Source organism: Sorghum bicolor, chromosome 8 (assembly GCF_000003195.3).
Source record: "Sorghum bicolor cultivar BTx623 chromosome 8, Sorghum_bicolor_NCBIv3, whole genome shotgun sequence".
Taxonomy (NCBI): Eukaryota; Viridiplantae; Streptophyta; class Magnoliopsida; order Poales; family Poaceae; genus Sorghum; species Sorghum bicolor.
Window position 1 is genome coordinate 61083036 of NC_012877.2, and position 70995 is coordinate 61154030.

At 44.1% G+C, this 70995-nt stretch overlaps 5 protein-coding genes across 9 annotated transcripts; 3 read left to right on the forward strand and 2 right to left on the reverse strand.

The window, feature by feature from the left end:
• Nucleotides 9728-15656, forward strand: LOC8071492 (protein downstream neighbor of Son). Of its 2 annotated transcripts, none has more exons than XM_021446716.1 (15): nt 9728-9991; nt 10562-10733; nt 11619-11692; nt 11766-11883; nt 11981-12063; nt 12146-12308; nt 12383-12582; nt 12796-13007; nt 13079-13174; nt 13531-13649; nt 13995-14096; nt 14187-14296; nt 14381-14468; nt 14796-14995; nt 15086-15656. In XM_021446716.1, the coding sequence occupies exons 2-15, from the start codon at nt 10632-10634 to the stop codon at nt 15306-15308; spliced, it is 1890 nt and encodes a 629-aa protein (XP_021302391.1). In that variant the 5' UTR covers nt 9728-9991; nt 10562-10631; the 3' UTR covers nt 15309-15656. The 2 variants fall into 2 exon arrangements, with proteins under 2 accessions (XP_021302391.1, XP_021302392.1); XM_021446717.1 differs by lacking the exon at nt 9728-9991 and adding an exon at nt 10162-10443 and having other exon boundaries at nt 15086-15573.
• On the forward strand, nt 16695-20912 carry LOC8071493. The gene is made up of 7 exons (XM_021445909.1): nt 16695-18264; nt 18439-18502; nt 19027-19086; nt 19289-19351; nt 19468-19551; nt 19721-20251; nt 20441-20912. Exons 1-7 carry the CDS (start codon nt 16814-16816, stop codon nt 20555-20557), a joined length of 2370 nt encoding a protein of 789 aa, XP_021301584.1. The 5' UTR covers nt 16695-16813; the 3' UTR covers nt 20558-20912.
• LOC8071494 lies at nt 29476-39609 on the forward strand. Of its 3 annotated transcripts, none has more exons than XR_002447121.1 (10): nt 29476-29719; nt 29802-30005; nt 30098-30251; nt 30345-30409; nt 30517-30565; nt 30703-30773; nt 30864-30949; nt 31975-32311; nt 38994-39096; nt 39259-39288. XR_002447121.1 is itself a non-coding variant. In XM_021446698.1 (9 exons), the coding sequence occupies exons 1-9, from the start codon at nt 29608-29610 to the stop codon at nt 39363-39365; spliced, it is 951 nt and encodes a 316-aa protein (XP_021302373.1). In that variant the 5' UTR covers nt 29479-29607; the 3' UTR covers nt 39366-39609. The 3 variants fall into 3 exon arrangements, 1 of the variants encoding a protein (XP_021302373.1); XR_002447122.1 differs by having other exon boundaries at nt 31975-32307; nt 39259-39282; XM_021446698.1 differs by lacking the exon at nt 31975-32311 and having other exon boundaries at nt 29479-29719; nt 39259-39609.
• LOC110429930 (cationic amino acid transporter 2, vacuolar-like) lies at nt 39637-44474 on the reverse strand. Of its 2 annotated transcripts, none has more exons than XM_021446695.1 (14): nt 44024-44474; nt 42973-43174; nt 42780-42864; nt 42533-42673; nt 42322-42440; nt 42149-42245; nt 41852-42024; nt 41705-41771; nt 41313-41471; nt 40896-41145; nt 40687-40795; nt 40466-40578; nt 40294-40369; nt 39637-40203 (listed from the first exon to the last, which is right to left on the reverse strand). In XM_021446695.1, exons 1-14 carry the CDS (start codon nt 44142-44144, stop codon nt 40041-40043), a joined length of 1875 nt encoding a protein of 624 aa, XP_021302370.1. In that variant the 5' UTR covers nt 44145-44474; the 3' UTR covers nt 39637-40040. The 2 variants fall into 2 exon arrangements, with proteins under 2 accessions (XP_021302370.1, XP_021302372.1); XM_021446697.1 differs by lacking the exon at nt 44024-44474 and adding an exon at nt 43520-43808.
• LOC8071495 (protein STRICTOSIDINE SYNTHASE-LIKE 10) lies at nt 60274-61963 on the reverse strand. The gene has a single exon (XM_002443544.2). The coding sequence runs from the start codon at nt 61806-61808 to the stop codon at nt 60777-60779; it is 1032 nt and encodes a 343-aa protein (XP_002443589.1). The 5' UTR covers nt 61809-61963; the 3' UTR covers nt 60274-60776.

The following is a 70995-nucleotide window of genomic DNA, read 5'->3' on the forward strand; positions in this document are numbered from 1 at the left end:
TGATTTTGTGTGGCAACAGTTGAATATATCATCATGTATACATGAGTGTTATCCCGTCGCAACGCACGGGCACTCATCTAGTGTATTAATTAATTTTGAACTCCTTGTTCGTCTTTTCTGTGGCTAGTTTTTGCCTGTGAATTTGTGATAGATGGAGATCGAACCATGTAAACTTATGCGCACTCAGTATTTAATCAATCCAGTGACTAGTCTTTGTAGTTATTCAATTTCTTTTGTCACAGCAAACCAGCACATTTCACAGAATACATAATAAGCATATCAATTACGTTTACCAACAACATTACACAGACAAATAATGCCGCGCGCGCGTGCATGCACATGAATAGCAGCTTATTCATACATCATACAACTTATTCATAACACAAGAAGCCATGATATATACGTGCATATATATATGTAGACATTGTGAGACGTACACCTTCCAACACTATATCCTTTCGGTTTTTTAATTGCCCCAATCAAGAGGTTAAAAGTGTTGGTTAAAACCTGCGTTGGCGTCGATTGTTAAAACTGGTCTTTCACCATCCAGGGCAAACCGGCCGGTGACTTCTTGTTGGACAGGTAATGTGGTGCCGGCTTGGTCATTGAGGCCAAATGTGCCATGGTCGAATTGGTTGATGAGGACACCATCTTCATGATCATGAGTGAGGTCAGGCAACGCACCGTAGGGTCGTGCGTGTGCACAAGCTGCAAACAGGAGAACTATGGCGATAACGACCATGGCAGGTAACAACACTACGGACGATTTGGAACCCATTGCATGTATTGGAAACAAGCACTGATGTTGTTGCTAATGTTAGTCACTCGGTTTGTGCCTTCAAGTGTATCCATCAACACCACTTAGTATTTATAGATGCATCGCTGTAGCCATACCTAATTTAATTTCTATCTCCATGAAGGCGCATGATAATAAAGAAACCAAAATGACGAAAATGTGCTCATCGACAACGACATTCAGGATCGTGACACCAAATAGATAAGATATACTGCCGTGTTTAAATGACATTTTCAGCTCCCTGCATGAAATTGCAAGCACACGTCAAGAAAAGTGTGTGCCCAGCCTATATTAATTAGATATACGCTAGCAAATTGCGAGTACATCAAGAAAAATGCTCGCCTAATTCATTATCTACGATCTCTCTCCATTATAGCCATTATATGTACATATTGTCTGCAAAATCTATAAGGGATAAGGGTGTATCTTCAATTAAGCGTCAATCATCTTCCTCCTCACGTCCGCACTTGCTGCCGACCTCCTCACTTCCCATCGTATGAGTCCTACCCACACCCTTCCCCAGGCAGCTAGCTCCCTGTTGAGTAACTCTGAATCTATAAACTCAGCAGCTGTTGCTGTATCCAAACAAAGTACTACTTTGTTGTAGGTATACAGTGGTAAACATTTTGGATTCAGCTGCAGTTATAGCGCCCAATGATGAGTGCAGCCAAATCAGGGCCTCAAGGCTTATGCACATATAGTTATATTGATATCAAGGCATCATATCCTCTACCGGAACAAAATAAATTACTTTTTAAGGTTATTTAACAAAATATTGGTTCAATATTTTTTATTTAACTAGGTCCAAAAGACGTAATAAAAGTTGTGTTGCTTTTTTTGGGGTTGGCATAGTGGGGTCAAATTTTGGTCGGATTCTTCTATCACGTAAGATTTTCACAAGAAAATCAATGCTTAAATATATATATTTGTCCAGGATGTCTTCATATCATCGGGTAGTCCATAAAAAAAACTAGATCATTGTTCATGAATGGCCGGACCATGACGCGAGGTGAATTACACAACTTAGAACTCAATTTTTAACTATATGACCTCTTTCTATAACCTTAGCAAAATATACTCCCTCCATCTTGTAATATAGTTCAATAGCATTTAAAATTTGTCTTCAAATATAAAGAATTTTAGAGGACAAAAACTATTTTTTGCATTAAATACTTTCCATTTATCAACCAATCACCACTAATTATGTTCATGATAACGTCTGATTAAGAAATAAAATAAGGGTACATATGTGTCTTTTTGTTCTCTCTTAATTTGTCTTAAAATTTCTAGAATGCTTGTCTTAAAATTCCTAGAATACATTATATTACAGGATAGAGGGAGTATGCAATAAAGTAATCATCTAAATATGTAACTATGGTTTTACTAGTTGTATTGTTATATCTTAACACAAAAAAGACGAACGAACTCGCCAATACTGCTGCTAAGCCATGGGCCATGGCTAAAAGTACTGTTCATTGATTTGTTGTGAGAGAAAAACATTGCTGAATGACTGATAAATTCGATAGATAAGCTCAAGCGAACATGTTTAATCATTCCATAAATGTTGGAAGTACGTAAAGAAAATTGCATACATAATTTATTATGTAGTACTGGAGTAGCACATTAAGTATTACGTGGAGAAAAATATATGTTCACCACATTTCCTACACGTGCATTATTGGCAATGGTGATGGCCAGGCCAGGGGATGCCACACCGTAGCCACACCCTAAAAAATGTATATCTCTTTTCAAAAAAAAATGTATATCTGATGGAATAAATAAATTAATTGCTTTCGGCAAGAGGTCTCAGGATAAAGTGCACGGATCAATTGAAGTAATATCTGAATATGGATGGATCAGAGATTTGCGATATAGAGAAATGATATTCGATCGTAAAATAGCTCTTCTAGGGGTATATATATTTCACTGAATTCTAGGGCTAGTGGCCAATAAAGTGCACACGGATCAATTGAAGTAATTCTGAATGGGAAACGTGGGGACGCGGAGGGAGCGTGGAGGGGAGGGACTGACAAGTGGGCCCTGCCTTCCCTTGCCATCCATATTATTAGTTTTAAACTACCGTTGAAACCAGCTCAATGCCAAATATAAATAAACAGTTTTAGTTCTAGAGTTGGATGGCCAAAACTCTAGTCTAGCTATAGTTGAATGGTCAAAAATAGACTTTTTCCTTTAAAAAGCAAATTGAACTTTGCTCTAGTGGTCAAATATAGAACCTGTCTACCTAGGTTCAAACTCTAGACTTAATACAGGTGCTCATCAGTTCATTCGCCTCAGATTGGTTGAGGGCGTGCAACATTATTTTTTTTAGTCTATTAGGGCACTCATAATACACAAACTATGATATAGTTTCTATAGATATTAATTACACTGCCACGTAGCCAATTTGTTGATGTAGCAAGTGATTTAATGAAGAGAGAAAAAAAATCCAAGAAACTAAGTCTAACTAATAAACTGGGTCTTCACGGTTATCGATGGATAAACTACTTTAACCGTGTTGGGAGAGCAAACATGGTTTCTATCACTAGTTATGTCCTATGCTATAGAAAATTTTGTAGCGGAAAGGATAATTTTTTTGGTACAATGTCATATGCTATAGAAGCTACTTATAGTTTCTTGCATTGTTGGTGCCCTTAGAATAGTCCTAATGCTAGAAAACCGCAGATAGTTTAGAAACTATATTCTTACCAGATAGTTTCTATTTTTTCCAATCACATGTCTCATTTAATTGCTTGTCACATTAGCAAAATGGTTAGGTGTTGGAGTACGTAATTAATGCACATAAAAACTATGATGGTATACATTCAATATAAATACTATATAGGACAGTAATAATAATGTCATTTGCCTATGGTAATTAGTTTAATTTTTAGGGTTGAACTATGAACTTTTGAACGCTCTGTGTGTCTAGTTTTTGCCCGTGATAGATGGAGATTGAACCACGTAAAACTATACGTAGGTACTTAATTAGTTATTGAATTTCTTGTGTCACAGAAAAACAACGATATTTCACACAGTACATAATACATATATAAGCAAATCTCAATTACGTTTACTGACAATGCCACACAGACACATGGCGGCTAAAATGTAATGCCGCGCGTGCATGCATGCACGTAAGAGCAGCTTATTCATACATAATAAGACAACTTATTCATAACACAAGAAGCCGTGATATATATAGCTATAAATCGCGTACATGTATATATGTATACCTTGTGCGACACCTATCAACACTACATAAGGAGCCCTTTTGGTTTTTCAACTTCCCCTGCCTGTGCACCTGTCTTGACATTGATCGTAACTGTCCCTGCCTGTACACCCGTGTTGATCTTGACCGCAACACTACCATCCGGGGCAAACCCGGTGACTTCTTGTCGGACAGGTAATGTGGCACCGGCTTCTTCTAGGTTGAGATCAAGTGCGCCATGGTGGTATAATTGGTCACCATCTTCTTCATGGGCGAGGTCATCAGACAAGGGTCGTGCTTGTGCAGATAAAGCTGCAAACAGGAGAACCATGGCGATGACGACCATGGCAGGTAACACTACGGATTTGGAACAGCCCATTGCAGGTATTGGAAGGAAGCACGCTGATGCTGTTGCTAATCTCAGTCACTCGGTTTGTGCCTTCAAGTGTATCGATCAACACCCCTTAGTATTTATAGACGCGTCGCCGTATAGCTATACCTAATTTCTATCTGACTTTGTCCATGCTCGATCGTGTTAAATATTAAATAAATCAAAATGATGAAAATGTGCTCATCGACGACGACATTCGGGATCATGACTCAAAGTCAAAATAGATAAGATATACGGATGTATTTGTCAAGAAACACTGCCGCTTAAATGACATTTTTAGTTCCCCGTGAGAACTGAGAAGTTGCAAGCAACACGTGAAGAAAAGTGTGTGCCTAGATATATGCTAAAATCTATAAACTAGCTACGCTTATGCGCATATAAAATAGTTATATTGACATCAAAAGCAATCATATCCTCTACCGAAAGAAAATATAATACCTTTTAAGGTTATTTAACTAAATGTTGGTTAAATATTTTTCATTTAACTAGGTCCAAAGTAAGTATGTACTAAAATTTTTGTTGCTTATTATGGAGTTGGCATAGTTGGGTCAAAATTTTGGTTGGATTCTTCCGATTTCCATAAGAAAACTAATTAAGTGCTAACTATATATTTGTCCAACATATCTACGGATTGAATAGTCCGTAAAAAAGCTAGATCATTATTGTTCCTCTTAATGCAATGACATTATTCTAAAAATGTGTTTTCAAAATTTATCGACCTGGCACACTTTAATAAGATGAGGGCCGCTCATGCATTTAATTATTATTAATTTTTTATTATAACTTATCAAGTTACAAATACAAGGATTTTAATTTTATTAGTCTACTAATAAAGGGCTCATTTTCCCCTAAGACCTTCAAAGTATATGGAGATGGACAGGGCACAGAATCTGAAGCTGGTAAACACCAAAAAAAAAAAAACCCTCAGCTGGTGTGGCGCGCAGAAGTCAAGTCCACTCCGCTGGCAGCTAGCAGTTCGGGGACACGTTGGTGCCGACGTGGCGACGTGTCAGCCGGTCCATGCATGCACGCGTTCGTATGCGTGGGTTTCCATTCCAATGAACAGCTCCCGGTCCAGTCTTATCGGAACTATGTCTAACCATCATGGCCCAAAATACGACAGTTATTTGTCAAATAAAAAAATTTATATTTATTTTTAGTTTTCTCCAATATTTTTTACAAATAAATTTTGAGAAACGAGGGTATTCAAATTTATCGCATCACATCTGGACGCTTGCCGACCACCCATGCATGCATCGTCATCGACTCGTCGTCGTCATGGTCATGGACTGGACGCACGCATGGCCGGCAGGTAGCTAGAGGCTTGCGGCGACGGCGGCGGCGGCTAGGTAGCCGGGCTCTACCATATGCTTGCACCAGTCCACCACCACACATCACTACAAATAGCGGCCTAGCTAGTGCAACACCTCCGGTCGTCGATCGTCACCGGCCGGCCCCGGCCGGCCGGCCACCCTAGCTACTCCCCACGCCGATCGATCCAGATCGAGATCGACCTTCTGCACTTCATCATCGATCCGGCCGTCTAGCTACATATATATATATATATATATATATATATATATATATATATATATATATATATATATATATAGCTAGCTAGTGTATCGAGATGGGTGTCGGGCAGCTCGTTTACGGGCTGGTGTTCGTCGCCGTCGCCGGCGCCTTCTTCCTCACCATCCACCTCTACCTGGCGCCGCTGCTCTACCTCACCGCCGCCAGTTAGCTATTAGCTCTGCTATATCATCGATGCAACTCTCGCCGCGGCCGTCGTTGTCGTCGTCGTCGTCCTCATCCATAAATTTTGCTTGGATCTATCATTATTGTTGCTTTTATAGTTTTCAAATTGAAATTACTTATGTAATGTTATACTTGAGTTTTCAAGTAAGGCCCTGTTCGGTTACGTCGGAATGGGCTGGGAACGACGTGGAACAGTTTCCGATTAGTTCAAAATTGCGAATAAAGTCTGTGGCTGGGAATCATTCCCGTAAAACCGAACGAAGCCTAAGTTGTTTAGCCCTGGAATGGTCTCCATAATTTCGAAAAAATCCTCTAAATCAATGGGTTGGAAAGTAGTAGTTTATCATACTTTATATATGAGCCTCTTTGACATAGTTCCCAACCCCAACTTCACGTACTCTTACCTTCCTTGGAGCCCTGGACTAATGGACTCTGATGGCGAGCTGATGAGAATCACTTCTCGTTTGCACTATGAGTTAGGAGATAAACCTGCTCTCCACCGCTTCTCGCTGCTCTCCATTCAGTTGATGTTGTTGTAGACATAGATGTTGTCACATTAATTATAGGGTAAATTAAATACAGCCAACTTGCTTCTTATGCCTAAACGTATCATGTACAATGTACATTCTGCTAGTTTTATTTCATGATTTAAAGACTTATGCTTTCAGTGGCAGGTGCTAGATTTATTCTAATATTTAACGACCATACTCATAGAGCAGTCTTTGCGTGTATGCGTTTATAAGGGCATTCTGCTTACAATGGTAGGCACTGGATTTATTCTAGTGTTACCTCATACTCTTTTCATACAAAAAATACAACTATGAGTCACGTGCAATTTAATGATACTTATTTTATCTCATAATTGTTAGTATGCTTTTATATAAATTTAGTTAAACTTTAAGTTATTTGATTTTCTAGATGGAGGGAGTAGATATGAAGAATACGTAATGTACGCAACTTGTATGTCTGTCTGTTCTGTGACCTGTAGTCAACTTGTATGTCTTCATGCAAGATGTCTATGTCATTCTCCACCAAGTGATCCCACTATATGTTCTATACAAGGAGTTCACATCATTCTTTGCTAAGTGTCTCACTAACTTGCAACCGTTTTCATACAAGCTACCCATGTCATCTCTATTAGGTGCAATAGTTTTATTTTTTTAATCTATTAACGTGCAAGTCATACATATGATATTTATTTTACCACATGTTCTTCAATAATGTGATCAAATATTCTATTGATTTTTCTTCTATTAACTTACCCCTTTTTTACCAGATCCGGTATAATAAGATAACATGCAAGCCAAATTCATATATACACATTATACAAACTACCAATATAATAGATTTATTTTAAGAAAACTCCTGCAGTAACCTGTTTGCTTTATCTTGCTGCTGCTTTGCTCATCCTTAGTTTTCTACCATCCAATCTGACTGAACTGAACCCTAGTGAAATTTAACCAGATCTATTCATTTTGGTATTTGAGTGTATTTAGTGGATTAGAAAACCTTTATTTTGATGTCAATGTTTTGAAAGAAGCGTATCTCATTGATTTTTTAGATTTTGATCATATCTAAGAGACCCTATTTTATCTAGGTTGGTAACCCAATGGATTTTTTGTTTGATTACTGGCTTCATATAATTCCAAAAACACAAGTTTTCTTGATGACGCCTCTTGTCCATATCTCTCATCAAAGAGTGTTATTCTATAATGTTTCTTTAGTAGGTCCCTTGCCAATCTAACTGAGCTTTCAAATATTTGTCCCACACTCATTCATGATGACAAGTTCTTCTTTACCCAAAAAAAGAACCACTTAGAATAGCTCAATAGATTATATTTGTTGAGAAATGCAAAATGATAAGGGGATGATCCTCATTATCTCAATAGATTATATTTGTTGAGAAATGCAAAATGATAAGGGGATGATCCTCATTATCTATTTTGGCCAATTATATTACTTCCTTGTGTCGTATTGATTATTGCTTTCTCCTGACAATCGGGAAAAGCTTGAAAAAGGGCTCAAATGGTACGGTCCCTCCGTCACTCCAGAATGAAAGGGTGATCTTGTAGTTCTTTGGTCAGTGAAGATATGTTGTTAGGCACTCCATTTTCCCATTAAGGACGAACCACAACTTGTGCTCGAGACATAGCTCTCCATATCCAGAATTCACGTTGCTAAAGCTGAAGCAGCTACTTTTGAAGTAACGAAAGAAAAGCAATGTCTGGAGTGGGGGTCAGAGTCAAAAAGAGGATTCCTCGCATCCCGGTTTTCGAATTTTTTGTTGACACAGACAAAGTAAGAGAAAACCCCTGAAAGAATTTCCATATTGATCTTGGACATATAAGAGTTCCGAAACAAATTTCTTTAGAAAGAAGATTTTTTGTCTCATGGTAGCCTACTCTAGTCCCCAGAAGGATTTGAAAGGCATTATGGAATTAAGATTTCCCAGGTTTAGCCAAGGCTTAGCTCATGACCTCACTACTCGTCGTATTTGGTTTGGTATTGCTACCACACATGATTTCGGAAGTTTCAAACCAAAGGCAAGGAGCGCTTACTTTAGCCTTTGTTTCTTTTGCGATATGTCTTCCTTAAGGATTCATCCAAAGTATAATCCCCACTTCTCTTCTTTTTTTGTTTCACCAATAAGATATGGAGACTTGCTTCATATTTGGAATTACATAAAAAATGTTTTTTAAACGGAAAGAGGTCTACGAAAAGTTTTGGGAAAATGTCAATGTTTGCCGGCTTATTTGGGCGCTCAGAATATGCTTCTAGTTACTTGATATTTTCAATCCAATCCATAAATGTTGGAAGTACGCAAAGAAATTCATTGCATATACATAATTATTTATTATATATATGTACTAGTACTGGAGGAGTACGTAGCACATTAAGGGGGTGTTTGGGACGGCTCCACGTTTCTCACAACTCTACCTTGATATAGACGCTCAATGCTCGTCATTTTGTTCGGTCTGGATTGGTCAAGGGTGTGCAGTACATGCTTTTTCATTTGCTAAAGATGCTATAAAACTATAGTGGATTGTTCTGTTAGAGCGTATAAGCCATACCTGAACTCTTCCCTGTCCTTCGCCACTGGAGGAGAGAGAGGGAGTTGGCGAAGGAATAGGAGAGAAAGGGTCCGGGTTCCTGCTGCAAAGGTGCAAGAGAGAGAGAGAAGAATCGTTGGGAGGACCTCTTTTGATCTCGTTATAAACTCGGGGGTTCCTCATGCAAGTGTAGCAAACCGAGGTTGGGCCTCCTTCTGCTGGGCTGGGCTGCATCGTTCCCACGTGGGCTGATCTTGCCGCTCGGGCTAAACGAAACTTTCCTTCCTTGATGGCCCAAAACTAGGTGTAAGCCCGGCCCACGGCCTCGGCCATCCTCAGCGCGCGCAGCAGCGAAATTTTCGCCGGGCTTTCGAAAATCCAAGCGCCCCCGTCCCGAAAATTTCGTCTCGGGTCGGGTCCCCGCAAATCCACCACCCACCCCCGTGTCGGGTCCGCCGTGTCTCTGCAGTTGCACTGCTCCGTCCGTTGCCTTCCCCGTTCCCCCTCCACGCCGGCCCGCCCCGAGGAAACGAGAACCAGCACCCGCACCGCACCCAAGCGGCGGCGCGACTCCGCCTTTTCAAATCCCGCCTTCCACAGTCCCACTTCCTCGCCAGTTGCCCCCTCCCTCCCTCTCCTCGCCTCGCCTCGCCTCGCCACCTATTCCCTCTCGCCGCGTCGCCCCCGCTTCCGGAAGCTTCCAGAAGGTTGCCGGTCGGAGGGACGGGCTACATGGTGGCCACCTTCCAGTAGGTAGCTTCCGTCTCCCGCCGCGCCGCCGCCGCCAGGTCAGTCAGCGCCGTCCGGGCCTCGTCGCACCCGCCAATCTCTTACTCTTACTCCCCCGTCGCTGTCGGCCCCACACCCGCATCGCCACCGCCGGACCCGATCCGCCCGCATCCCCGCACCCACCCCACCCCACACCGTGCCGCCCCGCCGCCCGCCACTTCCTCCTACTGTAGCAGTCAGCCTCCAAACCCTAGCTTCGCTCCCGTTCCGCTAGCCCCGTGGCGGCGGTGGAGCCTTCGCCGCCGCGACGCTGGGCCGTCGGATCGGGGAGTTTGTCGATTTGATTCCCATTGCTGAACGAGGCAAATGCGCTCTCATCTCCTCAACGCCACACACACACTTGATTGATTTCGGCCCTGGTTTGGCGTGAGCGTGTTTGTGTGCTGTAATAGGATTCAGATCCAATGCGCCCGGCGTTCCATGCCATTGCTGCCGAAAGCTAAATTTCTTTGTGGGGTTTATCATCTGTGTGCCTTGTCTTTCCAGATGAGTTAACATACAATGGCAAGCAAATGATGTCCTTGTTTATTTATGGGTTTCCCCCCTTCTTTGCTCCTGTGTTGGTGTAGGCTGAGTGGAAGGTAGGGGAAGGCGAGGAACCCAAGGGCGGGATGTGGAGGTAGAGGATTGGACGCTACAATGGCGCAGGCTGCTGTGGAGTCCGCTCTGAATGGTGACTCTTTGATTGGGAGGCAGCCGGTGGTTCCGAGGATGAAGAGGAAGACACCCTCCGAACTGAGAGTAATGATGCCTATCTTCCCTTCGCCTTTTATGTTCAAAGGTTGATTACTGTGTTGCCACTAGGATGAAATGCTTGGTCAAATGTAGGTGCCGTCTCAACATATTCGCTGACAGATGGCTGTATCACAACTTATTCATCTGTTCATACCATTCCACACCTGTTAACAGTATTGAGTTTAATGTGATAAAAATGCTCTACCTAGTCTGAACTTAAGTCCTATCCATGTTGCAATGCAATGGTTTCTGTTTTATATTGCTCCAATGTTAATCAAGTAGCTCTGTTTTTGCCCCTGCCTAGTTCAAAAAACCTGCTTAACCACTGGCCACTGTGATTTGAACGCATTCTCAGAGTTTTGCATATTGACAGTGGAAACATTCACATCCTGTTATGAGCATCATATATGGATGGATGCACACTGAAGCTGAAATATCTTAACATTGTATACTTAGAGTAAAATTCATCACTTGATTTTTTTTAGGTTGAAAGAATGCTTTCCACTGTTTCTGCCCCAATGTTAATGGATTAGCTTTGTTATTTCACATTGACCTAGCCTAGTAGTTCAAAGATGTCCACAGTGTACAAGCACATATCTTGCACCATTTAAGTGATATTCATCCTTTGTTGATAGCTGGGACTTTTTTAAGGTAGTTTTCTTAGAAGGCTGAATTAAAAACTGCTGGTTGAACACATTCTGATGTAAGCATCACATATCACATAGCTGCAGATGAACATTGAACGTATTCACAATTCACATCATGCTATATAAGCTTCATGTATACTTGAGCTCAATAACACTAGGAAGAACTCACAATGTATTCCAATCATAATATTCCACAAAATGCAGATAAATAAACACTAAAAATGTCAATAATTATTTGTTGCAGGGTGAACAACTGAAGCGGCGTACGTCTGAAAAACTTGCTAATGATCTGTTACCTTCTTCTGCCGCATTAGATAGGTAGCTTTCTTAACCTTGTCATGTTCTTCTTGTGCTCTTTTTTTTTGTCTGTGATTATTATCTTGTACTGTAGATCAAACAATGGACTAAGGAACACAGAGCAACAAAAGATATCCAAGTACATCAACACACGTGTTACAGAGGTGTTCCCTGTGAGAAAAGCAAGAAACCTTGGGAAGGAAAATTGCAAGGTTAGACTTAGGTTTTTATCCATTTTGTTGAACTCATTGACGCTGAAGTTGGATATTTGGTTCAATGGTTTGGTGCTAAGTGTAAAATACCCTGCAGGATGCCTTACAGAATAATGAGAAGGTTTCTAAGTCTGTTGATGCTACAACAGCCTCAAATTTTGCATCACCTTCACTTCTATGGTAACGATCTGAATACAGAACTTTAGATTCAATCTTTTCATTGTTTATTAAGCTCTTACTTGGCTTGTTTATCATAATTCAGTGGTCATGGTGACTCTGCTAAGTTGGACACTTTTGTTCCATCCACGGAGGCTGCAAAGCCAAGTTTCAAGAAAGTTGAGAAATGCAGTGAAAATGCTCTGCGGAGTGTATCTGAACTTCATGTTGGCGATGAGAAGCAGACTGGTTCTAACAAATTTGATATGGTAATAATCATTCTTCCTCTTACAATTTATCATATGTTATAATGCCAGCTAACATTTCTAATGCTTTATTTTAGGAAAAAGTACTGAAAGGTTTTGGAGCTCGTGATGCTTTTGTGGCTTCTGGGCTCAATGCCCCTAATGGACAAGTTGGTGGTAATGCGTTGAAGTCTTCAGACATCTGCCCATCTAAGATCACCGTTCCAGGGAAAAAAGCTCCTCTGGATTTTACCTTAAAGACTAGTTTGCAATTTGTTTCATCATCATCTGTGAAGTGGTGAGTGTGCACTAGCCTCTCTTGTTCTTCTGTATTGAAATTGTGCCAGTTAGAAACTGTATTAACATGGTGTCTATGTTGCTTGAACCTATAACATTTCCTCAGTTGGCATTCTTAACACTATATTTGACCACATGCCGCTTATAGCCTTTTTGGATGCTATATACTGATTTGCAAAGTACTGATGGTCATAGCTCTTACTACTTGTAACAGGTGTCACAAGCTCAATACAAGTTTTGGCAGAAGCAGCATCACTGGAGCCATTGGTCAGAGCTGTCCTCGTGGGTGTCAAAGTTTAGAGTGCCCAAAGCCTGAGAGCAATAAGGAATTCTTGTTCTCAAAGGCTCTACAATCATGGGTATATCCACAATCGCTGTTGCCTTCCTCTGTCATATCTGCTATGCTCTCATCAACTGCACGAGGAGGTAATCACTAGATCTTAATTGCTTCTTTCTGTGAATGTAATTCCATAAAAGTGATGTACTCTGCCTTGTAGAAAGTGATTTTCTTCTCAAAAGACATCAGGACTGGGAAGATTCATTCCAAAATCTTTACTACATGCTCCGGAAGAACATGTTGAATATATTCTATGGTACTTTCTTACTTCAGAGAGCTCATATTGTTTGCACAAAAGGACAGAATCAGTTCTTTTCGTACAGAAAAAAGTAGCTCATCATAATATATGCAAATACCTATAGCCTAGCATTCATCTACGGTAAGCACTTAGCAGTTTACTTCATTTGCACCTGTACTTCAATAAACAATACTATTTCTCTTACACTTTATTTTCAAAACATAAAAGAGAGCACATAGTGATACATTTTGCTCAAGGTTATCTTCATCTGTTCTATTTTGTGTTCCTTGTCGGCTTTGATTTTTTTTATTCTATATCGCATTATTATTCTGTCTAACATCATCAATAACACTGTCTGAACATTACTGTTATAGTTTATACAACACAATTTGTTGCTCTCTTCATTGGTGGAAGCTGTTTGGAAAAAAAGCAGTCCAGTAATGCCTACTTATCACAATCTACACGTGGCCTACGCGCATTACTACGGAAACATGTGAGTTCATTCTGATTTATTTGTCAGTAATATTTCTACAGCCTTAATGTTTGATGCTTCACATTTTACATATTCCTTGACACTATAGTTTCTTACTAACCATCAAGGCACTAGCAAATGATATTGATGTGGAGTAGATACATATGGGCCATTTTTTCAATTGGCTTGTTATAGGAAGTCATTTGTCTACAATTGCGTGGTATCATAATTTAGGATATTGGTCTCTAAAGGCATCAAAATACCAGAGATAGTTCAAGCTTATCTAACCTTTTTTTAGCTCTATATGCCTCTTCAAAATCTTTTGTCTGCATGGATCATTAACCACAAGAGTTTACACTGTTGCAGGGTGTTTGCTTTTCTATGCCTCTTTGCAACACTGAAGTGGAGCAGGCTACTGAAGATGACCTTATTGAACTTTCAGAAATCCAAAGGCGCAATCTTGGACAGGTTTTGGTTTCCTTGCAGTTTTCCCTGGTTTGCTTTAGTCACTCTGCAGCTACCAACTGGATGTAAAAATGAAAATAATTGAACGTGCAGGCACTCCATTTGGATGCTTTATCTGATGTCGACAACACCAAGCAGTCATTGCTTTCATTTACTGGCAATGAGAACGTTCATGGCTTATACGATGTTCTTTTGAATTACAAGTACGGTGCATCTCATTATTTTGTCACCCCCTTGTTGTTTGCCTCAAAATTTCTGTTGTAAAGGTGATCTTTGTGATTCTTCAGGTCCTTGCTAAATTCTTTATCTGCTGTGGACGTCCCAGTCTTATATTCACCCCAGCCATTTCAAAATGGCTGTCTACATATTCCAGAGGTCAGTTCAATTCTATAGCCTTATCTTTTTTGTTTGTCTGCCTTTTTAGTTCCTTTTTTTGTTACTATAGGACTAGGAAACTTTGTGACTTCAAACTATTTCATTTACAAAGAAAGAGAACCATGTTAATGTGGGGAAGTCCTGATGATAAATTCCTAATTGAATTTGAAGCTGCCATATCATGCTTTAAATGTTTTGATTCTCTATTAGTGCAGCGGAAAGAGCACATCAAACCGTGTATCAGCCTCTAGACTGAGTTGTGTATTTGCAAAGTTTGATTTGAAAAGAAATAAATCTGATCCTCTGAATCTATGCGTCTCTTCTCAGGTGAAGTGCAGGGAGATGAGGAGAGCAGACATGGGGCTGCTCTCATCCGGCGGGTTCGACACAGAACAGGGATCAGCGTTTGCCTCAACGACAGGCAACATCTGCTACAGCATGGAAATAAAGGACGCGGTTCTCCCGCCATGGGTCGTCTCTGGACTCTGCGCGGCGATGAGCCTGGACGCGGCCAGCTTTGATCTAACGTACGCACAACCATACTGTTGTGTCTCTCCCATTCGACCCTCCTGTGTGCTTTAAGTTTTGTGCTGAGCTTTCTCGTCGGTTCCTCACAGGATCGCCACGGAGCCGTCGTCGATGGGTTTGAACGTGGCCCTCAACTCCATGGGCACCACCACGAATGCCCAGCCTGAAGGAGCGACTCCCTCCAGCGGCTGTGCGCCTGGGCCTGTGGTGGGCGCCATTCCTGACGCCGTCCTCGTCCCCTCCCTGCACTCCGCGTCGGTGCGGCGCCTCAGCTACACGGACGGCGGGTACGTTGCGCACACAACCGTGTGAGCTCTCTGAGCTTGAGGTGGCCTCGGTTCCTGCGCGCGAGCGCAGCAGCCGCTTTTGCTGCCCGTCCGTCCGGCTCCGGCTCCGGCTGCCGGGTGGGAGAAGAGGGTTCCTCTGGCGTCTGTGCGGCCGGGCCCCCACGACGACAAAAGAAGGCATCGGCGTGCGGATCGTGTGCGGGGGGGTTGTTGTGATTTTGGAGCCTGCCTTGGCCTTTTTTCCTCGTAGTACACGGACGTGTCGATACACGATTTGGTGACTAAATTATGGAGGCCATACTTCTGGTGGTCTGGAAAAAGGAAACAACTGTGCTTGTGCATCAATTATTCACCTGTGCTTGGTGTTTAAATTTGTTTTCCGTCTTTTTTTGCTTGGCCGTAACTTGGAGGAGATGGAAGGGACCGTTCCTCTCCTTCATTTCTGGAACACCGTTTGGTCAAAAGGGCTAAGCAAGACTGCTGTTTGAATTTCGAACGGCGACGTTGGTTCTGCGGTGGACAGCGGACGGTTTCTTCTTTCTTGTGTGCACCCTGCACTTGCCGGCTGCCGCTTCACTTTTTACTTGCTGGCCGGGTGCACAGGGTCCACGTGTCCAGTCCAGCAGCCTGAAGGCAGGACCAGCCGTCCAACGAGATGACGCTCGTGCAGTCGTGCTCCCAAAACTGCGAATTTGTTTTCCCGCCGTTTCCGGTCGCCAGAAATATCTGCGGGATACGTATGTCATTATAATATTGTATTGTACTTGTATAACGTAGTACTCCTACTGTAATAGAAAATCACAGGGCAGGGCAGGGTTGGGTTGGGCAAGGAAAACAAAAATGAAACCGGATGAGGAAGAGTCTCCCGGTCCCATTCTCAGGCCTTGTTTACTTCGCAAAAAAAATTTGCAAATTTTTCAGATTCCCCGTCACATCGAATCTTTAGACACATGCATTAAGTATTAAATATAGACAAAAATAAAAACTAATTACACACTTTGGTTGAAGTTGACGAGACGAATCTTTTGAGCCTAGTTAGTCTATAATTGGACAATATTTGTCAAATACAAACGAAAAAGCTACCGTGTCGATTTTGCAAAATATTTTGGAACTAAACAAGGGCCTCAGGTGGTTTGCGTGGCGTCCACCAAACCGTCGCCTCTCCCGAGACCGATACGTACTCCTACATCAACAACGCGAGGTGGCTGTCGCATGATCCCGAGACAGGAGATTAGCAGCAGCAATGTCTTCTCCAGGCGGGCCCCGCACACCCCCGTCTCCCCCTCCACCAGCACCTGGCTGCCCTGCCGCGCGCTCAGCACCCCCCGCAACGCGACAAATGGGCGAAACGGCAATTTGGCAAAAGCAGCTGCCCCCGCCTGCCCCCTGCTGCACCGCTTCCTTTCTTCTTCTACTCGGGGCTGCTGCTGCTGCTCGCAAAAAGCTTCGTCCTTTCCTCACGGCTCCTCGCTCGCTCCACGTTCGTCCTTTCCCCTCCCCACCACTTCTCGCGTTGCGCTCGGCCCGCCCATGAGCGTCTCCGGCAGCGGCAGCGGCGGCGGCGGCGGTGGCGGGGCCATCATCCCCGCGTCGCGCTTCCTGCGCCGACGCGCCGCCGTGCGGGACCTCGGCGGGGACGCGTCCGGCGACGCCGACGCCGACGCCTTCTGGGCCGCCGCGCCCCTCCTCTACGACTTCTCCCAGCAGCAGGAGCCCACGCCCCTGGCCGTGCGGCGATCACCCTCGCCCTCGCCCTCGCCGGCGCCGACCAGCCCGTGCCTCCTCCTCGCCAGAAGGCGGCACAAGGAGCGGTCCCCGCCGCCGCCGCCTCCTCCGGCACCGCGGCGCTGGCGAGCGTCGGGCGGGACGACGGCGACGACCTGCCTGCTCTCCGCCCTGCACCATACCTGCGTCGGCTGGGGCGTCACGAGGCGCGCCGAGTACCCCAGCCGGCAGCAGCCGCAGCACCGCCCGGGTTCTCCCACGGTTTCTGGACTGGGGATGCGCGTGTACCAGCTGGCGGCGGCGGCTCGGTGCGTGGAGCGGGGTGATGGCGAGGACGAGGAGAGCACCAGCGGCGCCGTCAAGTGGAGCAAGTGCCTCGAGTTGGTGGTGGCCAAGAACGAGCAGGAGGAAGCGGCGCCGGCGGTTGGTCAAGATCAAGAGAGCGGCCGTGACGAGGAGGAGGAGGAGGAGGACAAGCCCGTGGTGGACAAGGCGAGGAAGGCGAGGAGAAGGAAGAGGGCCAGGTGGAGCGGCTGCCGCCGCGGTGCCGCCAGGCGCGCCAAGAAGGCCCCGCGGGTCGTCAAGGAGGAGCAGGAGACGTCAGACGACGAGGCGGCGGACGAGGACGTCAAGCCCGCGGTGGCGGTGAAGGCGGAGGAGCCGAGGGAGGGGAGGAAGAGGGTGGCGGCCACGACGAGTGCGCGCCGCGCACCCGACGCCGCCAAGCGCGCCAAGAGGACGACCACGACCCCTCCGAAGCAGGAGGAGAAGGTGGCGGCGGCGGCGGAGTGCAAGCCCGCGGCCACCACCACTCCCGACACCGGCTCGCCGCGCGGCAAGGTGGACCGGTGGGCGGCGTGGCGGTACGTGGCGGGCGAGGCGACGCTCGTCGACATCCTGCGCGAGCGCGGCGCCACCGCCGGCAACCCCGCGCCGCGGGCCGACCTGCGGGCGCAGGCGCGCCGCTACATCGGCGACACGGGCCTCCTCGACCACCTCCTTCGCCACGTCGCCGACAAGGTCCCCGCCGGCAGCGCCGACCGGGTCCGACGCCGGTATAACCCGGCTGGCGGCCTGGAGTACTGGCTCGAGCCGGCCGGACTGGCGGCCGTGCGGCGGGCGGCCGGTGTCGATGACCCGTACTGGGTGCCGCCGCCCGGGTGGAAGCCCGGAGACCCTGTATCGCCCGAGGCTCGCACGCTCCAGGTGCAGAAGCAGGTGGAGGAGCTCACCGGGGAGCTTGCCGTCGTGAAGAGGTCTCCTTTCTCGTCTTCTACGTCCCTTATTATTGTAGTCTCATGGATTGCAGCTTCTTGTTGCAGTTATTATGATGAATGACGATGATACAATGATTAGATTCTTGAATGCAGCAAGTACTCGTACTTGTGTTATTTTGCTGAAATTGACTCTGTGATTTCCATGAACTGAAGGCAAATGAAGCAGCTCGACTCCAATCTGGTGCAAGTGAGCAAGGAAGCCTACATCTCATGGAAGGTGATCACACATCATACCTTGTTGATATGAATCTCATCCTGTCTCTCACTGTCCAGATTTTCGGTAAACTTCTAGTGTAGAACTGAAAATAGGGTATCCATGTGTGACACTCACACATAGTTGTGCCTGTGCTCTGCTCTTGTAAATTGTAATGTTCTACACACGTCTAGTTCTGGCTGGATGTTGGTGTTTGGTTTCAGATTTTGTTAGCTACATTTGCATTGTGCATAAACATTGGTAGAACAGCAGCATATTTTGCTTACCTTTGCTCCACTTGTTCACCTCTCTGAAGTTGTGAAACTGTCATTTATGTGCTTTACTTGTCACATTGCTTCATCGTGCTTAAAGTCAACCTTTTAATCTGCAATTCTGCACACACACTAGAACTACACTTGTGCCAATATAATGTTAAACTGCATGTCTGTTTCCATTAGTACTTAAAGAACTTGATGAAGAATCAAAAGTTCTTAGTTTTTGTTCATTGTAGCATTTTACTCTAGATAGGTAGCTATCCTTATTGGCAGGGGTATGACTGTATGGTGAAGGCTAATGGCAAGCTGGAAAAAGAGGTGCTGTCCTTGGAGGTATGCTTCACCTTACTGCTTCCTAATTTGTTAATCTAATTCGATGCAAGATTTATATTTCTGATCCCATTACTTATTCAGTGTACCCCAACTTTGCTTGGGAGTAAGTGGTTTGTTGTTGTTGTCTTGTTGAATCCATTAATTATTTGCTAGCTTAATTCGGTGATGGCCATGACAAATATTTTGGGGTTCTCATTTTCAGGAGAAGTATGAGAATGCGGCACAGGTGAATGGGGAGCTGAAAGAGCTGCTGCTGTTACTGAAGGTACATCAGAATCAATCTTCACAATTTGCACCACCTCAGCAAAGTAATTTATCTTTCTGGTAAAATGTGGTACCTTTGTATGATGAATGGTCTGAAACTCTGGATCTGTTTTCCAGGATAAGTACGATACTGTGCTTGAGAAGAATGAGAAACTGGAGGGCCAGATGGTTGCTCTGTCCACTTCTTTCCAGTCCATGAAGGTACACTCACTATTTAATGCTACTCAACTGCACAGATATTTTTAGAGGGCTGCTGCTGTGTAATTTCTTAGTTTTGCCTTACTTTGAGATGTGCGTGATTGCGTATTTAGCAGTACTAATTATCAGTGTACTGATAGAACATTGCTTGTGCATTGGACTGTATGTGCAGGAAGAGTTGCTCCTGCAGAGGATTGAAGATCAACCTCTGCTGATGCTAGCGCAAGAGCCTTGGGAAGGTGACAAGCAAGAAGCCGGTGCGAACAATGCTTTGGTGTGTGCAGGCAACGAGCTGACTGATGCTGATGCCGTCGATGGCAGCTTCAGCAGCAATCACAGTGCCTGTGGTGACAAGAAGATGGCGCTGAGGAAACGTATCTGCATGCGGGAGGGAGCATGCCAGTGGCCAAGGTCTGCTGCTTCAGGTGGCACGGCCGGCAGCCCTGGGAACCTGCCAGAGCCGCTGACTCCCGGCGCGGATCTGGTCATCGCCGACTTCGACACCATGATCAATAGCCTCGCGCCACCGTCCATGGAGGAGTACCTGCTGGTCGATGGTCTTCCCACGCCGACGTCTGCCTCGTCCACCAACGCCTCTCCCAAGCTCCAGCTTCTCCCCTCACCGGCCTCGCCAATCCAGGTCCAGCCTCTGCCGTCAACAACCTTGGTCATGGGCGACCTCAACCTGCAGCTCCGGCACATGGTGAGCTAGTCTAGTCCTCCTTAGCAGTAGTGCCCTGCTAGGAGTTCCAAAGAAAAAAACTAAGAAAAGCTTCCAGTCTTGACAGTTGACATCGCTAGCTCGTGCCACCATCCACCAATATAATGAACAGTGGCACGCACATGATCGTGAAGATGACTGACCTCTGCTTCGCCATTGTTGCTGCAACAGGACACATCGTCGTCGTCGTCATCAGGACAGTGCGTTGCCAAGGTGCTGAAGCTCGACGCTGGAGCTGGAGGTGGTGAGGTTGGCACTGAGCTGGTCCTGGCGACCCCCACCTACTGACAAGCTCCGATGAATGGACAGATGACAACAGAAGTTTTGCCTCACCGCCATTATATTAACCCATCTCACATCTCAGAACATAGCACACTGGATAGGGCAGCATAGCTGCAGAAAGACAGAAGAACACCCGAGACGAGAAGATACATTACCTACCCCCTTTACCTTTGCTGAACTAGGCCGCGCATTATGCTGATTTTCTCCTTTTAATTGTCAGTCAGTAGTTATATCACTAGTTTCAGTTGGAACTTTTAGTTGCAGGTGGGTTTTACTCACAGTTGAGCACCATGCTGCTTAATTCTTACAGTAGTTTGTACTTATGGTTGGAGAAATGGTCTGCCACTCTGTTGAAGTCAAATGCTCGCCAGGAGCATGCTTGGAGAAAAGGATCCATGCCTGTTTTGATCTTGTAGTGCACGCCTCTGCTCGTGGGTTGGAGTTTAGTTTTAGCACTGGCACCGAACTTGTTTTGCACAGATTCGAAGTCGGGTTTGGATTGATACGCAGGTCGCTGAACACATACATGCCTCTTGTTTAGTTGCATTTTATTTTTTTACAAAATGGACAATGTAGTATTTGGTTTGTATTTGATAAAATATTATCCAATCATAGACTAAGAGCATCTCCAACAGGTTGGTATTTTTTATTTGCCATTTGTTGTAGTTTACCAATTCCTAAAACAATATGACAAGTGGAAAAAAAAGGTCATCTCCAAGTGTTTGGCATAATTGACTTGACAAAAAACAAAATTGCAAACTCAACCGTATTTGTCGTAACTTTTCTTCCTCGCCGCATCTGGTCCCACGCTTTTGGTCGCGCGCGTTTCTTCTTCGTAAAGGATCATATATGGAGTACCTTGTGATGTCTTGCGGCACAGAAGGGCGGCGCGATCGACTTCGCTAAAGAACGACAGCGCGAACCCTTGCGGCACAGAACGACTACGCGGAGGAGGAAGTTTCTGTCGCGACAAAGTACCAGACGGACTATATATGGCGCAAAGAGTCCCCCACGCGCGGGAGTAGCGTGGGAGGAGCGCCCGATCGACAGTTGCCTTCTAGGCAAAGGATCCAAGCCACGGGCATATAAAAATGGAAGCTTTGGTGTTCCTGCCTGGGTCAGGCAAAGATTCTTTTGCCACCATTCAAATAGGCCTGTGTGTGGACTGCGCCTTTTGTTTTGGAGGCACATATTTCGCGACATGCTTCGGTGGCGTCCTCACGTTGCGCTTCCCTATCACCCTTCCTCCGTCGCCCCTCCCTCAACCTCCACCATTGGTGGCCGACAGCTCCTGCCACCTCACCGCGCCGCCCACCACCCACCCCTGTCCCTCAATCCCGCCCTCCACTAAAGCTCCACAGCGACATCCTCGCCCTACCCCATCACTGTGGCGGCAACTCTTGTTGCCTCACCGTGCCACCCACCTCCTGCCATCGTCACCCTAATCTTAGGATAGGACGATGGCAAGCTCCTGTCATGACACCCCCACCGTCAACCCTACCCTACCATCGTCTCGCCCTCCTCCTATATTCTTCTTGAGGATCTTTACAAAAGGGGACATGTGAAGGAGTCCCATCAGGCCCTTGCCGCCTTCGACAACAGTGGCTCTGGTTCTGTGACGGCGGCTCCAGCGTTAAAGCCCTCGGGTCCTGGTCCAACACTGGCTACCTCAATAAGAAGTGTCATAGCCGCGGCCTTGGAAACTTTCCGACCGATAGCATCACCACAGAACCCTCCTTCCCTAGGCTTTGATTCGGACATGGGTTTGAGCCACATCCTCCTACAACACCATGGACCCTTAGGTGTTGATGGAAATTAAAGACCATTTTTAATAGTCAAATAGACATGCAAAAGGGCAGAAATGAGATCACCAACATAGGTTTATGGGTTTAAACTAATAATTTCCATGAGTTTTGGTGAATCTATGTTTTGTAGGGAAGAAACCTAAGAAGTTGGTCTAAAAAGCATATTCTATGTGGGTACCAACTTGAGAAGATTCTAGAGAACACGAGAAGGCGACCCACTGAAGGGGAGGGGTCCACTTGTCACTAAGCCAGGTCGGCTGACCTGGCCCCTAGGTTGACTGACCTCCCCTAGGCCCACTTGTTAGCTAGCTTCGATGCTGGTTCTTCCACCGTCATTGAGATCCAATCTCCATCGTTGCTTAAGTCGGTTTGATCTGAGGGCTCACGAACCACACTCTGGCCTATTTAGACAGCCTTGTAGCCCCTGAGGCAAAGGTATCCTCAAACCCTAATTTATATTCTCTAGTCGGGATCAATTGAGAGGGGTACCATGAAAGGATCAACCTCTCAGAGCCAATTTTCAAGAGAAGATTAGTCCTCACTAGGATCTAGCCTTTGTATACAAATAGAGAGAAAGGGAATATTTTGAAGGGAGTGTCGGCTTGTTGGTGCTACCTCTACGACTTGTACTTTGGCGGATCTAGGCTTCTCCAAAAGGATGGAGCAGTTGGATCTTCTCCTTGGTAACTTAAAATCTTCTTCTTGCTTCCTTATCCTCCTAGCTCCTTATGGCAAGGGTGAGAGGGCCCCTCCCCCTTCTAACCTCTACCTATTGTGGTTCACGGCCTCTAGGTGATCTCCATGTCTATCTCTTGCTGCTTCCAAGCTTCATTCTCATGGCAAGGGTGAGAGGGCCCCTCCCCCTTCTAACCTCTACCTATTGTGGTTCACGGCCTCTAGGTGATCTCCATGTCTATCTCTTGCTGCTTCCAAGCTTCATTATCTTCTCGTTTCCCCTTCTTCCCTTCTCCTCCTTCTTGCTTGAGTGAGAGAGAGTGGAGAGATGAACTAGAGGGAGAGAGAGTGAGAGTGAGTGAGCTAGTGGACTCCTTGCCTTGGTGTGTCCACGAGATGGACAACTGTGATGACATGTGGGATCTAGTGATTCACAAGGTGACACCTCACAATTCATCATATGGGACGATCCTATCAAACAATCCGTCGCAACAGCGGATTCTCCGGTGGTGTCGGGTTACTGACTATCAACATGCTAGCAAACTAGTGGATAAACCGGTGGTGCTATTGGATTCTCCATCAATTCTACAGTGAGCAGTTTGATTGCAGAGTTTAGTTTCTAGCTACTTGATTTCAAATGCAAGGATGCTCATGATACTGATGCTCACAAGGGTGTCAAGATCAGGTCGTGACAACTTCCCCCTAGAAGAATCGCGCCCAAGTTCTTCAAAAGTAGGTTTTATGCAATCAAGGGAGAAAATTCAAGATAATAGGCTGCGTGTTCGTACATCTTGTATTCATGTAAGTGTGTGCATATATTTTATACTTCATGTAACAATTGTGTACTGCAGGTACGCTAAAAAACCTAATTATCCAACTCGACGGTCAGGACAAACACAAACGCAATCTGCGAGATGGTTCTTTCATATCTTATAAAGGATGTCAATTTGATCTACCTCACATGCCATGTAGGACAGTAGTTAGTAGATACATATTGCGTAGGACATTTGACATTGTCTTAGACTGTCTGCTTGACGGTGAAAGTGTATGTCAATACAATGCAGATTAGTTGCAGATAGAGGTAGAAGATCATTCCGCTAACAACGTCGGGGATGTCGATGTCATCGAAGAAATCATAGTAGAGACATCAGCATGGATGTCGTCGTCGAGGTCGGCAATATTAACGTAGAGCTTGTTGTGCTGATAACGTGTTATAAAACGTGTCATGAGCGGTTAGGACATTTTCCTCTCCATCTCTCATAATCAACACATTAGATAAAAATAGTTGAACAAGTATACACAAGATAAGGAAACTATTCGTTATTCCTTTGAATAGTTTGGTGATTTCAACATAGAGCTCTACGTATATAGTCCTGTCAAGACCTAAGAGTTTTGGTAAAAGCCCACATATAAACGGAAAAAAAATTAAGATTCCTCCTTCTCCTTTCCTTCTAAGATAGAGTCCATATATTTTACAACATGTGTTTCCAAAGTAAATAAGTACTCTACAAACATTCTGCTGCAGACACACAAAAAAGAATAGGTATAGGTTCGTTGCTGAGTAAACACTTTTTTGTCCATCTTATTTCCATCAAACAAAAAAAAACAAACAATTCAATAGTGTGTACATATTATAGAATAAAATACATATAGATCGAAAAAGAAGAATTGAAATGTGTACGTAGTAGGCCATTACAACTACAAATGATGACCAACTCATCAAATACATATGCTGATTGATGACTACTAGCTTTAATTATTTATATTGGATAAGAACCTTAATTAAATCGAGTAATAATAATCGTGAACGTAGATACGCCAATATATTGAGGAGAGATCGTCGAGATCGTCGATGCATGCAACAATAATTATGGACCTGATCCGTCCGGAGAGGAAAGACTAGTGTCCCAATATGGCCTGGCTCTAACGATGATTGCATCGGCGGTAGACAAGTATTCCTGCGTGCTGGCATAGTTACTAGCACCCCGACACTTGGCGGCGAAACTATCATTCACAGCCACGATCCAGTTGGCCACGTCAACTAGATCCGGATTCTCCGCATCCACCTTGTCGTCTCCTATGGCATCAAGGCGGTGGAGCTTTGCCAACGCCTCGTCCTTGCCCTTGCCAATGGCTTCGTTCACCACCTGCATGCACTCGCCGTCGCCGGCGGCCGTCGTCGTCGTCTGCAGCTTCCCGGCAAAGAAGGTGAGCTTGGAGACCAAGGCGGTGACGGCGGCGATGGCGGCCCTGTTGTAGCTGCCGTTGATGGACGCGGCGTAGGGGAGCAGGAGCTCGTAGCACCTCCTCGCGTCGTCCTGCCATCCCGCACCACATTGGTCGCAGCGGACGCGGATGAAATCCTGTGCCGCGGGAGAGCTAGGTTGTTGTCCTAGGTTCTCCTCCACTAGTGGCTTTGCTGCTGTGCATGGAGATGCTGCAGCGGCAAAGATGGAGGCCACGATCGCCACTACGTACAGCACACTACCGGAATTCCTGGCTTTACCGTGAGCCGGAAACTTTGCCGTGAGCTTCCCATCGGGCACACGGTAAAGATACTATGTTGCCGAGAGCCACAAGCCCGGCTCACGGCATATTGGAAACGCTCGGCATAAAAGGTCTTCACCGTGCGCTAAATTACAAGCACACGGCAAAGAGCACCAGTTTGCCGTGTGCCGAAGCGAAGCCCTCGGCAAAATAAAAAATGCACGGCATCCCTATTCTTTGCCGTGCGCTCCATGCAGGCGCACGGCAAAGAACTGACGCCAAAGCTGGCCGTTAGTGCGATGGCGGCCGTTACGTTACTTTTGTGTGCCGAGTGCCGAAAAGACACACGGCATTAGTTTTTGCCGTGCGCGTGGCGGCTGGCACACGGCAAAGATGGTCTTCACCGTCATCTGCTGTGCCGTGCAATCTTTGCCGTGTGCAGCTCACGGCAAAACCTTTGCCGTGTGCTTTGGCCATTTTGCCGCGTGCCTGAGGCACACGGCAAAGCTCCTGAGTCCGGTAGTGGCAACCATATATTCTTATTAGGTCACTTTTAATTCTCTTGTGTCTCTCGCTCTAGCTCGTATGTCTTATTATACACCCATATATATATATATATGGACTAACGTTACACCCCATATATATGGACTAACTATATATAGAGCTAGACAGATCGATAGAGGAGTAACATGCATGCATATGTGCAGTGCCGGCCGTCCCCTTCGTTGGGTGGTGAGTTTTCATTGTATACCAGAAAGAAGCGCCCTACCAACCAAGTACCCAATAATTTAATTAGATTATGTCTAGTCGGTTCTAGCTAGCTAATTAAGTGGATTGCAAGGCGGTGTAGTCCGTTCGGGTTGCAAATAAAGGTGTTAAAAGAAAACCCCAAACATGTAAGCCATTACAAATCTTGCGAAAGCTGAAAAATGTGCGCAAGTGTATGGACAATTTTTTATTTTCCTATGGACCAAAATGTCCCGCCGATCCACTCTAGCTATCTCGCTTACAGGTGGGTCCAATGTGACATACCCTTCCTCTCCCATGAACTTGGTCGAGTGGCTGTGGTGCGCCGGCGAGCTTGGACGCTCCTCTCTCAGAGTCTCGGACGAACATGGACATGACAAGCTAACGAACGTGAGGACAATCCATGGCATGGGCATGGCCGCACACCAACACAGAGGCCGTATAGCGAGCACCTGTATGCCATTATGAAAAAAATCACCAAACCAGAAGGCCATTGAAAAGTTGTTTCGCACCGCTGTATCCAACTTCATCTTCGGCTATATCCGTGTGCCATTCCGTCTTCATTCCGTTCGTTTTCTTCCGTTTAATGGATCTAACACGTGGGTTCCGGATAGCACAATGTTCTTCTTACCCTTCCAGTCACGGGAGACGGCCGGTGTTCCTCTTCCTCCTCCGGCCTCCGATCTCCGAGATTTGAAACCGCCTCTGCTGCTCCTCGCGTGCCCGCGTTCCTCTTCCTCTCCCCGTGCTCGCAGCGTGCGCTCCTCGCTGCTGCCGACCTCGTGTCCCACGGCTCCTCCGAATCCAGCTCCATCATCGACGACGACGCTGCAGACGCCGCCACCGTCGCGGAGCGCCGGCTCCGCCTCGCGCGCCTCGCGCCACGCCGGGCCGCCTTCGCGCTCTCCTCCGAGCGGGCCCACGCTGATGGGGGCGGCTCCACCTTCCGCTTCCCTGGCTTCTACTCCTCCGCCCCCGCCCAGGCCCCTTCCCGGCTTCTACTCCTTCGCCCCCGCCCAGGCCCCTTCCCCGACCGCCGCCACGCACTCACCGTCCCCGCGCGCCCCTGTCAGCCGTACCCGTGCGCCCCTGTCTGACGCTAAAAATATATAGTGTCAAACTTCTGCAGACACAGTAAGTGCTGCCGCTAAAAACATATAGCGTCAGACCAGACTTTTAGCGTCGCATAGCCTGTTGCTGTGAGATCACATATGCTATCCACCATCGTGGTTGCATGGTCTCGCGGTAGTGGTGGTGCCACAGCGAGCTAGTGAGTCTGCGACTTGGCAACTAGCATCGGCATCGCTGACTCTGCATCTGTATTCGCGTGTGCATTGATCAATCGATGGGAGATTTTGGAATTTGGGAATTTGGAAAAGAATAGGAATGCCTCGTTTAGGGTGTGTATAGATCCAATTTTTTTTTGAATTTTGGTACTGTAGCACTTTTATTTGTATTTGACAAATATTATTCAATCATGGACTAACTAGACTTAAAAGATTCGTCTCGTGATTTACAAGTAAATTGTGCAATTAGTTATTTTTTAATCTATATTTAATGCTCCATGCATGTGGCGTAAGATTCGATGTGACAGAGAATCTTGTAAACTTTTGAGTTTTTGAGTGCATCTAAACAGGTCCTTAGTTCACGAAAAGTTTTAGATTTAGCTACTTTAGCATTTTCATTTCATTTCACAAATAGTGTTCAATCATGGACTAATTAGGCTTAAAAAATTCGTAAACTATGTAACTAGTTATTTTTTATCTATATTTAATGCTCTATGCATGCGTTTATAGATTCGATGCGATGAAACAAAAATACAATTTTTGGGACTAAACAGGGCCAAACTAGGAAGCATGAGTGGTTTGGCGTTGGTAGAAAACAAATCATTCTCTAGTCTCTTGACATCGCTGCCTGTGCTCTAATGCTTCAAGTTATATACAATTGCAAGATTGAAAGATATTTACGGTAAACTTTTATAAAGACTTAAAGCGTTAGTTATGCCAAATAAAAATTTATATATACTAATTATCTATATAATCTTGGCCTCCCTAGCTTTACCGCCCACCCCCTAGAGTCGGGCCTGCCCTCCACCATCCAACGCTTATAATAAAAGAGTAAAAAGAAAACAAAATTTTTTCTAGAGTTCCTAATACAAAATATCATATTACCTATTATTCAATCAGTCCAGTCCAATGGGTAGGCTGTCGTCCGTTCCAACGCTTGTACAAAAGTAAAAGAAAAATAGAATTTTTTCTGAAGTTCCCAATGCAAAATCTCTTATATCTTATTGGTTTACTTTTCTTTTATTCTTTAATTCAGCTGAAAATTAATAAATATATATTAATTTATAGAAAAAATCTAAAAATTACAAAACAAATTTTGTTCAGCTCCACATACATAGATCCATACAGTAAACAAAAAATAGGTGCAAAGTTTTTGTCCTATTAATACATATTAATATGTATATATATTCTATGATCATGAAACTTTTTGCATAACTATTTTATACTAAGATAGACCTTCACAAAAAGTTTGAGATTAATTTGATTACGTTTGCTTATATCCCTAATCTATATGCTTTATTAATTACATATAAATTAGGGACATAAGCAAACATCATTAAATTAATCTTAAACTTTTTTTAAGGTCTATCTTAGTATAAAACAGTTACACAAAAAGTTTCATGATCATAGGATATATACATTATCCTAAAAAATCATAGAAAATGTATTTTATTAATTAAAAGAGCTAATTTTTTAGCATCAAAAAAAATACTTACTTTCATAGTTTCACATTTTTTCTGTATAGAGAACATCATGACAAGGCTACCCAAAAAAATTAATGAATTTCCAATACTTAAAAAATTCACTATGAAATTCACAGGTTTAACCATAGAAAAAAAAGGAAAAACCGCTCAAAATAGCTCAAAACCGCCCTGTCCTCTCTCCGGGTGCTAAAAGTGACCGGTTTGATAGTTGAGGGTGAAAAACAAACGGTTTTGTAGTTGAAGGCTAAAATTAAACTCGGCAAATAATTAAAAGGCTAAAAGTGGACTTAATACTATTAAATAATATTAATATTTGTATCTGCGAATAAGTATATTATAAAAGTATATTTCATGCTTAATTTAATGAATATTAATATGTTTTTTATATATTTGATCAAATTTTTAAAAAGTTTGACTCGAAGTGAAATGTGCATCTACTGTATTCAGCAGTTTCGCCCGCGCCTGCCACTCAAAAGTTTTGAACAGGAACAGAAGTCCCCAAATCCCCCTTTCGCCGCCTCCGGCGAGCCCCGCCTCTCATCGCCGCCGCCGAAGACGCAGTGGGAGGGAAGATGGATCAGTCCATCATGGCCCTCTGCGAGTCTCTCTCGTCGTTGGTAAACCACGCCGAGTCCTCATCCCGCGAGCTCGCCGACGCCATCTCCCAACGCCCCATCCACCTCGGTAACCACCTCACGCGCACGCCTCTCCCTCCTTCCCTCCCTCCCCGTAAGGCTCCTGCTCACGGCGTGCGGGATCCTCGCAGATATGGCGAGGACCTCCTTCCTGCAGAAGCTGGAGTACAGGGCGGAGGCGGCGGCCGCCGACCTGCAGCACATCGAGTCCATCGCCCTCGGCACCGTCTCCTTCGAGGAGCTCCTCGGCCACTGGGGCGAGGCGCTCAACGTCTACGCGCGCCACGCCGACGCCCTCCAGTCCCACCTCGCTTCCTTCGGCTACGAGCCCGCCGGTAATCCCATCGGTTTCACAACCTCTGGCTGCAGCGTTTGTTTCAATCCGCTGGGATGAGTGAGGTGAGACCGCTGTTTGTTTGGTGTGTAGACGCAGTCGCAGAGGAGCCTGAGGTTGATGTGGAAGTGGAAGTGGAAGATGGAAATGTCGGTAAGGTCGAGGACCTTGGAGATGGATGCCTCAGCGTGTCGCGTTCAGTGCTCAGGTTGGGTAAGCGGCGATTTCAACACGACAGCGACGCAATGTATCCTCTTTGGTTTGGTTTGGTTTTGTTCAGAATGATAGATTGTCATTTGCTTGAGTGCAGCATATTGTGCTTTTCTTGACTGCTAATTAGATTTGAGGAGTCACTGAAGGATCTTGGGCTTTCAGATGCTTGTCTAGCCACTCTTTCTTCTGAAGGTATGCGAGGAAAATATTTTGCCTATCCTAGCCTGTTAATCGCATTGTGCTTGTTGTATTAGCATTTCTCACCGGCTACTAACTTTTGTCTTGAAGGGATTTTGCAGGCGCAAATTATGGTGTGAGCCAAAAGAAGCTTTGCAAGAATCCTGAAAGGTAACAGAAGGAATTACCATAGCTATCTCTCAGGTTTTCTCACTGTTATTGTGTTTGCTTCTAATGTTGCTTTGTTACTTATTTTAATCTTATCTTAAATATGACCTAATCTATTTATTTAATGCTCTACTGTTTAGTACTGATTATGGAGAAAAGATCATGAATGAAGCTGAAATTATGACTCCCCAAAATGAAAGAAATGATCAAGGTGATCTAAGAATGAATGTCTTAGATGTTTTAAAGACATGTCAAGCCTTTGCTAGTTCTGATTTTTTTTCCCGTTGTTGACTCCATGAAGGTAATTCTTTCAAAGAAATGATAAAGGCATCTAAGGATGAGTATGAGCAACTTCCTTCTTACATGAAGAGTCTAGCATCATGGGAGGTCTGAATTTCTTTAACTACACTAGTATAATGCCCGTGCTAACGCTACGGTAACATCTGACAATCAAACAACCAAAAGTAATTTACTTGCATAATACCTTTTCTTTTACAAATACCTGCATAATACTTAGTTTCAAAAGATTTGGATCCAATATCTGCACCTCTTTGCCAAAGAGAGTTTTACAAATACCTGCATAATACTTAGTTCTCAACTCAAAATAGCATATAAAGAAAACTCGAGAAAAAAACATAACTAATATTAAACTATTGAAGTCAACACCCACTATTGTAGTTACTAAAGAAAACAAGCTTGCAGCAAGTAAATTTAACTTCCAAAATAAAAGAGATGGCAAGAGAAAGAAATTTGTACTTTATGAAAGCAGAGCTTTGTTTTCTAAATTTTTTTCTGTTCAATCCTTCGCATGGATTTTCTATGAAAACTTTGGGAAGGAATGAGAATAAGGAACAATAGAAAAATGAGACCAACGTCATCCCAAACCTCCACTCAGAAAGCATTACAGAGTCTAATGGACTCATTGAGTTTAACATTAGTCTGACCATAGCCTCCTTAAAGCTTGCTGCTATATGAACAACACATTTTTAGCGTGCACTAAATCCTGAATACACTGAACAATTCATAAGCTGTTGAAGTTGGAATCCTTGCAAACACACATAGTGTGAATTGACACTCAGTTCTGAGTTGTACACCATCTCTCGACAGATCAAAAGATACACAGAATTCTGATGAGAGGTGAGTTCTTACTGATGCAGAAGATGTAGTCGCTGGCGGCGTCAAAGAGAGGCCTTAAAAACCGTGATTGCTGACATTGAGGGTGGCACTTCCCTCGGCGAAAATGCGCGGTGGTGCATTGCTAGTATTGCCTCCTGTGTGATGAGTTGATAGAATAGAATGCTTCTACATTCCATCTGCATACTACTCGATCAGATATTTGTTGCATCCAAACCTGAAATTAATGAACAGTGTATGAGTAATTTAACTCAAGGAAACATGTTCCCCATTTATAGAAAGTTGATAATTCATCAAGGATTGCTGTTGGAAACCTCATCAAGTAGCTCTAATTGCTCCGAGATTTAACCTCATCAAGTACTGTAGTTGTACCAATGGGAACTGCTTGCCATCTGAACTAAGAACAAGATCAAATCCAACAAGGATTGTTGTCGGAAACCTCTTTTCCTTGCATCCTGTAGAAAGGCAATGGAAGATTCAATAAAGCACATCCAGTAAAGAAGTAGGCCTGAAGACGCCGCTATGTTTCATCTCATCCTCAGAAGCAAGAAAAACAATTGTCAATTTCTGAACAGCGGTATGGAGCAGAGCTGCTAACGGACATAGCAAGTGTAGGTAATCATATTTATATTTATCAATTGCCAGACAATGTTACTCCATTAAATTGTCAGAAAAAAAATCTACAAATATGAATCAGTCTGAAAGGAATTATTAATAAATATAGATTAAAAAGTATGGAACTTGAGTATACAAAATGGTGATCATCTACTGCACCCCTTTACCTGTGGAATCTGCCTTTTTATTTTCACCTTGCACTCTTCAGCTACATGGAGTGGCGCAATAGTTGACTTGGAAAATTTGTTTGGTAAATTTTCTGGACTTCATTCACTACTTATAACTGGGTAGAGTATATTCTACATTCAAAACTTAGCAAGTGAAGACAAGAAGTGAACTTCATAAGCTACATGGTATAAAATCGAACCAGAAGCTAAGCGATTATTTTAGCTGATGCCTTCACCAATGGCATGAACAGTAATGATCAGAATATCACAACCCATTTATTAAAGCATGTGTGAGAGAGACAAAACTGCACCTCATGGCTCAAAGTTTCACCGATGAGCACCAAAATACAGAGAACGACCCAACATGCAGAGAACGGGATGATCGAGGAACATATATGTGGATCACCGAAACAAGACACATTCAGGCGGCCGGCCGACGCAGCTCCGATCCTGCCGGTAGTGCATTGGATCGGTTCGGTCGTTGATCCGATCCGAACAAACAAGATCAAATCAGAAGGGGAGGACGTATAGAAGCAAGTGGCGTCGAGGTACTGCTCCGCGCGAGCAAACTTGCCGACGATGCTGCCTTTGTTGAGGACAGGGACGTTGAATGGCGTGCCGTCGCCACGGTCGAAGGGCCCGTAGGCCGTAGGTGGTGCGGTTGGTGACGAACTTGAGCGAGGTGATGGTGTGGGTGAGCTCGCCGATGGGGCCGATCGACCCGGCGACCTCCGTCACGTACTCGTGAGGACCCAGGGTGATCTGTCATGTACGGGCGTGCGTATACGCGTAGACGCCGGGCCAGGGACATCCGCCGCGCGGCTGAGCGCGCCCAGGGCGACCAGCAAGGCCAGGAGTCCACGGCCAGCGTCCAGCGTGCGCCCAGAGAGTCCTAGGAGGATACGTCCAGTAGTTGGATTTAGGAAATAATAGTTTTAGTATCCCTGTTATCAGGGAAAGGTTAGTTGCTATTTTTACTCATCAAGGACTATATATCCTTTGTAATCGGCACCTGGAAGGTTAAGCAAAGATTGATATTCTCCAAAACTATCTCTCTCAATATCTCCTAAGCCTACGGCGGAGGGGCAAACCTCGCCGGAGAAGACGGACCGTGGCTACGAGCTTCGTAGCCAAGGGCCAGCTACCCTAGGGCTCGACGCCCTTGACAACCTGGTATCACGGTCTAGTCGATCCTCGCAATCCGCCGCCGCTCCAACCCTCGTTCCACTAGCCACCGCGCATCCTAGCCCATCTACAGCAGCCGCCGCCACCCCAGCATCATCAACTTCGTCCGCTGCTTCGTGTGGCGGCCTCATGGGGGACGATCTGAAGGAAGCTATCAACGCGCTCACCCAGACAGTCGTCCTGATGCAGAAGAACATCGAGGCGAACGCCAAGGCCATTGCCGATCTCGCTCTCGCACACTCGGGCTCGTCGGGCGGATCCCGCGGTCCTAGGGGCGACCATCACCAGGATCGGCCTCCTAAGCACTGGCGGCCTGAGTTCCCGAAGTACGATGGCAAGAGCGATCCCCTGGTTTTCCTGAACCAGTGCGAATCGTTCTTCAGGCAGCAATGCATCATGCCGGAAGAACGCACTTGGATGGCTTCGTACAACTTGCAAGACACGGCTCAGCTGTGGTACATGCAAGTGCAGGAAGACGAGGGCACGCCACCATGGCCACGCTTCAAAGAGCTCCTCAACCTTCGCTTCGGGCCGCCGCTCCGCGCAGCACCTCTGTTCGAGCTGGCGTCCTGCCGCCGGACGGGCACCGTCGAGGAGTACCAAGATCGCTTCCAAGCTCTTCTTCCCTGCGCCGGGCACCTCGACGAGCTGCAACGTGTGCAACTGTTCACCGGGGGGCTGCTGCCGCCGCTCAGTCTCCAGGTCCAGAATCAAAGCCCGCAAACACTCGCGTCGGCCATGAGCCTTGCGCGATCTATGGAGCTAGTGGAGCAGTACTACGCGTCCTCCGCCAAGGCGCCGGGCCACGGCATGCTGCCGAGCCCTGAACCCCGACCTCCTCCCCAGAACGCGGCCAAGGGGCCCGTCGCCGGGGCACTGGAGCCCACCGGCCGTCCCATCAAGCGCCTGAACCAGACGGAGCAGGAAGAGCGGCGCCGCCTCGGCTTATGCTTCAACTGCGATGAAAAGTACAGCCGAGGCCATAACAAGGTCTGCAAGCAGTTGTTCTTTGTCGACAGCATCGCGGATGAGGAGGATGATGACGTCGACGCGGCGTCCGAGACAGAGACACCGGTGTTCTCCCTCCATGCCCTGGCGGGCGTTCCAGTGGGCAACCCGATCCTCCTGCAGGTGTCCTTAGGGGCTGCTACCCTCGTCGCCTTGGTGGACACCGGCTCCTCACATAGCTTCATCGGGGAGTCGGCCGCGCAGCGGACGGGGCTCGCTATCCAGCCGCGCCCCCGTCTCACCGCCACAGTCGCCAACGGTGAAAAGGTGTCCTGCCCTGGCGTCATCCGGCAGGCCCCGATCACCATCGAGGGCATGACGTTCGACGTCAACCTATACGTCATGCCCCTCGCCGGCTACGACATGGTGCTGGGCACCCATTGGATGGCGGCTCTCGGACGGATATCTTGGGACGTCGCCAACCACTCCCTGTCGTTCACGCGCGATGGGCACACCGTGTGCTGGTCCGGCATGGGGGCTCTGGGCGCGACAGCCACCCACGCCGTGGCCGCTGAGGACTCACTTCTGGACGGCCTGCTCGGGTCCTTTGCCGACCTCTTCACCGAGCCCCAAGGTCTTCCACCTCCGCGCGGCCGAGAGCATCGCATCCTGCTCCAGCCAGGATCCTCTCCAGTGGCGGTGCGCCCCTACCGATATCCGGCTTCTCACAAGGATGAGCTCGAACGCCAGTGTTCCGTTATGTTGACACAGGGCCTCATCCGCCGGAGCTCGTCGGCCTTCTCGTCACCCGTGCTCCTCGTCAAGAAGGCGGATGGTTCCTGGAGGTTTTGCGTCGACTATCGCGCGCTGAATGCTATCACGGTCAAGGACGCGTTCCCCATACCCGTCGTCGACGAACTACTGGATGAGCTCCATGGCGCCAAGTTTTTCTCCAAGCTTGATCTCCGCTCAGGCCATCATCAGGTGCGCATGGCGCCAGAGGACATCGCCAAGACAGCTTTTCGCACACACGATGGCCTATATGAGTTCTTGGTGATGCCATTCGGGCTGTGCAATGCCCCGGCTACGTTTCAAGCACTGATGAACGATGTCCTGCGCGTCTTCCTTCGCCGGTTCGTACTCGTGTTTTTTGATGACATATTGATCTATAGTGCGTCCTGGGCAGATCACCTTCGCCATCTCCGCGCCGTGTTCTCCGTGCTTCGCCAACACTAGCTCGTCGTCAAGCGTTCCAAGTGCGCGTTCGGCGTGACATCGATCGCGTACTTGGGGCATGTCATCTCGGCAGCAGGAGTGGCCATGGACCCGGCCAAGGTCCAGGCAGTGCTGGATTGGCCACAGCCTCGTTCAGCTCGCGCCGTACGCGGGTTCCTTGGTCTGGCAGGATACTACCGCAAGTTCGTTCATGGCTACGGCGAGATTGCGGCGCCCCTCACTGCTCTTCTCAAGAAGGAGGGCTTCGCGTGGACAGACGAGGCCACCGCGGCGTTCACGGCGCTCAAAACCGCGGTCACGTCGGCTCCGGTCCTGGCGCTTCCAGACTTCGGCCGGCCTTTCACTGTCGAGTGTGACGCCTCCAGCTCGGGATTCGGCGCGGTGTTGATCCAGGACAAACACCCAGTCGCGTTCTTCAGCCGGCCGGTCGCCCCTCGTCATCGCTCCCTCACCGCGTACGAGCGGGAGCTGATTGGGCTTGTGCATGCCATTCGTCATTGGCGCCCATACCTTTGGGGACGCCGTTTTACAGTGAAGACGGATCACTATAGCTTGAAGTATCTGCTGGATCAACGTCCCGCTACTATTCCACAGCATCACTGGGTCGGCAAACTACTGGGCTTCGACTTCGCTGTGGAATACAAGCCGGGCGCTCAGAACACCGTCGCGGACGCGCTCTCGCGTCGGGACTCGGACTGTGCCGACACAGACGGCACGGTGCTCGCCCTCTCCGCGCCGCGCTTCGACTTCTTTGACCGCCTACGGCAAGCTCAGAGCACCGAGCCAGCCTTGGTGGCTCTTCGGGATGAGGTGACCGCGGGCACGCGGGGTCATCCGTGGGCTGTCCGGGACGGGCTGCTCTCCTACGGCGGGCGTATATACCTCTCCGCCGATTCGCCGCTGTTGCAGGAGCTACTCTCGGCCGTGCATGACGACGGGCACGAAGGCGTTCAACGCACCCTTCATCGCCTCCGCCGCGACTTTCACTTCCCGGGCATGCACACCACTGTCCAGGACTACGTTCGCGCGTGTGCAGTCTGCCAACGCAACAAGGCGGAACATCTTCACCCGGCCGGGCTCCTCCTACCGCTGCCGGTGCCCACTGCGGTGTGGACGGACATCGGACTTGATTTCGTGGAGGCACTTCCGAAGGTGCGGGGTAAATCCGTTATCCTCACAGTGGTCCCGCTCGCCCACCCGTTCTCCGCCGAGACCGTCGCCCAAGCTTTCTTCGCCGAGATCGTACGCCTGCATGGGATGCCGCAGTCCATGGTGTCGGACCGCGACCCCATCTTTACCTCCGTGTTCTGGAAGGAGTTGATGCGGCTGATGGGGACGAAGCTCCATATGACGACGACCTTTCACCCCCAATCTGACGGGCAGACAGAGGCAGCTAACCGGGTGATCACCATGTATTTGCGCTGTTTTACAGGAGATCGTCCTCGCCAGTGGCTTCGGTGGCTCCCTTGGGCGGAGTTTATCTACAACACGGCGTACCAGACGTCTTTGCGCGACACTCCATTCCGCGTCGTCTACGGCCGCGACCCCCCCACCCTGCGTGCCTACGAGCCGGGCGAGACTCGTGTCGCGGCGGTCGCCAAGTCCATGGCGGAGCGTGCAGAATTCTTGCAGGATGTGCGTTACCGCCTCGAGCAAGCTCAGACGACCCAGAAGCGTCATTACGACAAGTTCCATCGGGCGGTCTCCTTCCAGTTGGGTGATTGGGTCTTGCTTCGTCTACGTCATCGTCCGATCGCCTCGATGGACGCCGCGGCCACTGGGAAGCTCAAGCCACGTTACTTCGGGCCGTACAAGATCGTTGAAGTCATCAACGACGTTGCCGTACGGCTAGAGCTTCCTCCGCGCGCTCGTCTGCACGACGTGTTCCACATCGGCCTCCTCAAGCGCTGGGTGGGCACTCCACCTTCTACGCCACCTCCGCTGCCGGTCGTCCACCACGGCGCCACGGTGCCAGAACCAGAACGCGTCGTCAAGTCTCGCCTGGCGCGCGGCGTACGTCAAGTCTTGGTACACTGGAAGAATGAGTCTGCTGCCTCTGCCACCTGGGAAGATTTAGACTCCTTCACCTCGCGCTACCCAGCATTCCAGCTCGAGGACGAGCTGATTCTCGAGGGGGGGGGAGAGATGTCATGTACGGGCGCGCGTATACGCGTAGACGCCGGGCCAGGGACATCCGCCGCGCGGCTGAGCGCGCCCAGGGCGACCAGCAAGGCCAGGAGTCCACGGCCAGCGTCCAGCGTGCGCCTAGAGAGTCCTAGGAGGATACGTCCAGTAGTTGGATTTAGGAAATAATAGTTTTAGTATCCCTGTTATCAGGGAAAGGTTAGTTGCTATTTTTACTCATCAAGGACTATATATCCTTTGTAATCGGCACCTGGAAGGTTAAGCAAAGATTGATATTCTCCAAAACTATCTCTCTCAATATCTCCTAAGCCTACGGCGGAGGGGGCAAACCTCGCCGGAGAAGACGGACCGTGGCTACGAGCTTCGTAGCCAAGGGCCAGCTACCCTAGGGCTCGACGCCCTTGACATGATCACCTCGTCGCTCACGCCTCCAGCGCCGCCCAGAGCTATCCTGTTGAATTGCGGGTGGACACGGGTTGAAGCCATTGTGGGCGGCGCGTTGAAGCCTGAGTTGAAGCGCGGGAGCAATCGTGACCGCACGATTTGATAGATGCCTAGAATTGATGTTTTGTAGCCCTTGATTTTAATGAAGATGATATCCTGTGTACATTTTTCTGGGTGCATAGAGGTTAGAGACTCTCAGCGGGGGAAGTTTTATTAGGTGACTCTAGTATAATTTGAAGTGTTCCATTATAGTATAGATTGTCGTTTGTAATTCTGCCATAGTACTTTCTGTATGCTCGATAGTGGTTACAAAATTACACATTGTTCTTGAAACCTAGTAGATGACCTTACTCTTTAAGAAAATCAATTGAAGACATATTCTGCAACATCTTCACTTCCTATTTCCTCAATTTTTGCTTTTCGTTTTTGTCAATGCATTCTCGATCAGAAATGGACCTATGGTGTTGTGATTCATGAGCCATGACGATCAGAATGTACCAGTCATCTACTTCAAAGCAATTGATTGTTTTTTTTTTTGCACTTTTTTATTGCATCAGGAGTTGCAGGAGGGAATATCCAAACTAAATTCATACTTCGGTGGTGATAAAGCTCAGGGAAATGTTTCGTTGAACCAGGACCATGTTGGAGAAATAGGATTGGGTACGTACACTTACCGCACTTAGCACATGGATTTGAAAATAGCAAATGTTATAGCATGTTGAATAAAATCTTTTTGTTAGTATTGACACATTGCTCTTGAACAATTTTACTGTGGTAGCTAACCTTTTTTCTGTTTTTCTTTTTTGGTTTTGTTCCTTTTAGGGCGCAAAGGAAGAGCCTGCCTGCTGATGCTGTTGCGACTCAATCAGTTAACTATGGAGACAATTGATGGATCTACCTTTTACACCCTGTGCAAGAACAACTTGTAGGTGATTCGGATTTCAGAGGAAACAGATCGGTATGACTCACAAGCAAGTTGTACAAAAACCTGGTGCTGGTGGAAGCATGGTGCATTGAATCTGAATTGCTGATAGCCTGATACTACTATACTGTATTCTGCTGAAGTTTTTCTTTATTGTGTTGTGATGCAGCTCATCTTGTTAAAATATTGTATCATGATGTAGACTCAACGGTTTAGTCTCAACCTCAGTTGAAAATATTATTTTTCCATGAGCAGTTTTTCTCATATGTTCACCACCGTGAAATAAAATGTGTTTGAGGCTTTGACCACATAATACGCCTCACACAGACCTGTTTGAATTGGGGACTATAATTTCAATCCTGGGAATTTACAACAAATTTGTACTTCAACGTACAAATTCCTAGACTGAACCCCCCTTTCAAATACCTCTATACTGGCACCATCTATAATATATTGTTCTACTATGTAATATTTACATTCCTTGAACAGAGGCACACAAGTTTAGTTGTGCATTACAATTACACATTTTAAAAATTGACGTACAAATTGAATTCTTCAAATCCATCCCTGCAATGCGTATGATAGCTCAAGCAGGAATCTGCTAAAGTCAGGATCCTTGAGGTTCTGTGAAAAGTACCCTGACTAGCTCAAGATAGGCTTCAACAAACATCTCCATCTCTCTTTACGCCACAAACCCTGATGAAGAGGGTGACCCATATATCTCATTCGCCTCAGCCACAGGGACATACACGACATCTGTCAATGAGCTGTGGGTGCGGCCATAGAAAATGTAGACGAACACCCCCATCACCAGCCACACCCCCACTCGCATCCATGTGCCGCCACTGAAGAACACAACCAACAAGTTCATGCATGTTAAAGCATATATCAGTTTTAAATATGTAGTAGAAAAGCTGAAAGGATCAAGTACTCACCCAAGATTGATTAACAAGTATGTATTTATGAGGATACACATTACCGGCAGCAAGGGAACGAATGGACAGATGAATCCTACAGCAGACACAGAAGCAAGATGTTTAATGCCAAGTAGTTTACCAATATGTTCCTAGTACAATGAGTTGATGAAGCGTGCTGTGATAAGAGTACCTCCGGAATGGCCAAAGGAGTGCCTCCCATCATCTTGGTCAATCCAGCAGAGCATGCCCAGACCAGCTAGGAGGAGCAGGCCACCAAAAGCACAAACGAAGCATGTCACCAGGCTGACATGGCGCAGATTAGATTGTTAAGTGCTTTGCTTATATGCAGGAAAGTTCACTGGGGAAGGAAGCATGCACCCTTGCATAATAGACTGAACAATTGGCACTTACAAGGGCAAGAATGTCGCTGAAGCTGAAGTTGTGAGGATCAGAACCCCTATGCAGATAGATGCAATGCTGCATGCAGCAGTCTTACGCCGTTTTGTCTCATTCAAATTGCCTAAAGAGTCAGCAGACAAGTTTATTAGCTACTTAACTGAAATGCACATACTTAGAAATTTTAAGCATACAAAATCAGTAATGCGATTGCCCAGACATACTTGCGTACAGCTGCTTCTCAATGAGGGGGTCATTAATTGATTCTACTACAACATCACTTATTTCAGCTGACCCTTGTTCATGATCATTGTCTCCAAGGGTACCCCTCAGCTTTTCCTCGTCATTTTCTTGGCTCAAGCGGAATGATACTTGCAGGGAAGATGGGAGGGGTACCTCATTTGGAGGAACATACCTAAGAATCAAGATGGACACAGCAACTATAGTGAACGCGAGTAGTGTGCCTACACTAACCTGCAACCAAAAACAAAACCTTTTTAGTTCCAAACATTTTTCAAATAATGCTCATATAGTCACATGCATACACTACGATGATCTCTGGGGATAAGGTTCATTAATATAACTGAGCTCAAGATGAAGTCCATATACGTTCTCAAATAACAGGTTTGGTAAATCCTTACCATTCCAGCCAGTTGAGAGACATCCATAAAGAAAGCAAGAGCAGCTGCGCAGATGCCAGTCACTATTGTGCTTTTGACTGGAACTTGTGTCGTCTTGTGGACATCAGAGAAGAACGATGGTAACAGGCCATCTCGTGCCATGGCCATCAATATTCTTGGCTGAAGGAAGTATCAAAATAGAAGTATGAATATCATGGCAGAGTTGTATGATGCATAAGCTTGTTGAGAGAACAGATAAAGCAGAAGACTGACTTATATATATCTAGATTATATGTCAGTATTCTTCAGATTTTACTCATTTAAAGCCATGCCCACTTGGCTGATGGCTCATGTTCTATCCACTCTAATCACAGAAGAAATTTTATGATGCATTGATTAAGACATGCTTATACCTGTGGCAATATAGATCCCATCAAGGTTGAACAGAGAGCAAGAACAGCACCAGTTGTTACAAGATACCTAAAACAAGATAAGCACATGAACAATCTCAGTCGGACGCACACCAGATCATCCAGGATAAAATGAGAAGCAGTCCTTACATTGCCCAGTGCATCCCATGTTTGGCAAAGGCAGATGAAATTGGGGTGTCTGGGTCCATAGCAAAGTATGGTACCAGACCAACAATAACAACTGAAACCAACATGTACAAGGTACAGCAAATCGACAATGCTGTTCCGATTCCCAATGGCAGATCTCGTTGTGGATTCTTCACCTGTCAGAAGTTAACATAAGATATTACATTTTCTCAGATGAGGTAATTATATTTTCTATTCGACGCTAACAATCCGGCAAATAAGAAGAGCCAAATCAATTAGGGAAATAAGACATTTCCTAACCTCCTCAGCAGTGCTGGCAACTGAATCAAAGCCTATGTAGGCAAAGAAGACAGTTGCTGACCCGGCAAGCATTCCATTTGCTCCATAAGGGAAAAATCTGAAATCAATGAAGTGTAAGTGCGCTAGCTACTGGCTCGAGAAATGAAACAAAGCATCAGGGTCTTTAGCATTACCCGCCAGCAACCTTGTAGCCAACCCATCCTGTTTGGAAGCCGATGTAACTACCGGCTATGATAACAAATAGCATCACAAAGCAATTTAGGACTGTCACAACTCCTTGCACAAATGAACTCTGAAAAATGTAAACACAGAGAGGAAAGATCAGGTGTCACATTCTCAGAAAATACATAAGGTAGCTATTACTCGATTGGAGAAGGTAGCAACCTCTTTTATCCCCACGCATAGCAGACCTGTGACAACGAAAACCAGGAAAGCAGCACAAGGATCAACAACAACATCAAGCCATGGGATCTGATGCCGTGCCAAAATCCATGGCAGACTATCCTGTCCTCCAAAAAAGATGGCCTGAAAACATAAAGTTTTTATTTTTAGAGTTTGTATGAGGAGATTGGAGATTAACTACTGATCAATATCTGCATAAACACATCAGATGCAGGGGAATTGGACTCACTAGATTGGGAGATATGCCACGGGCAACAGCTGATCCACCAATCGTATATTCAAGTATCAAAGCCCAACCAATCAACCATGCAACTCTGCATAATGAAGCAACGAACAAAGTGAGAACTGAGAACATAAACCCAACAGCACAGGAATGCCATATATGAACAATGTTCACTCCATAATATATATCAGTTCATTACCCTTCGCCAACGCAGATGTATGAATAATGGTAGGCGCTTCCTGCTGAAGGGCAACGGCTAGCAAGCTCTGCATAGCAGAATGCTGAAAGTGCAGCTGCTATTCCGGCTATCAGAAATGAAAGTGTCAATGCCGGCCCAGAATGCTCCCGGGCAACTGTCCCAACAAGGACATACACCCCGGCTCCAATCGTTGACCCAACACCTGAGGAATGACATAGCCGCTCCAACATCAATACTTTCGTTGGTGAGATACTATAATTAGCAAAAAAAGGGTCTTTGGTCCAAAATACTATATGCAGACCAGTAAACAAGCCATCTGCATAAGCTCTAATAATCAGTGGCAAAAAATACATTTGAGAACATCAGAAGCATGTAAACATTGCTACACCAAAAAAGACTTGTGGTATACCTTCTTTGAGCAGATTATTTACATGTTATGAAACTTTTTTTTTTTGAAATGCTATGATCTAATACATGTTATGCACAGGCATGCACATCATCAGATCAGAGTAGCTCTGCCTAGAACAGTACGGAGCCAACCACCCACCTTGCCAACACTGACCCAGCACCAAGCAAGCAAGCGGAGGACAGTTCAGTTCGTGTCTCATCAGGAAGCAACTGAGATTCCTCTCAACCTTTACCCAGAACTAAGAATCGATCGATGAGACACGAACTGGAAACTTTGTAACTGAAATCTTAGAATAATACTTATAGCTCTAGCTCGAGTTGCAGTATCAGCAGCTCACTGAACTGAATCCGGCAAATTCAAATCAAATCATTGTAAAGGCATTTGTTTCGCCGCCACAGTTGACAAGAGCACGCAAAGCACCTTGCTTGCGCCCAAGGAAAAATGAACACAGCGAAAGAAGCTTGCACCTTTCGGGGGGGTCCGACAAAATCCCCCGCAAAGATCCACCGAAATTAGTCAAACGAGAAGCTCAGGCGGTCAGGCCTCAGGGAATTATATATAGTAAGTAGCATATGAGAACCAGAAGGAGAAGGTCAGTAGAAGGTATTATGTAACGTGAGTGAGAGAGAAGAGGTCCCTGACCGATGGCGACGAGCTGGGTGACGGAGAGCTCCTTGCGGAGCTGGTGGGCGCTGCCGGCGGCGCGCGTCCGCTCCGAGTCCACCTGCTTCCGGCGCATCAGCGCCCGGACCCCGCTGCCCATCCCCGCCGGCCGCCCCCCTCAACTGAGCACCACGGAAGGGAAGCAAAGCAAAGCAAAGGCGCGCCTTTTCTTTCCCGCGGCCGGTCCCGGAGAGCTCGATGAGGAGACTGCTGCTGCTGCCGCCCCCCGGCCGCCGGCCGCCTCCCGCCTCTGTCCCTTGCTTGCTGAGGGCCGGCTGAGGCTGAGCAGTGGGGATTGATGATTGATTGATTCCTCCTGTAGTAAGGGGGGAAAGGAGGGGAGGAAGAAAGGCAGAGCAATCAGAGCTGCTGCGTCGTCTCGGCCCGTATATATTCTTGGATTGGATGGCGTGCCGATGGTGTATAACTGTATATGTGACCGTAAAATGGTCGCGGGGAGGATCAATCAACCCGGACGTACGACTAGTAAACTGCAAGCCTTCACGAGCAGCACGACGGTTGGAACAGAAGGAATTTACGATTAAGCTACTGTGCTTGATTGCTAACCGAGTCTAAAAACGAGTACAGAGACAGCTGAGCTGTTTGTCAAATCCGTGTGGTTCTGTTTAACCTACTAATCCGTGCATGTGCAGTGATCAATCCGTGTTTATGAAAGCAGCGTATAGCTTGACACTCGGTATGATTCCTCCGTACCTAAATACAAGCATTCCTCCGTACCTAAATACAAGCATTCTCTTAAAATTTGTTCTAAATTATAAGAGATTCTAAGTGAGTTTGTTTGGCACAACTCAATTCCAGTAGTAAAGTTGCTTTTTTAGAAAATGACTTTATTAATAACTTTCTAGATAAAGCTGAGCTATTTTGAAAAAAATTGTTTGGCAAAACGGCTTAATATATGAATGAGAGAGAGAATAAGGGAGAAAGCTAAAATAAGTTACTTTCTTCCGCTTTATCTCAACTCATGTCTTATGAGACAAGAAGAAAAACAGCTTCATAGGTAAAGCCTATTTTTGTAAAGGAGTGTTTGACAAATAAAACAACTTCAAATAGAGCCTAAATTAGTGATCCAACTGAGTTTAAAAGTAATATTACCATATATGGTAGCCAAAAACACAAAAGAGTGCCCTCAAAGGCGACACAAAGCTTTTTCACTGTCACCGTATATTAGCCAAAAACCGAAACATGTCATGTGAAAATGTTACAGAGTCTGACAAAGTTGTTGTGTGCGTTGCAATTTGCAATGCTGTGTGCATGTAATACAGTGGTACAGTGATCATGTAGCCAGTGGGCATGCATGATGTTGGCTGGGGTTGACCTGCTCAGCCACACGCAATGAACACACGCTAGCAATTCCGTGTTGGCATCTCTCTTCATTGCTAAAAATAGTATACTACTACCTCCCGAATATATATGTGTATGGTCTATAAAAGTTCCAAAGTGCGGCAAGGAAAGGAAAGATATTTTATTTATGGATGGGAGGCGTCGTCAGCCAACCGTACGTACGTGTGGGTTTGAAGCCGTGGAGGAGGTCTCGCTGCATCAGTCAAAGATTTCATGATTTTCTTCTCTTCGGAAAAGAAGATTTCTTTAGGGCTTGTTTAGTTTCCATAAAATACAAAATGTAAAATATCAATGATAAAATACTAAAATTTAGAGTTATGTTTAGTTCCATTCAAAATACATAATTTATTATCTTTATTATGACCTCTTGAGGTTTTTTAGGCTTTTTTGGCATCTTGAGGCCAAAATTCAAAATACAGAATAGTCACCTTTTTGCTAAAAATTTTGTATGGTTATACAAAACAATAAACTAAATTGTGTTTGACCATTTGTCTTATTCAAAAATTTTATGTAAATTATAAATAATTAAATCATTAGTAAAATATCTCTAATGATAAAATAGGTCTTAACAAAATATATAATATTTATGTAAAAATTTTAAGTAAGACGGATGATCAAATAAAATGTCTGAAATTTTAAAACGACACTCTTTTTTGGACGGAGTGAGTACAAGATTTCTTAAATTTACATAACCATGTGCTTGAGATATATACTTTAAGAGGTGTCACATCGATATCATATATGATGTCACATAAAATGTTCCGATACTAATAAAAATACAATTTACAATCTATCTGTGAGACAAATTTATTAAAACTAATTAATCTACCATTAGCATATGTTTGTTGTAGCAATCATGGATTAATCCATTAATAATGATGGGCTAATTAGGCTTAAAAATTCATCTCGCAAATTAGTCTAAATCTATATTTTAATTTTATAATTAGCTCCATACATATTTACAGTGACTAAACTTTAATTTAGTCGTGTTAACCAAATTCCTTGGCATCTTGATTGCGTGCAGCTGTCGATCTCACATGGCATGCATGTACCGACCAGATCTCCACTCCAACGGATTGGTACGGAAGGTTCATCGTCTATTTAATCAATTAATTATTAGCCTGTGTCTTATCTAGCAGGTTAGATCTCCATATTTTTTACTCTAAAGTCATTTTCAGTGGGTGTTTCATGATCCAATTTTCAATATATTCATATTTTAAAAATAATGTAGAAAAATTTTATCCTTACAAAACTCTCTCTACTCCCATGAAACTCTTATTTATTAATACGATGACACATCAACATATTTAGGGTGCATTTGGTTGAGCTGTGGATCTTAGAAAAACCGTTGTGAGTTGTGAGCTGAGGAAAAACAGCTATGAAATCAGTATGCCGTTTGGTTGGAGCTGCTGTCAAACTGTAGACTATATAAGAAATACCTGTTATGCCCCTGGAGGCATAGGGATATGTTTATATGAAAATTGCTCGTAACAAAATAATACGTCACTGATTCTCATTAAAAGGACTATTTAAGAAAGATAAAAATAATTTTCATAGTTTTTCATCCATCAAAGTGATTGGTCCATACAACAATGCCATCCCTCGACATAACATAACAAGCTTCCTCTCGCATTATACCAAAGCATCCGCTATCCTAGTACGAATGATATTCATGGTATCCTCGTTCTCCACATGCTCACTACCATCCTCTTCTGTCGTGTCACTTGTCTCTTATACCAAGTAATCTTCATTGGTGTCATATCTCTCGAACTCCTTATCACGCAATTGACTGTCACAAACAAAATTATGCAAAGCAAGACAAGCTGTAATGATATGCTTCTGAGTATGAATATTGAAACTTGGCATGGCCTTCAAAATTCGTTGATGCAGCTCATCGACTGGGGATCGAGCGACGTCGGATGGGGATGCGCTGGTAATGCAGCTCATCAGGCGGGGATGGAGCGGTGGCGGCCGGGGATGCTGACGCCGGTGGGCGGGTCCAGTGGGGTGGCCACTGGCCTCGGGCGGGAGTGGCGGCGGAGGAACCCTAGGTCGCCGCGGCCATACTCGCAACTTCACGAGTCGCGGACTCACGGTGGGTGTCTCGGGCAGATGGGAGATGGGGAGGGAGGAATAGAACTGTGAACCGTTTTTTCCCCTTCATAACCAGTTGCAGTGGGTAATTTTCTCGAAGTTGCCCATCCAAAAGCTAGTGAAAGCAAGGGGTAAGGTGCTTTCAAAATTGTACTGCAGTCAAATCTGATTTTGGGCAAAAATACATGTAGCTTTTGGGCTTTTTGATTGGCTTTTGCTAAAGCAAAAGCAGGTTGGAAAGCCCAACTAAAGAGACCCTTAATGTCTATAAAACTCTAATGAAATTTCATTAAGACCGACGTAAGAATCTCCTAGCCTGTTGTTGTTTTGTACGTAGAAAAAACAAAAACCTCCTGACACGCAGAGAACTTGCTCGGAATTGAAAAACGATGCAGCTCATTCGTCTTCTAAAAATTAAATAAAACTACTCTAAACATTTGAATTACTCTGAACATTTTAAGAACTCCAAATGTTCTGACACAATATGGATGGTTGTCTGCATATTGGCTTCAAAGAATGTCAGCAGCCATTGACTATTCCTTTTGTTTTTTTAGCATATCCATTGACTATTTCTGGCTCAGAGCTTTGCTGTACATCTTCAAAACGGAAGCAACATGCATGTTTCTTGCAGGTAGCTTGGTGATCGAATCAGCTGTTGCATGTTGGCAAACCAAAATTGGCATCTGGCAGTTGCGTTCCGGAAGCAAAAGGAAATGCAGGCATGCAAGCAATTGTAAGGAATAAATTATACGATGGTAATAATGCAATTGAAATATACGTTGAAAAATGATAGTATAAATTAAATATAACTGCCTAGATTACAGTGTAGGCAGCATCCGATGAGGATGGGGAAGCCCGGAGAAGAAAATGACGTGTCTTCGAGTTGGAAAGCGACGATATGGACATATCGTCAAGACGTCAAATGTAGCCAAACGTGGGTGTCTTTAGATCCAAAAATTTTTGTTATTTGGATATTGTAGCACTTTATTTGTATTTGGTAATTAGTGTCTAATTATGGACTAACTAGATTTAAAAGATTTGTCTCGCGATTTATAGATAAACTTTACAATTAATTATTTTTTTATCTATATTTAATGTTTCATGCATCCATTCAAAGATTTGATATGACGCAGAATCTTATAAATTTTTGGAATTTTGAAGGGATTGGCCCCGTATCTCGCAAAAGAAAAGTAGCCAAATGAGCATGAGACATGCCAAATGAGTAGCTAGGGATGAAAATGATACGTATATTTTTCGACCGAATTTCGTTTAGAGGGGTTCCTATCCGTATTCAAGTCAGAATATTCAACATCCGATTCTGTATCCGTATTCAAATACTTAAATCGTATCGACATCTAATCTTATCTTATCTGACATAATTGACATTGTATCCGATCCGTTTTTATCCCTAAACGTGATACGTGGACGTACAGCTAGCGACCTGGCCGTCCAGTGTAAGATGTCAGATGTGAGTGAAAGAAATTAAGTTGCAGGAGTGTTCTTTCTATGGGGAAAAAGTTTTGAGACAGAAAGGATAAACATATATAATTTTCTTAATTTTTTTTCTACACCTGAATCGACCAGCAACTATTATCCATATGAAATTATTGCTTGCAATCATTTTGTCCAGAATGCCTGCTACCGGTTTGATTTGTTTCATCAGTGAAATTCATTTCTGCTGCAATTGATTTGAGTGAACTAATGAGCTCACGGTAATACAGAATGGTTGTGTACCATGATCACGGTAATAACTCATTATCGTCTATTTGGGCCAGACAATTTCGAAACATGCACGGAGCGCATCAGGAAGACGAAGATAGCCCAAATGCATCCAACGCACGGATCAGGCCAGATGGGCCAGCCCATTAATGGAATTGGTACCTTATGAGCGTCGACGATTTACAATTTACGAGTTGGGTGAGCTGAGCGCTGGATTCTTTTTTTTAGGGGAAATAACAATTTCCATTACTCAGAAAGGGCTGAATCATCAGCAATTACAATTTGAACATGTGTCAGGACTCAGGATCGAGGCCACAACAGACTCCTCAACCAGATCACAAAAACTACCAAGACTAGCCAACTCATGAGCTACTCTATTTACAAGAGCGGGGACGCTGCTGGACTTCTCATGATATAAAGTTCCATGCTAATAGACTTCTCAATTCTTCAATGAGATTGGACACATCGCTAATTAAGGTCATAATCATCAGAATAGACAACCTTTACCACCGCAGTAGCATCTATTTCAATAATCACATGCATGGCCAACTCCTGCCGCCACCGCTGCTTGAGTGGCCTAAATGCAAGCAATGAGCTCACATTGCAAAGGATTCAACAAGGCTTTCAATCTTCTCTGCAAAGCAACGACAACATCTCCTCCCAAATTTCGAAGGATACACCCCCATCCACCATTTCATGTGTTTGCTTGGGTATTAGCTTTAACACTATCGCCTTCAGGTTTCTCCCACTTCAGGGCTTGTTTGGATGGACATGTATTTACCTCAATCCACATGTGTTGAAGTGGATTGGAGTAGATTTAAACTAAATCTCACTCTAATCCACTCCAATATATATGGTTTGAGGTAGATACACGCGCATCCAAACAAGGCCTCATAGTTTGGCCAGGATTTGCCCTCGCTGCCTGGTGCTCTTGCTGTCGCCATTCAGCCATTATGACTTGAATGCTATGGGCTACCCACACCGGATCACGCCCTGGCTCACCCTCCCGGATTCTTCGTTCCGTCCAGCATGTCCACAAAAGGATGCAACACAGTGGTGCACAGAACTTTTGATTTTGGATTGGACGCCTGGAAGTTAAGAACCTTGCCTAACCAGCGTTCTCCTGACATATGTCGTTCAAACTATATATGTATCTATAGCTACCTCTAAAAAGACTACCTCTGGAAATTTTTGGAATTTTGGGTAGTTTTGGGAACTAAACAAGGCCTAGGATTTTGCTTCATTTGTACAACTTTTCACGCTGTTGTTTTTTTTTTACCGCTATACCAAACTGAGGCCTACATCATCAAGTAGTCATTTCGATTTGCTGCCTTGCTGATGATCACGATCACCGGAACGTTCATTACTTAGCCACGAGCGCGCAGACACGACAAATTCAATTGTTTGGCTGGACCTCTGGACGAAAGGTCAGGACTAGTAGCTAGGATCGGGAAGCCCGGAGAACGAAGAAAATGACATCTCTTCGAGTTGGAAAGCGATAGAGAGTGTAGACATCCATGTCGTTAAATGTAGCCAAATGAGCATGAAATGTGAGACGTGGACGTGCAGCTAGCTAGAGAGCGACCAGGCCGTCCGAAAATGTGAGTGAAATAAAGTGCCTGGCTCGTGTTGTTTCTAGTGGTGGATTGGAAAAAAAAAATCTGCATACAGATTTTTTCTTCCTACACCTCAATCACCATCAAACTGTTGTCCATATAAATATATGAAATTATTGCTTGCTTGATTTGGTTCATCAGTTAACTTTATTATTTCTGAGGCAATTGATTGAGTGAACTAGCTAATGCGTTCACAGTAAGGCCTTGTTCACCCAAAAAACCAAAAACTTTTTAAAATTTCTTGTTATATCGAATTTTCCAGCACATGTATAGACCATTAAATATAGACGAAGACAAAACTAATTGCACAATTTATCTGTAAATCGCGAGATGAATCTTTTGAGCCTAGTTAGTCTATAATTGAATAATATTTGCTAAATAAAAACAAAAATACTACAGTACCCAAAACTAAAAAAATTTCAGAACTAAATAAGACCTAACACGAAATGTTTGTGTACGTACACTACTAATAAGTTCAACAGATTCAAAGATCGACCCACCGTTGTAGTTAAAAAAAAAGACTCCGTTAGTAACTTAACTTACTCCATATAATGGGGTGGTTTAGCGCGTGTGTCATCCGGCTGTAATAATTCTGGACATATGTTTAGTCGTAATAAGATGATATTTTTTCATTATCTAAACTAAAAAAAGGTAAGTCTGTTTGAGCCAGACAATTTCAAAACATGCAATGGAGCGTGCCAGGAAGATAGCCCAAATGCATATATTGCAGACCAGAGCAGATATTGAGAAGCCAGATTGGGCCAGCCCATTAATGAAATTGAGACCTTAGGCAATCCACGGTAAGGATTTTTTTTGAGCAGGTACAAGGTATAAGTTGGATGCACATAACCTATATATTCCACACTCATATCACGTACGTACGCACACAATATATTCCATACTCACATCACACGTACGCATCTGTACAAGCAAAGAAGAGATTGGTCGCGTCTGGTGCGCGTGAAACGTGCAGTATCATCGAACGTGCACTATTACTCATGATAGATTTTTCGATCGTCATGGCAAGTTATTCATGACGTATTTTCGACGGTTTATGACCAAAGTGATCGTCATGTAAAGCACTATTCCTTGTAGTGCACGCCGGTGTACCTAAAAATTCTAGAAAATTTCGAGAAAAAAGTTAGATCACCAGGGTTTAAACCTTGGTAGGTAGTGTCCCCAGTGGCGAAGCTAGAGCAAATTAGAGGGGGGTGCACTTAGCTTGTGGGTGCATAGACATCTTCCATAGAGGGTACATATATGGTGAAATTTTGGACCTAATCACTGTTTTTATAAATTTTGGAGGGTGCATTTGCACCCCCTAAGTAACATGTAGCTTCGCCTCTGAGTGTCCCACTAGACAGCCATATCACTGGACCATAGGTCCATTTGACGCAACAATGATTCTTGGCGCACAGAACCTTTGATTTTGGACGTCTGATGTGAAGTCAAAATTATTGCCTAATCGGCATTCTCATGACATGTCCATTCAAACAAATCCTTAGGCACTTAAGCGCCACTTCGGTAGAGCTTCACTTCTTATTTCTTGAGCTTCATTTCTTGATTCTCTGAAAGAGTTGATTATGATGGGGAGCAAAATGGAGAGTAGGTGAAAAATCAATTCTAAAGTGATTTGTGTGGCAAAAGAATGGGAGAGCAGTGGAGTAGCTCCCTGCTCATGTAAATAGAAAAGTAATTCTTGTCAGCTCTCCACCAAAATCCAAGTTGTATTTTAAGTATTTTAGTAGTGGTGCCAAATGAGCTTAATTAGGCTAGTTTCAATGAGGTTTTATGTCTCAGTTTTCAACATACCTATATTTCTTCGCTCAAAAAAAAACATACCTGTATTTCAAAAAACATTGCAGCTACTCCCTTTATCATCTCTTTTTTCATCAATACGATATCATGCCAGCGTATTTAATGTCCATAAAATTCAAGAAAACTCTCTATTATTAAGATTGACCTATTATTATTACTATAGTAATAGTCTTAAAATGGCAAAAACCATGCACACTGACAGAATTGCTTATATACTAGTAACAACAACATACTAAACATATATATTGTTCCATTCAATTTTTCAGTTCTGGATTTATTTTCTTCTACAAATATTAAAAATCTTTCATTTCTTTTGGCTACAACTAAAAAGATAAATTTAGTTCGGTGATTTTACATTGAACTGGACCGCATGCTGCATTTACTTGTGATCTCCTGTAGGTTGCAGACCAAAGTTCTTCATAACCCAACAACGACTATTCTTTCTTAATTTATTTTAAATTTTCTAGAATATACTATATTAGGCCAGTTTCAATAGGATTTTATGAGAGGTTTCATGCATATTTAAAAAGGTGCCACATCAGCAAACTACATAAAACGAAGAGAGAGAAAAAAATTATTTCATGGCTACGAAACGAGTGGGGCGGCGTTTCTAACACCACGAAACGAGGATGAAACCCGCATTGAGGAGCTCATGTGTTTCATGGGAGCCGCTCGGCTTCATGCGAGATGAGATGGATGAGAGGAAAGATAGGAATGAGAAGAAAAATAGTAAAATAAACTATGAAATTGTGCAATAAACTTTTACACTGTGAAAGAACTTAGTTTCATGTCAATATTTCATGGGTTGAAAATTGTTTGTAAAACTCACTGTTAAAAGTGGCCTTAGAGAGTACCCTGACGACTGGGCATGTAAAGACAGGCTTTTTCACGAGGCGACGTGGCCTCGATACATTATGATCCATTATTTTTTATTGCAAACGGAGTAGTTAAACAAATTTAAATGAAGTTGTTTTAGTTAACCATACCTTTGACAAAAACTTTTATTAAGGCACTCTCAATACAAAAAGCATCGTAGTTTCTATGGATATTAATTGTATTATTATCTAAGCGTTTTGCTAATGTAGCAAGGTAGTTATTGAAGAGAGAGTAAAAATTATAGAAACCGGATCTAAGTTAGAAACTATGTTTATACAAGAACCAAAGACATACAGGAATACGATTGGTAGAGAATGAAGAGAGAGTGTACATGATTAGATAAAAATAATTTCTATACGAACTATCTATTGAGACCATGATTTCTATACATATAGTGTTTATCAAAATTAATAGATATTCCAAAACATGCCTTTTTTAGCATCAGGAGTAGTACACACTTATGGACAGACAGAGACCTCCAGTGAGTATCGGTAACACAAAACATGCCTGCACGGCTGCATGATAGAAAGTGATTTGGAGAATTCTCAATATATTATTGTGATTGATTGTCATACATATATATATATAGGCTAGTGGACATGCACACTTGGCACATTAGCCTGATTACATTCCAACACTCTCCCATAGTCTAAATTGGGAGCACCGTAAATATTGAGACCGGACCTAAACTCCGTGAAGACGGATGTCGACAAACCTTTGATGAAGATATCAGCGTACTGGAACGTAGTGGGAACATGCAGGACGCGGACTTCACCGAGGGCGACTCGCTCTCTGACGAAGTGCAAATCGATCTCAATATGCTTGGTTTGCTGATGCTGAACTGGGTTGATGGAAAGGTAAACGGCACTGATATTATCACAGTAGACCACTGTAGCACGACGAAGAGGGCAGCGAAGCTCTATGAGGAGCTGGCGCAACCAACAGGCTTCGGCGACTCTGTCCGCAACAGCTTGATATTCCGCCTCTACACTGGACCATGACAATGTAGGCTAACGCTTGGACGACCAAAAGATGAGATTGTCACTGAGAAACACCGCATAACCTAAGGTGGATTTGCGTGTGTCAGGACAACCCGTTTAATCTGCATCGGTGAAAGTGATTTGGAGAATTCTCAATACATTACTGTGATTGATTGTCATACATATATATAGGCTAGTTTGGACATGCACACTTGCCATATTAGCCTGATTACATTCCAACACTGCACACACACATTTGTCCGAGCTTCTTACACAACAGAAGAGAGCGCCGGTGGTGATGGGGTACCGGGTACGCTACGCCGACGTTGTCTGTTTCATCTGAACTAGCTATGGCTGAATGATACTGTAGGTGTTTAATTCTTGCTGCTGCGGCGGATGCAGGTTCTCAACTGGATGAAGACTAAGCAGCTTCATGGATCGCATCGCAGCAGGAGGAGATCTGCAGAATTCAGTGCAGGCACGGCTCGGCGTAAGTGACAGGCTGAGAGCCTGAAACTCGCACTTACACTACCCGTGTTGCAGCTGCTACGCCTCCGGTGGACTTCCTCAGACAGACAACTCAACGATAGCTGGACCGTGGCGATGCTGTCGATCAGGACGTTTGGGATAAGGGAAGAAGGGAAAAGAGTGAAGAACTGTGTGGGCGTCTTGACGAGCTCAGCAAGCTGCAGGAGGAGCTGCTAAATTGCACGCAACTCCAGGATGAGCTGCATTGTATTGTATTACTGAATGAGGAAAGATCGTTCATGTTACTTGCGACAAGGCCCTTAGGAGTTATACAGATACCAATGTCCTCACGAACGCGTGGGAGGCTTTGCAGGATGGGTTGTGGGCAGTAGTCCATCAACCCGTCCTCTCACACGGGCTAGAATTTTATAAGATATATAAGTATTAGATATTATTAAATAATTCCGTTATTCCAAATTATAAAATAACTTGGGTTTTTAATATATTATTTTTACTATACATCTAGACAATACATCTATGTGTATAGCAAAAGCAATGTATTAGAGAACTCAAAACGTCTTATAAGGAGGGACTACATCCAAGTAATAAAGAATTATTTATATTAAATTGTATATTTTTCTTTATTTATTTTCTAACATAGTAGATATAATAGAGACTTTGTAGTTTATATCTAGTCATCATAAACTTATTAATTACTATTTTAAGGAACTAATCAATGTATCTTTTATTCATATTCATCATAAACTTAGTAATAAAGAATTATTTATATTAAATTACTATTTTAAGGAACTTATAAATTATTTGAAACATGCACCATATCTCTTAAGTCATAGAGCTTGAAGTGAGGTCTTGGACTGCGATAGCAGTGGTAACCTTAGTAGAATTTTAATACTTAAACCTTATAATGATCAGACTTTTTTACTCTAAAGTATTCTCAAAGACCCCCAAAAAAATATAGCCATTGGTGGTCTCGTTCACTTCTCAAGATAATTGAATTTTACTATCAAGGAATTATATATGCAGTTATGGTTATACTATCACTGTGGACATATAAAAAATTTTAGTTAAATACATAAATATATCTAAAGTAACAATCTATATAAATTATATTGTGGTTACTAATATAGCTTTGAATAATTTGTTAGTATCATTAGTATATGAGCGATCAAGAAAATATCTTTTATGTGATGAAACATAACATATGTATTTTATTGCTCAGCATGTTGGCATGACATATATATTTTCTTTAATGAAATAAAATATTGATAGAGGTGGGGGTAGTGTACAATGCTCTATTCATTATCTAAACAACCTTTTGTAATAGGAGATGTTGATAACTTAGATGCATATTTGAGGGGGTATTTAATTTTTCTACTAACAAGATGAAAATTGAGTTAATAAATTAAACATGAGGACGTTGGTACTTAATTAATGCAAATGTTATAGTGTCATTTTAAATTATGTTTTATTAATGTGGATAATTTAATGCAAATTTAGAGGGGTTGTTCCAAATTATTTTTTATAATATCAGATGTGGGTAATTTATATATAAATATAGGGGGTTAAAATTGGGGTTACTTTGTGTATTTTTCATGATGGCAGTGGCGGGTAATTCTTTAATAAACTATAATAAATCCAAAGGCTAATATTTGTGATGATGATTAGACTACCAAATCAAAGGCCGGATGTTTCTGATTATTATGAGAATTTTTAGGATTTATCTTTTTTTCTAGCGTGTCCGGTGAGAATTAACGTGGTGCCTCCGTGGAGGCCTCTAATTAGTAATTGTAAGAAGATAAGATAGGTGTTTCTGTGGGTGGTCTAGCCACGCACAGGTGATGCCATCAGGTAGAGGGAGGAGGTTGAAGGCGGGCACAAGAAATGAAGCTACCAACCTACGCTATATTAGAAAGTAAAATCTTACATATCCCTTATTTCCTTTTTATTAAGCTCCGTCGTGTCTAGCTTCATCTAACTCTCACGGAGAGCTTTTATGGAGTTTAGATCTCAATCTCTCACCGTCTCCGGTTTCATCCAGCTCTCAGGTATAGTGAGTTCTAAAGGTCTTCCTAATGTACTAGTGTTTGAATCACTTATCCCTTATTTCTTTTTATTAAGCTCTGTTGTCTGCGGCTTCCTGATGTACTAGTGTCTGGATCACTTTCCAAATAGTCCTTTCTTATTTAGTCAGAGAAAGGGCTTCAAAATCCTAAAATGTTAACAAACCAAGACTATAAGAATATTCATTAGGTTATTTACTTTTATGATAACAAATTCTTAGAATTAGTACTATTCTCAAAACACAACGGCTAACTATGTATAATTCTTCATTTGCTCCTTGGTTCATAAAACAAATGTCCAGATAAGGAAGTACTCTTCCCAAAACACAATTGTTAACTACAGATAATTGTTCATTTGCTCTTTGGTTTAGACTTTAGAACAACACAAGTGGGAGCAGACCTCTTAAAGCACCATACCATTTTATGAACCAATTGCAAGTAAAAGTAGTCTTTGCAGCAAGTTAAACATTAGTATCACAAGTTCACACTATGAATTTGCAGCAAATTAAACATTAGTATCACAAGTTCACACTATGAATGCTCATCATGGGCCCAGGAGACTAACATCTTGTGGACTGGGTACTGTGCTCCTCTCCGAGGGAGCTGTCTTCTGTAGCAGTACAAAACCTAACCTAATAGATATTTCTGATTTGAACTTATACATAAACAATCTTGTGGTGTGCTTTTTTCTCACTACACAACAAGCCTTGGTAGCTTTGCCTTTTCCATACAAGAAAAGAAGACTTGGGAAGGTGGCGGCTCGAGTAAGACTTCGGGACGTGGATGGTAGTAGCTGCCACAACAACGATCTTGTGGGTGGCGCAAAACATGTAGCCGAGAGGCAAAAGATGAGGCGCGACATCGCAGCACACGTACGATTGTGTTTTTTATGAATAGGTAGGTGGCTCGGCATGCCATTTTGATTTCCTCTAATATTTCATAGTTCGTTGTCTTTGTCCATAACTTCATATATATAGCTTCTTACAAGATATAAGCATGGCAGGTAGCTCTATCTCTGGCAGCATTTTGGAAGGATGGAAAATACTAGGCATAGTAGTATGAGTATATATATAATAGTCTTGAGTGCTGATATTGCTTATATACATGCAAATTGTTAGCGCAAGTCATCTGAAACTGTTGATGTATCATTTATTTATCATGACTGTAGTGCACTCAAGAATCATCTGGCATCAGTACTTTGGATGGCATGATGCATGAATGCAATTGTGGTAGTGATGAACTAAACTCTTGGTTTAGGTGGGCTCTTATGCTTGTTTAATACAGCTTATTATGAGCTGCTTATGATCAAAGTAAGCTGATTCTGGAAGCTAAACGACACCCTTTTTAACCGTTTTTTCTGGGATGCTTCTCCCTACAACATCCATCTCTTCTAATCAAGCGAGCCGAGTTTGGCCACTCAGCCCATCCACGATAGCAGGAAAAGTTTTAAACATTCGATCATGTTTCTACGCCCAAAGTTTGTTTGGTTCCTTATGATTTTTTTTATCATTCATCACATCGAATGTTTGGACACATACATGGAGTACTAAATATATATTATTTACAAAACAAAAAACACAGCTAGAGAATAATTTACGAGACGAATCTTTTGAACCTAATTAGTCCATGATTAGACACTAATTGTTAAATAAAACGAAAATGCTACAGTACCTGTTAAATTTTAACACCCTCAAGCAAACACCCCCTTACCCTACTGTCCGTTACCGTATCGGTCCTGGTGTCACCATTCAGCTTGTTCGAGAGGAAAATATCTTCCTGTCCCTCAGCCGCATTATAGTAGTCTCTTCGGAGGCATCCGATAAATGTAATCATAGTATTATGAATTATAGATGCACAAATGTCGTATTTTGAATTTGTTGTTTTTGTTATGCCAATCAACACCAATTCTATTTGCATTTCATTTTATGAGAACTGGAATTTGTCGGTGCCTATTCAGGCACTAGTTTGTTTGTTTTTAATCAGTATTTATACTAGCAAGAACATGGTGATTTTATACTTCAATTCAGCCACTACAACCAACAATGTGCAATGACAGAATCAATCTACTACAACTCTCCCAGCTTGAGAGTGAGCCATGCTGACCTCACGTCCCTGCTTACTTGCCTACGACGATCTGGACTGGAGGAGACAGAGACCTGATCTCTAGTGAGTCATTGGTAACACAAAACATGCCTCCACTGAGCATCAGAAACCTGTGGCCAGGTTTGTCACACGCCATGCATTGTTTGCATACTGCGAGATGCATGTGGTCTATCTTTCTTTGCTTGACTCTCGTGCATCTGTCCCTACATTTTATCTTGTTTTTTTTTTGTGCTTTGGCTATACCACATGTTTCCCCTGATATATCTTCCTCGATGCAACGTTTTGCTTCCAAATACTGAAGCCAAAGCAGGAATGTGTGTTTACGATGCCATAAGTGACAGCCTGAAAGCCGAAAGGCTGAAACGGCATTCTTGCATTTATAAACTAAAACTTTTAAAGTCGGCTCCTTGTCCTTGCATTGATGATTGAGTGATCAATCTCTTGCTGTCTTGAAAACCCTACAGGATCTGAATAAGGAATAATGAACAATTTGCAGCAAGCTGGGGGCAACAACTCAGGGATTGTTTGATAAATCAAATCATGTACGTATCTTTAGCAGCTGCAGTATACGCAAAAGTTGATGTATATTATAGATAATCGCAATGCGCGAGGCACGCGAGGCATTAATCTAATCTCAACAATATAGTCCCGTAGTCCGATTCCCACTCGCTCGTCATCTCTTCCCATCTTAGCCAACCAGAGCCAAGCAATAGTCTCCTTTCCACAAATCTTTTAGAATCATGCTCGTGCATTGCAACGGAAACAAAATAAATATCTAAATAATATAGATTTGAACATATGTTGTACTATTACTAAAAACTAATATTTTGAGTGTGATATTTTTATTATTCTATATTACCCTCATAAAAGAGATTATCACAATCGACCTACCGTCACGCATAAACCCACACTAGCAAAATTATTTTCATCGCGAACATTCATGTTGGCCCTCTCCATGAAAATTACACCATCATCAGGTTTGCATTGGTGTTATCACGGTGGTATTTCACGGAGGCCACTGTTATAAAATTAGGATACAAAACATCACAACAATATAGTATTTAATGAGGGAGACCCACCACAAAAATATATTCGAACTATCACAAAAATATGTTTGCCTCAGAGTCAAAATCTGTGATGATAATTTCTTGTAGCAGCCATAATCATCCACCTTGAAAATTCATGCATATAACAATCATACACATACACATACACATACACATACACATACACATACACATACACATACACATACAAGCCAAATCTTTTCTAATGCACGGGGCACTACAGGAAACCGACGATTTGCCGGGAGTTTTTTATCGGACACCCGGCAAATGATTGCTTTGCCATTTCCCAGCAAAGATCAGCCTTCGGCAAATATTGGCCTTTGCCGAGGGCCGGGCACCCGGCCCGGTAAATTCAAGCCTTAGGCAAAGGTGCTGGGCGTGGTAGCCACCACCTGCCTTCAGTCTTTGCCAAGTGTCGCGCTGTTAGGCACCCGAACAGGCACCCTAGGGAGTCTAGTTCCCCGCGGTGGATCTCCTCACGCTGCACATGCATCCTTTGCGTCCACCAACCCCAACCATGGCGACGTGGGTAGTTCCGGTGTAGTCCATTAATAACAATCTAGTGTCTGATCAACAACGATGATGTAGTCTAGTTCCACCGATCCCAACCACAGTTTAACGTCCTCTTCCACAATGTCTGAAAGAGTGACCCTCTTGTCCTCCGCGGTCATCTCCTCAAGCTGCTTGCCCTTTACGTCTAGGTGTACACCGACGATATGCTCCATGGTCTCGCCATCAAGCTTCTTTTGGTTGAGCGCCACCCAATAGCCTACTCTGTTATCGCGCCTGATGTTGTCTGGGTAACCAGGCAAGTCGGCGAAGAGCTCATAGGTGCCAGCCTTAGTCCCTTCCAGCCAGTACCTGAACAGCTGGCATGGCCATGTGTGCGCCACCACAAGGTGCGTCCGGTCGGCGCTAAGTGCAACGCCATTGGGGAAGGGTAGACCATCCTTGAGCACTATCACGCGCTTGGCCCGCGCGTCGTACTTCATCAGCCGGCCAGAGGACTCATGGGTTAGAAAGATCAGCGCGCCATGCAGACGCGTGTATGATGTGCTGCTATCTGTGAAGTACACATCTCCGGTGGATTGGTCGACGTCGACGCCGTTGAGGAAGTTGAACGCCTTGCCATCGGCCTGAGCCGCCACCACCTCGGCCTCACCGCCGGCCGGACCGACCCTCAGCAGCCCGTGGTAGGCATCGGCGATGTACAGGTCGCCCGTCCTGATGTCGAATTGGAGCCCCAGTGGACGGCCGCAGACGACCTCGGCGTCGCCCGGACGCGCCGTGGAGGCTCTGCAAAATGGGTTGTGGGCATAATTCTTGCTATAGGCGAAGGTCGTCCAGCCGCGGCCGCTGCCATCCCATCTCAGGACACGGCCGTCCGAGACACCGGTGTAAGGACCTTGGCCACTGCGGTCGAAGGCCAGACTCTCGGCGCCGGTGACGCCGAAGGGTAGAGGGATGAAGTCGAAGGCTCGTCTCCGGACGTGGATGGTCCCGGCCGCTGCCGTACCAACGATCTGCCGACGGCCGGCGCAGAACAGGCAGATGAGGAGGTAGAAGAGGAGTCGCGACATCGACAACAGGTATGGTTGTGGTCATCAGTGGCCTGGTTGTGTGGTTTCGATGGACGGGTGGGCAGGCACACCTATCGTACGTACATATGTAGCATATGTAGAAGGAAGTGTGTCCGTCCGTCTCCGTCCCCTTACACACGCGATTCTTCCCACGATCATGTATCGTACGGTTACAGTTTTGATCCCCTCGATTCGTGTTATAGAAAAAAAAACTGAGGTCTCGATCGTGAAGTCAACTATATCAGCGTGATCGATAAAAAAACTATTAGTTCAAAAGTTATAGTTGTCTGAAACTATATATAATTTTTGGACAGATTTAATTGTATATTATATAGGTATGTGTCGGCTAAATGGTCTTTGGTGTCTAGCATATCTCGACGGTCTTCCAGAATTGTGCGTGTGATTCATAATAAATTTATTTTTTTAAAAAATATTTTATTTCATATTGGTTGGCTGTGTAGCAGCACGGTGACCATAACAATATATACCTACAATTCATGATGTAGAAAACTGAGTTTATCACTTATGCAGAAATCTGCTCTGAAGTTTTTGCACAAATTAAAGGATATAAAAAGAAACTTTCAGAAAGATATGCATGTTCAATTAAGCCATAATCCGCTCATGACAAATGCGCCCACCGGGCTTGCTATCTAGCAAATTTTTAGTGCGCTGGCCGAGAAGAGATGACGCAAACTCATCCAATTTACCATCTGTCTTGAAAGGCCCACGCATGTGTGCTCAGAAGAACCTAATATTCATCATTGTCAAGCAAAGGCCCAGAGCCCTTAACAGTTTGTTTGTGTTTATTTAGAATCCAACATATAAATTCTCAACTATATCTGGCGCGTCTGCGTGCAGAAGATGGCCGTGCGCATGCAGGCTGCAGGCGTTATGCGCAATTGGGAAAGAGCCCAAACACACACGTACATACGGAGACGGAGTCCTGCGCAAATACATTTTACCAACGCAACTAAACCAACATAATCCATGTTCGATCATCATATCAGGCCATGCATGCATGCGTCGAGGTCGAGACTATATACTCCTGTGCCGGAAATTTATCGGAGTACAGGTGGTATAGTCATAGTCACAAAGTCCCCGGGATGATTGAGTCATGAAACGTGGCATGCTCTCGTGAACAAAGAGTTTTTCACCCAGGACACGGACACTTTTAGAGTAACTCTGATATGCTATTCATGTTATCTAAGCTATTTTTATATTTTTAAAGCAGAAAAGTTAAAGTACAATAGGTGTGCTATCTGGTTTGCTAAAATACCAATTTTGTTATTTCTAAACTTTCGTTTCTCATATATAGCATGTCGTCCTCACTAGCTATCCTATACAAATGTTGTTGTGCAACTCTATGCTTTGAGTGAGTTTTTTATTTTACATAATAGCTAAATCTTGTAGTTTTGAATATAATTTTACCTAGTCTGTTGAAGATGCTCTTAGACATAGAGTAACTTGATCTTTGCCAGTTTGCCACCAAATGCAGAACTAACATGGTTCCTTCCAGGCGTATGAGGTTTTATTAGCTAGCTAGGTCTCAAAGATCTCATCAGCGTGTATGACACATCTTATCATGTACAAACTTATGGTATCATGTACAAACTTATGGTGCTAATGACACTACTACGCAACTGTTAACGGCCGTGACGGGCACTTTACATTTACCGCAGTGGGCATTGGCGTCCGCCACGAAAGAAAGGTCACGGTTAATCATGGCCTCACCGTGGCGGGCGCCTATGCCCGCTGCGGAAAATGGAATTACCGCAACGGGCAACATAAGGTGCCCGATGTGGTTAATCCTATTAACCGCAGCGGCACCTTATGTTGCCCGTCGCGGTTAATGATTTAAAAAACAAAAAAAACCTTGGACAGGCCCACCGAGCCCATTTAGGGGCCCGACGAGCCCATCCAGGCTGTTGCCGCCGCCGCCAGGGAAACCCAAGCGCCGCAGGCCCAAGGTCGTCACCGTCGTGTGGATCCGCTCTAATCCACGTTCTAACGCCGGAACCAATCGACCCCACATAGGAGGGAGAGCCACGACCCCCGCCGCCACCGGAGATGGGCGTGACCGGCCTCCACCTCCCAGATCTGGCTCGTGGCGGCTCCTTCACCGGATCTGGAAAGAGAGAAAGAAGAACAATGACGACTGGGTACGCACCTGGATGTTCATGGCCTTCTTGTTGGTCTCCAGCTGCCTGTAAGCAAACACAGAGACGAAATTGGACGGAGTCAGATCAGATGGGGATTGGATGGTGAGGTGAGGAAGGGAGGAGGGGGGATCGGGGTAGGGATGGATGGGGATAGACGTGCCTTTGGAGGCCTTGTTCTTCTCGGCGTTCCTCTCCCTCACCATCTTGGACTTCTGGCCGTTGCCACCGCCCATGGCTGAAGCTCCAAGCTCCTCCTGCTCCTCCTTGGTGCCCTTGCTGTTTCTGCGAGAGAAGAGAGAAGAGTTGAGTCGCGGGTGGGGAAGGAAGGAAGGAATGGACTGGGCTGCTTCCTTGTTTGCTTGGTTTATTTAAAGTGCTCCTCTTACCTTCGTCCACTAAAAAAAATTACTGTAATGAGCATGATAGGTTGCCCGCTGCGGTAAATTGATTTACCGCGGTGGGCATCTTAACACGTCCGCCACGTAGCGGGCATCTTAATACGTCCGCCACAGAATATATATATTTTCCGTGGCGGACGTGTTAAGATGCCCGCTGCGGTAAATCGATTTACTGTAGCGGGCAAAAATGTCCGTCGCGGTTAATTAAAAGTGCCCGCTGCGGTAAATCGCACGATTTACCGCAGCGGGTAAAAAAACCTCCGCCACGAAGTGAACAGTAGCAACGTCATAGTTTCTGTAGTAGTGTGATTTAGAGTTAAACCAATGAAACTGTTTTTAGTTAATATACTTTAGGTAAAAAAAGCTAGAACTAAAGCATAGTTTTTTTTTTCAATTGTAGACACGCTATAAGAAAATCAACCTTCATCATCATAAACAACTTCAACCACATAAGCTTACAATTTAAAATGGATTCACAAGTATATAAATCTCCTTACAAAAATAGTACTAATATTCATATCACACTAAAACCTTGATGAAGTTTTTGAAAACCGTAACTAAACTAAAGCTATCTAAATTAAGAAACTCATAGCAACAACTACGGCGATGTCAATCTCGATTGTGCACTCTCATCCTCTGTCATCATCTCCTCACATAGTCAATCTCTTCTTCTCCTGATTGAGTGTGCAGTAGCCTCATCTAGCATCATGTCTGATGTTGTCCAGGTATCCAAGAAGGTCAACAAAGAGCTCATAGGTGCCAGCCTTAGTCCCTTTCAGCCAGTACCTCAACAGCTGACACGGGCTTGTGTGCGCAACCACGATATGTGTCCAATCGGCTCTCAAAGGCGGCGGTGCTAGAGTCATCCCGGCTTTGGAACATGGATGGTACCGCCAGCTGCTGTAGCAACGATCTGGTGGCTTTCAATGGACAGGTAGGTGGCTCGGCACGACATTTTGGTTTCCTCTAATAATTTAAAGTTCATTGCCTCTGTCCATAACTTCGTATAGAGCTTCTTACACAAGATATAAGCATTGGAGTGATGGAAAATCCTAGGCGTAGTGGTAGGAGTATATATAATAGTCATGAGTGCTGATATAGCTTATAAGCATTCAAATCGTTGGCGCAAGTCATCCAAAACTGTACGTTGATGTATCATGTATTTATCCTGAGTGTAGTGCACTCAAGACTCATCCAGCGTCAGTACTTTGGATGGCATGATGCATGAATGCAATTGTGGTAGTGAAAAATGAAATTCTTGGCTTAGATGGGCTCTTATATGAGCCTGGTTAGTACAACTTCTAAGTTGCTTATGATCAAAATAAGCTGAATCTGAAAGCCAAATGACATGATTTTTAACAGATTTTTCTGGGATGCTTCTCTCTACAACATCCATTTGTATTAAAACATAGAAGCTGAGTCAGACCAATGTATTTTGACGATGCTTCTGCTTCATTTATGTAGCTTCTTACATAAGCATTTTTTTACCACTATAGCAAACGGGGCCTATATCAAGTAGTCATTTTAATCTGTTGCCTTGCTGATGAACAAATTCATATTGTTTGTTTGGAGCTAAAAAAAGTGAGCCGCGCCTTAGCGCCTTCCACAAAATTGAGCATCTCCAGCAGACTCTCTAAACCCGCTACCTATTCTATATTTCTTGGGTAATAGAGAAAAAAAGTCTACCAAATTATCTACTTTTGTTGGTCCAACAAATTTTCTCTCATTACCTATATCTCTTCAGCCAACAAATCACTGTACCTATTTTTCCTTCCATCAGTTTTCTATTGGCGACGCCACTGTCCGCAGTCCTTCGCTCGCCTGTGCCGGCACCTCCTTCACTGCAAGACCTTCCTCGGTGATGCGACTTGCCCTTTGTGGCCTTCCCTGGCAGCGCGGGCCCCCAGCAGGACCATCACCGGCACAGGCCATCTCTGGCCATGTTCCCTCGCAAGCCCTCGGCTTTGTCAACATATAGGACAAATAGCTATGGTTCCTTTAATTAGGGCCTTGTTTAGTTCCAAAATTTTTTGCAAAACAGGCACTGTAGCATTTTCGTTTGTATTTGACAAATATTATCTAATCATGCACTAACTAGGCTCAAAAGATTCGTCTCGTCAATTTCGACCAAACTGTGCAATTAGTTTTTATTTTCGTCTATATTTAATACTCCATATATGCGTCTAAAGATTCGATGTGACGGGGAATGTGAAAAATTTTGCAAAATTTTTTGGAAGTAAACAAGGCCTAGAATGAAGGTGAGTTCTCCTGTATTTTAGGCCACGACAGCGGGGCTAAACAAATCTCCTACAACTTTGGTTTGGTGTAACCTTCGTGCCCTCTCTCCTTGCAATCCCACGGTGTGGCTTCAAAAGGAAACGTACGCCCGTCTCCTTTATCACGATCAGCGGGCCTCTCCCATGCGACCACCAACCCTCCTCTGTATTTATTATTAACAAAAAAGTATGCAATATACTAACTCCATCCATAAAAGCATATAACTATAGGATACATGCCAGTCAAAAAAACTCAAATTTAACCGAGTTTATAGTAAATAATATTAATATTTATGTTTCTAAATAAATTTATTATGAAAATATACTCCATCCATCCAAAAAAAATAATTTTCATTTTTCGAGAAATCAAGCGACTTTGACTGAATCTCTTTCTTATCTATACCTATCTATAAAGAGCTAAAATTTCAGTCTGCCTTTCTTCTGCCACCAGTCCGCCGGGCCTCGATTCGGAGTACGGACGCAACATAGACCGAAAACAAATCTCCTCTTCCAAATCAGACACGAAATCACTTCCAAATCAGACACGAAATCAAATGCAGCCAATTCAATCGAACTCCAAATCTAAATCAAATCTATATCTATATCTATACCTCTATATATATACCTAATACTAAAGAGGCAAAATTTCAGCCAAAATTTTCGTCTGGATAAATTTCTTCTGCCACTAGTCCGCCGGGCCTCGATTCGGAGTACGGACGCAACATAGACCGGAAACAAATCTCCTCTTCCAAATCAGACACGAAATCAAATGCAGCCAATTCAATCGAACTCCAAATCTAAATCAAATCTATATCTATATCTATATCTATACCTCTATATATATACATACATAATATTAAAGAGGCAAAATTTCAGTCAAAATTTTTGTCTGGATAAATTTCTTCTGCCACGAGTCCGTCGGGCCTCGATTCGGAGTACGGACGCAACATAGACCGGAAACAAATCTCCTCTTCCAAATCAGACACGAAATCACTTCCAAATCAGACACGAAATCAAATGCAGCCAATTCAATCGAACTCCAAATCTAAATCAAATCTATATCTATATCTATATCTATATCTATATCTATACCTCTCTATATATATATATATACCTAATACTAAAGAAGCAAAATTTCAGCCAAAATTTTCGTCTGGACTAATTTTAGTCTGGCTTCTCCCCTAGATCGACCGACTCCAACTCACTCGAAAGGAAAAATCGTCCAATGATCCAAATTAAATTGAAAAGGAGCTCCAAATCGAATAGAAAAGCAGCAAGATTTTTTTACAGCACACATCACATCATAGGAAACACAAACATACCATGTACGAGATTAAAACTGTCTTTATTTACTATATATACAAATAAATTATGGGAAACACAAACATATCGCTAGAACGCCTGAGCACCGCTGCAGGGCGGTTCCATGGAGCCGCGCGTGCGGCTGATAGGGACATGGGCCACGCGGTAGTGCCAGGGTGCTTGGAGTCGCCGCTCGCGAATGCCTGGACGCCTGAGCGCCACTGCAGTCCGGCTCGACGAAGCCGCGCACGGCCAACGCTTCATGTGAGCTCTGCCGAGCAGCCTGGTGGCGGCGCAGGTCAGCTAGCAGCGCTCGCTCCCGCTGGCGGTGCCCTCAACTTGGCTCTTTGCCCATGTATGCTTTGCTTTGTCAGCTACGCGGCTTGAGAAAGGAGGAGGAGGCTCCATCCGCGCTTTTTTTCTAGTTTTCATCTCCTTTTCATCTCCAGTTTTATTTTTTTTATTTCCGTTGGTTGGGAGATGCTCCGTAGTCGTTTCTTGCTGCCTCTCCAGCCGAATTGTGGCTCAATGTGCCATTCTTTTCATGATTTTTTAATATATATAAGTCTACCTTTTTCTTATAATAACAATAAAAATAAGTAGTAAACACAGTATTAGGCCCTTCAAGCAATTACCTAATAAAATGTAAACATAAATATTTCTATCCTTAAGCTGACAATGTAATTTGATTATAAATATCCTTAAGGAAGTATGACCTAACTAATCATACTGTAAACTAAAATATTCGTCTGTTTGTCATCCAATCAAATCAAATTAAATCAAATGTTTCTTTAAGTTATCTGCATATATTGGTGCAAATATACATATTGTTCATGTATACCAATACAACTCTCAATAAGAGATAATATGTGAAAATCTGGAGAGATCTGAGTCATACTTTGTACTCATTAATAAAGAGACCAATTATTGATAGGACGATAACTAATCCTTGCTGACTGTAATAAAATATTAAAATTATATACTTATATGGATCCTCAAATAAAGCCACGGAACTTGATATCTAACTCCAGCAACACATGAATAGTATGAAAACTAAAGTTATGATATATTTACGAGTACATATTTTATTCCTTGCAAAGAAAGAAAAAAAAGAAGACATCACCATTATATTTTAATTCAATAAAGAACTAATAAGATACTATCATATTACGGTAATATTTATTTTTATTATGGTGACCGCTGACAAACAAATTGTTACATACTCTATAGAATACAATGTATTAGGAATGAGAAATTTGTCTTTTTATTATTAGGTATAAATTGCTGAATCAAAAAAAGACGTCTACAACAATTTGTTTATTTCATTCAAGCCAATATTACCAGCGAGGTCACTAATATAGAATGAGAGAATGGCACGGTCATAGAAGATTTATTTTTTCGAACTCAGACATGATTTTTTTCTTGATTGCTGAATCAAAAAATACGTCTACAACAATTTGTTTATTTTCGTTCAAGCCCAGCATGGTCACTAATATAACATTAAGGGATCGACTATATTTTAAGTGTCAGTTTATTTACTTCAAGCCACACTAGCATATAGCCACAGACATGTCATGGCCATGAAGTTGCTAATATAGATTTAAAGGATCTGCTATGTTTCAGGTGTTTGAAATATAGTAATTGTACAGTCAACAAATTTTTCCGTCAGATTTGATAAACATCTCTCATGACGCCCAAATCTTAGAGATGGATAATGGAATCACATGTCATATGCACAAAAGAAGAATTTCAACAACTCATACCCATAGGAAAAAAAAACTATATAACTAACTAAAATGTATGATGTTGTCGTTAAATCTCTGAGCTATAAATTTCTTTTAATTTGACCACGCAAGATGCACATCCTGTTGCAACGCACGGACATGTTTTCCTAGTACTACAACTAAAAAGAACAAAATGTGAATATTTTTTGGTGTGACATTTATTTTGGATCGTCTGTCTACCTCCACCTGCGATAGCGCAGCTTTGTAGATTATACGCCGCGTAAACACCAGCAAAGAGAAGGAAGATGGGACTGCAATCACACCGGCACTCACGCAGACCAGCAGACCATCATGGTTCTCTGTGACCGTACGTCTATATCTACGACCTCCGCGTCTCCCGGTCCCGCGCTTCCCCCGCAAAGAAAAAAACACGCTCCTGCATGGAATCCGGTAGAAAATCACGCACCAAAACATTTTGTTTCTTTCCTAAAGAAATGGTGCCCTAAAACACGGTGCCCTCTCTTATATTGCAACAAGAATTAGTCCCTGACGCCTTCGTCGAATGCGAGACAAGTGTCCCTCGTCGTCGCAGTCCACACAAAAACAACGCGCGCCCCCTGCATGATCACCATCGCCACTTTCAAGTTCGTTCACCTGCCTTGACGGCGGCAGCACATGGCACAGCGTGTGGATGTGGATGTGCCCGTGCGCGTGACTAGGCAGATCTCGGTGAGCAAGCTTTGGAGGCAGTCGTCCACCCACGCACCCACACGTATAGTACTGCCTGATCGGAGGAGACTGATCTGATCTCATCTTTGTTCAGGGTCTCTAGGTTTAGGGTTCTTTTGCTATCGGAGTTAACTCTGAAAACCTGGATCTGATTATTCGTCTTGCAAAATGCAACTCTGAAGTCCTCATACAAAAAAGATTAAAAAAGCATAATAATAAAGCACCTTTAGCAATAGTCATTGTCACATAAAATAGAGTTTATGAGCATGCAACGCCGCACTCTCTGTGACTATGTTGATTTCACAAACTTTATTTTTTGGATTAAATGTCACTTTAACATTGGTATTCAATTTTGATAGTATTGTTATCTTATCGTGCGATCCATGTGTTTTTAGTACAAAATATTAACTATCTCGTAGCAACGCACGGGCACGCTACCTAGTCTAAAATATTAGTTCTCATCTCGCGTCCGCATGCAGAAGATGCATGCAGGTTGCAGGCGTTACGCAACACACACGTACATACTGAGACGGCGGAGTCCTGCGCCAATACTTTATTACTTATTTATTTATATGAAAATAAATAAATATAAATACTGT

What these genes read in the sequence shown, in the direction of transcription:
- LOC8071495 (XM_002443544.2), bottom strand. Translation starts at nt 61,808, where the DNA reads ATGTCGCGACTCCTCTTCTACCTCCTCATCTGCCTGTTCTGCGCCGGC.
- LOC8071492 (XM_021446716.1), top strand. Translation starts at nt 10,632, where the DNA reads ATGGCGCAGGCTGCTGTGGAGTCCGCTCTGAATGGTGACTCTTTGATT. An exon ending in GCGCATTACTACGGAAACAT is followed by an intron (nt 13,650 to 13,994) that starts GTGAGTTCATTC and finishes ACACTGTTGCAG; the next exon opens with GGTGTTTGCTTTTCTATGCC. An exon ending in GATGTTCTTTTGAATTACAA is followed by an intron (nt 14,297 to 14,380) that starts GTACGGTGCATC and finishes GTGATTCTTCAG; the next exon opens with GTCCTTGCTAAATTCTTTAT.
- LOC110429930 (XM_021446695.1), bottom strand. Translation starts at nt 44,144, where the DNA reads ATGGGCAGCGGGGTCCGGGCGCTGATGCGCCGGAAGCAGGTGGACTCG. An exon ending in GTGGCATATCTCCCAATCTA is followed by an intron (nt 42,674 to 42,779) that starts GTGAGTCCAATT and finishes TTATGTTTTCAG; the next exon opens with GCCATCTTTTTTGGAGGACA. An exon ending in CATGGGATGCACTGGGCAAT is followed by an intron (nt 41,772 to 41,851) that starts GTAAGGACTGCT and finishes ATCTTGTTTTAG; the next exon opens with GTATCTTGTAACAACTGGTG.
- LOC8071494 (XM_021446698.1), top strand. Translation starts at nt 29,608, where the DNA reads ATGGATCAGTCCATCATGGCCCTCTGCGAGTCTCTCTCGTCGTTGGTA. An exon ending in CCAACGCCCCATCCACCTCG is followed by an intron (nt 29,720 to 29,801) that starts GTAACCACCTCA and finishes GGATCCTCGCAG; the next exon opens with ATATGGCGAGGACCTCCTTC. An exon ending in AGCCACTCTTTCTTCTGAAG is followed by an intron (nt 30,410 to 30,516) that starts GTATGCGAGGAA and finishes GGGATTTTGCAG; the next exon opens with GCGCAAATTATGGTGTGAGC.
- LOC8071493 (XM_021445909.1), top strand. Translation starts at nt 16,814, where the DNA reads ATGAGCGTCTCCGGCAGCGGCAGCGGCGGCGGCGGCGGTGGCGGGGCC. An exon ending in AAGAGGTGCTGTCCTTGGAG is followed by an intron (nt 19,087 to 19,288) that starts GTATGCTTCACC and finishes TCTCATTTTCAG; the next exon opens with GAGAAGTATGAGAATGCGGC. An exon ending in CTTCTTTCCAGTCCATGAAG is followed by an intron (nt 19,552 to 19,720) that starts GTACACTCACTA and finishes CTGTATGTGCAG; the next exon opens with GAAGAGTTGCTCCTGCAGAG.